Source organism: Porites lutea, chromosome 2, assembly GCF_958299795.1.
Source record: "Porites lutea chromosome 2, jaPorLute2.1, whole genome shotgun sequence".
Lineage (NCBI taxonomy): Eukaryota > Metazoa > Cnidaria > Anthozoa > Scleractinia > Poritidae > Porites > Porites lutea.
The window spans coordinates 54,305,068-54,374,128 of NC_133202.1; the positions used below are offsets into that span (position 1 = coordinate 54,305,068).

Genomic DNA, 69,061 nt, shown 5'->3' on the forward strand with positions numbered 1-69,061 from the left:
AAGCATTTCGGTACGTATTTAACTCAGAAAAAACAAACAAACACGCTTTTTACAATGTTTCAGTTATCAGAAGTTTATATAGTTCACAATTTAGAATTCACCTGTCATGTTTAAAGATGAATATTAGCTAAGTCATGAGCACGTTATAAAAGGAAAAATATAAAAGCGTTAAAACAAAGCTTTCTCGATATAAATTGAAATGCACACATTCGCCAGTGTGACAGACTTCCGTTTTTTAAATAAAGTTGTGTTAGAACAAATTGAGATTGCAAATGCTATCATCTCCCAGCAGAATGGGCACATTTATGTTGTATGCTTTCAAACTGGCATTGTTCAAGCAGATTTGAGTGGTCCCCCCTCTGAATCCTTCCAAAATTTTCAGTGATCCCCCCCTTTTGGGCTCTCAGTTACGACTGATCCCCCCCTCTGTTCTCCTAAAAATCCCCCCAAAAATCCTCCGACCCCCCCCCCCCCCCCCGGTGATAAAAATGACCGGTCCCTTAGCTTAGCCTCCTGCTTGGAGAAACCATGACTGCTCGCCCGGTACCAAAATCGGTGATTTTTTTCAACATATATTTGTAGCGAGGAGGTAATTTACATCAAGGTGCTTTTCTCGCTGTCCACATTATCAGCATTTTTGTTGTTTTTATCGTCATCATTTTGATCGAGGCACAAATTTTCCAAGGTGGGTTGGTTATGGGTTTCAGGTGCAGTCATAACTGCAATTGCTGCTGCAACTGCGAGGCCAGCCATTATTCCAAACGGCAAGAAACGGTGAACGGTGAGCTGAAAAAGAAAGGGGAAGCGAACGTTGAGTTAACCTGAAATGTCGCTGAGAGCCGGTCCTATTACTAGTGAAAAAAAAATTGAGTCATCAAAATGCATGTAAAACCTTTGTAACAGTCGAACCATAAAAAAAAAAAAAGATTTAGCTACCAGTTATAAGTATTAGTCTCCTGGTATTTACCAAATCAGTGGACAGAAATTAGTTTTTGCGCGTTTTGATTAGCTCTCGCAACTCGGAACATCCTTCGCTTCTTATTGTTTTGGAACGAGAGTCAAAAGGGAGCTTATGCAACAACGACGGTGGCGGCGGCGGCTGCTAAAACTGTACAAGTTTCCTAAGGGCCCTTCCCCTAGGCCCAATCGATAAGGACAATCGGGGTGGTCACTTACCAAAAGAGGCGCGTAAGCAGCAGCAAAAGCGCTCACACGAGCTGATGCTGTTGATGTTCCCATGCCAACACTCCTGAGAAAAACGAAAGAACAAGTTTGAACCGTTAATGCAAAACTGTAGCTGTTATGCTAATTTGTTAGGTTTGTAACGTAAATTTGAGATGCAGAGATTCATTATTGGCCTAGCCTGGAGTAGGGCATAGGGAGAAAGGGAAAAAGGGAGGGGGATTGGTTGGCCGTCAAATTTTTTTATGAATATTAGCTTTTCAGTGGTTTCTCGTTACATGAGCAAAATAACTGTAGAACGAAAAAAACTCGTGGCAAAATTTTTTGGTTATCAGCCACGACTCTAAAGCAATTAAGGAATCAAAAACCGACAGCGATATAGTAAAGTCTCTCACCTTAAAGTTGTCGGAAACAGCTCCGCAGCGTAAATATACACCAACGAAAATGCAATCTCAATGCTAAACTTGGCAACCACCATAGACATGAATATTTTCCCTGCCAAGTATCCTGAGGAATAGATTGAGAAAAGATGTTGGTTGATAATGCAGCCATCAGTCTAAGTTAAGCTAGTTCAAGGGCGGCATTCAGTTGATCAGAATAGGCGGTAATAAGGAGCTGAGATTTTAAAAGTTGCTTTAGCGATAGTGGCTTCTAGCTTATTTCTTTTCTCTCCTTTCCTTTCTTGTTTATTGATTTATTGGTGATCTCACTACATAAGTAAGTGTTTGATTTTTTAAAAAAAATTGAAATTTATTGCCTCTTACATTGCGTAGGAAAGAATGCGAGTGCTAAACGATACTCGATATTTGCATCCTTTTCATGCCATTTAAGTTGATGACGTACCTTGATCGTCCTCTGCTTTGTCAGTGAGTAGGACCGCACCTATTGCACCAACAGCAGCTCCCAAAAAAGAGACCATGAGAATTTTTCGGCGACCAAACCTTTGAAAAAAATAGTTGAAAGAAATATAAACAATTCTTTCAAGGCATGTTACCTTTCCAGAAACCTAGTGCAGTAACCATTAAGATTTTGAGACTTTTTTGACCAGAACAGATAGTATAATATATGCTCACATGGCGGGTGGCTCCTCCTAAAATGTTCTGCAGTTCGTCTAGGAATTAATGGCGCCGAAACCAATTGTGGAATTGCGAGCATTTTAGGCATCATACTGATGAACAGTTGTGACATGTAGATATATATTTTTTAGCAACTACTATAATTTGCAGTCTGTCCACTTTGAATATAGATCGAGCCAAGACCTAAAAGCGAAGCCCTCGTGAGTGCTTTTAAGAACCATCTTCCTAAAGTAAAGTTTTCTGAGCCTGCGATGACTTGAATACATAAATGTTAGCAGAGAGCCTTTAAAAGAACACGTCACTTCAGTGAGTTGTACATGTGGGCCTGGGATACAGTCACTGCACTGTTCAGCGGGTATCCTGTTTTGGCAGCTGTCAATAGACCATTTTACATTTGTGGACTTAGCACCCTAGCCTTCGAGTGAATGTGAGGCTGAGGCTGACCTTGTTTTGATACAAACCTTCTTTGCTTTGTTATGGAAATTGTTCTTGGAAACTACTAGTTAGCATAAGAATAACTTGATTTACATAATAAAGCATGAAGGTTTGTATCAAAACAAGGTCACCGTCAACCTCGCTTCCATCCATAACTGTAAAATGGCCTATTGATCATGACATGGATGCCCAATATCAAGTTAAGTGCAACTTGTATATTCCTTGGTTTTGGAAGGTAAAAACTAAGATACTACACATCCGCTAGCGTGAAAGGGTGGACGTACGGACGGAGGGACGGACGTAAGACGAACGATTTTTTCAGGAAAATTTGTCCAGTTTCGAATTAAAAGTTACCGCTGAATACGAACATTAACGACACATTCATACAGGGTAGCCTCCACATAAATAACAATTATCATTCATTCAAAATATTTCCCTGATTCTGATTGGCTAAAAGCACACGTTTAATTCACCATAACCAGTTACTGATGCACAAATTTGGAAGAATTTTGACTTTGACGAGGAAATGACGTCAAAAATGCAGCGTTTTCGCAGAATAAGGCACCGTTAACCGAGAAGGCCTGGGGACGAGGTTGAGTTGTTTTGGTTGTGAACTTGAAAAAATGGCGGAAATTTCACTCGTTTCAAGAGTAAGAACTAGACGAAAAAATAGCTAAAAATATGGCAAGAACAGCAAGAAGACAACTCGAAGGGCGACATCTGCTACTTGGAGAATATTTGCGGAGCTGGACAAACCTAAACGTACACTATCGAAGATGAACTGAACATCGATGGATCGATGGAGGTAGGCATGTTTTAGCTATGTTTTTAAACTAGGAATTATTTTGAACATACACGTGAATGTCTATGTAAAAGATTGGGTAAAAGGAATTTTTGCTACCCTATCGGATCTCTCCCTATAAAACTCTGTTGTAGGTTATGCTCTTCCAGTTCAAGGTTATTTTGTATAGTGCAACCTGCGATAAGGGCAAACTTCACACTTCGCTACCACGGTCATCTTCCCACAGCGGCCACTGTTTTCCCCGGAAAACAGCCCTTATATTTACACTCATCTTTACGCTCACAACCATCTGGTCAAAAAGGAAGAGGCCGCTAAAATTTGTGTCTTGTCTGGTTTAGTTGTTCAATTTTTTTTTCTGATTTTCTATTTTGTATTTGATCGACGTTTTTTAGATATTCAAAGTAGACAGACTGCAAATTATCTTAGTTGCTAAAAAATATATATCTACGTGTCGCAACTGTTTATCAGTAGGATGCCTAAAATGCGTGCAATTCCACAATTGGTTTCGGCTCCATTAAATCCTATTAATGCTATAACACATTTTATTTCTCGGACGTACATGAAGGGTGTTGTTTCCTAGAGGATAAAACATCAGCACCTGACGTTTTCAGTAGCTGTTCGTTCATCCCTCGCGCAGATTTTGAGACGAGTTTAGTGATGTTCAGTTTCTATGGTTACGAGATATGACGTCATAAGTAGCAGGTGGTCAAGCCATTTTTGAGTGAAAATACATGTTTTTTTCAACTTCTTTCAATAATAAAAGTAAACGTTGCGGCTAAAACGATGCAAACTGCTTATTTATGTGTGATTTTCCATGTCAAGCACAAAAAATTACAATTTCTCGCGGTTTTAACCTGATTTCTAATTCTTGGTAAAATCCAAGATGGCGGCCAAGTGGGCGACCATTATTGGTGACGTCACAGGCCTCCAGCAGCTCCACGACCCATAAAATATACCTCATCTTGTTGAGAAGATCAAATGCTTTCCACTGAAGGCAAACTCGTTTGAAAAACTGCAACATATCGAAAACTTTGGGAAGGGTTCCATCAACTTGTACCACGTTGGGGGTATAAATTTGCGTGTACGTCCGAGGCTTGAAAAGAAAAAAGTTCTACTTTTTAAAATTATTGGCGAGTCTCTTGAAATTCCGGCCTTCCCTGTTTCGGGTATCTACAAATGTACATCTTACTATACCCCAAAGCAGAAGCCGATAAAGCTACAAGTTCGATTAAAATTAGTTCAATTACCTTAGAGTCAAAATCCCACTAACTGGATATCCAAGCACGCCGGCAGAGGACGTAATCACAACGTTCACGTACATATTACCTCCAACAAATGGAGACGCAAAGGCTATACCCCATGCAACAAAGGAGGCAGCAAACCTAATGAACAGAGAACAAGCAGAACATAAATTGTGGGCAATTTTCTGCCAAAAGTTATAAGAGAATCTTACAACCCGGAACAACACCCTCCTTAATTTGCGTAATTCCTCATGATTTCGTACTCAGCCTCCTTCAAAATTATGTCTAAGCATCCCTTACCACATGTTTATTAGCGAAGGAACAAGTCAGGGTAATTTGATTTATTTTTCTTTCGAGCAATATTGTACAACTATGATATTCTTGTAAAAACAAAAACACCCTTACCAGATAAGCCAAGAGACTAGGGTCCTGTGAGCCATTTTTCGCGAAGAAAACAGATCTCGTAAGTCACCAAGTGTTTCTTCTTTTGGCAATTTCAGTTCTACCTCTGGCATTTCTTTTTTATTTGATCGTGCAACTTTAGCGAGAATTGTTCTTGCTTCAGATTGCCGTCCTTTCTTAAGAAGCCAACGAGCAGATTCTGGGATAAAACTAGAAAAAAATTATAAATAATTCATACATGATTTATCATGTATTTATCACACCAAAAGCAATTTTACTTTATTTTTTCTTTCTTACAACGGTACAATCTACTATGCAGTAACACCACCCTTCTAAAGGGCTTACCCTTTGAACATATAACAACAATAACAACAAAACTTTAAACGTGACCAAAGTCATCGCAGTTGTAGACGCTACAGTGCGGAAAGAAAACCTGAAATTGAGGCTTATATTGTGAAATTGCCATTCAAGACCTCTGCGATACTGGTGCACAGCTCACTACCTGTTGAGCTCGCAAGTCAACAGCTGGGAGCTGATTTTCATATACCCATTAGCGAAAAAACTTCGGGCAAAATGCAAAAATACGGAATGAAAAGGGGGTGGCGAAGGGAAAGGAAAGGAGTGAAGGTAAACTTTACAGATTCGCTTTACGAAGACAGTTGTTTTTATCCTTTGGGAAAGCCGTTACTTCAATTAAATTCAAATGTGGACTGACGTCGTTGTCGTCGTCCCAGACAGACACTTTGGTTTTACTTACAACCAGCCAGAAACGAGAAGAATTCCCGGGGCTCCGGTCACCATGGTGAAGGTTCTCCAATCCCGTATGGCGTATGCACACCCCGCCAAAGCCATGGCCATCAAAAGGAAACCAGTCCATACCATCCCCCCTGTCATTCCCCTATGACGTACACCAGAGAATTCCGTTAACAGCACAAATAACGGGATGCTGAACGCACCTTACAAAAAAAGATCAATGAGTTAATTCTGGACTCAATAACTCAATAACCCTCCCTGTCTTTCGACATCCATAATCGTTGACCCTATTGAAAGGTTAGAACCTACGACAAACATGATCAAGTTTGGGCATGGAACAGAAACTCGAGCCTATGACTGCCTACTGACTTGTGGTTATGGTAAAAACGGCCTTCACTTGATTTATGGAACACAAAGAGCGCATAATATCTCTAAAATCAACAATCCTATACCTAAGGTACAGGCAAAACGTCGAACTTTTCATAAGACGAACCAAACTTAGTGAGTTGAGTTCACGAAAAGTTCGACGTCTGGCTCAGTTCTTCACAGGAAACGAACTTATTAATAACTAAAAATTAAAAATTGGTATGATAAAGTATATTTAGCCTCGTTGGGGAGAACATTTATTGAAAATGGTATTTTTGGTTTGATTGTTTGTTTGTTGATTGGGTGTTCGACGCGTCGATGACTGACCCAACAGACGATCTTAACTCAATTTAGGTCGACCAAAATTAAGTTTGGTTCGTCTCATGAAAATTAGACGTTTGACCTAGGCCTAACCTTCGCAAACTTAAACCTTTTACACTGAGCAAACACCTTTGGATTTTCTTTGGAACCAAGGCTAGAGATGCAGTACTTTAAGTATGAATTACCACCGAAACCCTTGTGAATGAAAGCTGAAAAACTCACTTGCATTAAGTAAAATAAAAAAAAAATTATAAGTCTCACCAATCATAAACCCAATGATGGCTCGAGAAAGAGCAAACAACCAGAAGACAGGAGCAAAGGATGAAGCAAAATGGAAAACACAGCACAAAAAGCCGCAGATGAAAAGGGGAAGCTTCCTGCCAAACTTGTCAGAGATTGGACTCACAACAATGCTCCCGATGAAAAAACCGGCGAAGATAACGGAGGTTGATACGAAACCCAAAGATCCTCGATCGCACACCAGGTCGAACTATGAATCCAAAGAAATATTACATCAAGAATGTTATTTGCAAAATGATGCACGTTCAAAACTTTTTGGATTCCTGATTCACGAAATTTTCCGCCACTGAATAATTGAATTCGATCGCATAAAGGTTTTACTAAGCATCAGAGATATTGACATTTACTAGAAACGGGTAAAATTGATTAAAATGGGGGTGGCAATACTGTGGTGAAGTGAATAGATACCTCAGTTACAACTGAAGTGAAGTCATCAGCAAACTCCCAGTCTTTCCTTGGAATATCACATCTGAAGGAGTACTTGTCACCTCCGAGATTAATAGTTTCATTAAAGGGACAGGTAGTTTTATTTTTACACTTCCAGCCAGGCTCTCCCGCAATGAAAACCATTCCCATCACAGGAACAGACCACCAAAAAGAATATGCTAAGTTAGAAAATATGTTGAGAACGATCTGAAAACGACCAAAGCTGCCTATGGTCTCCAAAACTCGGTCAGTGGTTTGCGACTTCATGATAGCTGAAAGAAAAGTACAAATCTAGGGTTCAACTGTTAACGTTCAAGCGACGAGGCGGAAACACGGTGTATTAAAAACAACCTCGTTCCCAGGCTCCTCTCCTACGAGGTTGACGGTGTAACCGATTGTAACCGATTAAGTTCAAGAGAAGTAATTTTTTCATTTCTCAAGCTAATAGAGAAATTAAGATTCACGTTTACGCCAAACGGCAGACGTGAATTTGTACCACGTGACCAAGTCTTTCCCTTATTTTCCGTTTAATCTTTATTGCTTCTACAAAAAACAAGTAGTTTTTTGCCAGTTTTAACCACTGGAATCGTTCGGGACTGTTTTTATCTCCTTATTTTCTATTCTGAGAAATTCTCAACTTGACTCTGACGTTTGCCGTTTGCGGTAAACGTGAATCTTAATCTCCCTAATGAAAATGAAATGACTTTACAACAGGTGCCCTCTTGTTGTTGTTGCTTTTACACACTCTCTTAGTCATCAAAGAAGGTCCAGTACCTTAGCAGCGCGTTATGACACAATTGAAAGTACTGACGTACTGATTTAAAAGGGGGTCTGAATGGGGGTACCTCGATGACACTAAACATCTCAATTTTTAATAATTTGTTCATCTTGTCCTTCAGCAGCATAATTAAAAATATACAAAACTGTTCTAGTGAGGCCTTCAACTGCTGTCGAAAAAGTAAAAACTAAAACCCAAGCTTTAGCCGATCAACGGCATCATCAGGGATGAGAAAATATTCCGTGCGCGTTATATATATATATGCAAAGAAAGTGTAGGGTGAAGTGTGTAAAAGATGTGACGTATGTATCTATGAAAGCTATAGAAATAAACTGTGAATTGAATACAAGGCTCTAATGATGGAGTGTCTCTAGACAAAGGACCTCTAAAAGCGCTTAATAATGGTCTCTAAAATAAAATACTAAAATAGAAGGTCTGCGAATTCAGTACATTCTTCTCGGGAATTGAGTGTAGGCTTGCACTTTCCAATGTAAAAGAAGAAGATTAGCGGGGTCGTTTTCGCTCATAATAATCTTGACATTAATGCCTTTATAGTCTTTGTTCTGCAGGAATAGATATGTTTTTTAACAGAGGAGTTTTCATTATTGAGATGTTCTCTTACGCGGTCGTGGATGAAGCGTGTCGTGCTACCAAGCAATGTATTGCTGATCGCAGCTGTTACACTTGAGCTGGTACACTGCATTTCTTCGTAAACACAATCCGGTGTTAGAGATAGGGCATTTGTCTTTAATGCATTTGCGCTCCGTGGAGGTGTGGGATAGGGCTTCTCTGAGCGTGTAGGATTCATTTTTTGGCTTTGTAAGGTGAAACAGCTAAATTTTAGGTATTTTAAGGTCTTTTAACACTTACAGTAAAAAAGTCTTTGAAAAAAGCACAGGCTCCAAAAAGCCAATATTATTTTGTTTATGCACCTATCAATGTAAAGCCGGCAGTTGAGGCAGGGCATGGGGTGGGGATTTGATTATCTTTGTTGGCCCTGGGGTAGGGCATTTGACCGATCTTGTTCTCCCGGGGGAGGGGATATTTGAATCTTTATTCGCCCGACGTGGAGATATTTGACTGCCGACCCGGACGGAAGACACTGAGACCAAACACATGTTTCCCCTCTTCCACGCTTCACGCACGCGACATACGGTCTGGAAATCATGGAAGCCAACGAGAACAGACCAAGGGTGAGTGGATTTCAATGTATTGATCAATTGAACCTTTAAGATACTGTGGTATCAAAGTAAACGGAAGGAAAGAGAAACCAAGTCGTTTTTTGCAAGTACAATTGATCGGTGTATGGCTCATTCGCTACAATCACTGTATAAAGCTTCAAAAACTGACTTTCTTTGTAGCCTTTACTAAGAACAGTATATCAAACTTACAAAAGGTGGACTTTCTCCTAAAGGTTTCTGTATCATGCTAAGCAGTGTATTAAAACACGGACTGAATGGTTAAAACGTATAATTGCAGCTGTAACAGGAACATGAATCTTTGGTGATGCCAAAATAAATAGAGAGTGCAGATTTTTATTTGGAGATTTTTTTTGTTGTGCCTTTCTTGGGTCCAGCCTTGGGTTGAACAGTAATGTGCAGCCCGTGGTGGGGAAATTTGGTTGCAATTGACTGGAATGATTTGCCAGTGGGCAGGGAATTTGACGGCAAATTTTTGAAAAATGTCAAATCCCCACCCCATGCCCTGCTTCCCCCCTCCACGGCTGTGTATAAAAGTGGGACGGGGACAAGGGGATGGGGACATCGAGACGCGTGTGTTGGGACTAGGGACTTGGGGAAGCGAGACGAAGGACTTGAGGACATCAAGTATGGGACGCGGGGACGTGTGGGACAGGGACGCGGGGACGTCAAATACAGAGACGCAGGGGACGCGGGATGTGACTAATTATTCCAAAGTCGGAGGTAAATGCGATATCTCTTTCTTCGTGAAAATATGTTATTTATGGTCAACATTAGATTCCATCTTCCAAAACCACATTAGACACCTTATGATGTTTACACAAAATATTTCTTTATAATAGGAGTAAGCGCACTGACTATCGTGGGCGCGATCCATTCAACCAAAACTCAGACCGGTCCGACCGGAAAAAGTGGTCTACCTCAAAAAATGGACCAGTTTTTTCGAAACTTTTCCGGTTGGACTGAACCGATCCTTTGAGTTTTGGACCGAAATTCCCGGAAATTTTGGTTGAATGGATCGCGCCCCGTGATTAGGGTTATGGTTGATTTCCACTGTCGCCTAATTTTTCCATGCGTGCGTGCGTAAAATTTACGTTCGCAAATAAAATAGAAGCAATGTATGAAAGGTCGCACGTAAGCGTAAAAGTAGAATCTCGCTCAACTTCACGTTTAATCTCAACAATTTATATCTTATTTCGATCTTATTAACGTGATTAAAATTTACTTGCGTTAACGTGCATAGCCAAAAACGCGTCAGTGGAAATCAACCTTTAAGTACTGTTAGCAAGCATTTACTGTTAGGTTTGCCACTTAAAATACGTAGAACAAAATATATATTGCTACAAAAGTTGAATCCCTCGTGGTTTGGAAGTAGAGGCGATGGATTTCGGAGTTAGTACTTCAGGATTCGAAGCTCGCTTATGCTACTTCATTTTAAATTTATGTGGAATCGAATGCTGTTATTCTACGTAATTTTTGGCGATCGCAACCCACTCTACCCTGCTTTGGGCTCCAATATTCCATCAGCAAGAAGACCAGGACAACGGTTTCACTTTCTTCAGTGCAGGGGGTCTTCGCCGAGTCTTCGCTTCGTAAACAGGCACGGAGGAACCCTAAGGAGGGCAGGGTGGGTTGTCTTCACCAAAAGGTATTCACAAGGAAGTGACTGATATCGCATTTACCTCCGACTTTTGCAATAATTATTCGCATCCCGCGTCCCCTGCGTCCCTGTGTTTGACGTCCCCCGCGTCCCCGTCCCTCACGCCCTCGAGTTCCATACTTATTGTCGTCAAGTCCCTCTCCGTAATACCTTACTTGTAGTTTCAATGTAAATATCTAGTACGCCAGTTGGTTGCACGTGGCAGTGACCAACTCGGAAGCCTAAGATCCTCACATATGGATTGCTGCAAGCGGGAAATATAAGAAGTGCTCGCTGCTCGCGAGTTGTACTCTCTAAACTGCTCGCTACTCGCAAAGCAAATTTTTCATCTCTGCTCGTGCTCGCAAAAAAATCGCACTGCTCGCATGCTCGCGAATGCTCGCAAAGACCAATCGTCACCCCTAGTGTTTGAAAGCAATTTTTAAAAGCGCTTCAGCATAAACGCTTTCATCGTATAGTAGCCACATAACGTATAAGTAGAAAGATTATTCTAATAGCGCTTCAGCATAAACGCGCTTTCATCGTAATAGTAGCCACATAACGTATAAGTAGAAAGATTATTCTAAAAGAACAACGCAAAATTAAGCATAAACAAGAACCCATCACTATGGCATAAATTTCAATTGCTTTCTTCCGAGTCGTTGTGTCGGGTGTTCCGCAAAACAAACATTAACAATTCAACCCATAAAGAGAACCAGATATCAAACGCAACTGATTCAGGCAATAATTTATTTTTTAAAGATCAATTCTTGAAAATTTACGCTCTGCATACAGCAAAGATACAAGGAACATTCCGAGTGAACCACGTCGCTAAAGATCACGCGGCCTGTTATCAGTACTTTCTGGTAAAATACAACTACGGTTCGAAGTCATAAATCGAATGCCTGTTAAATCGTTTCATGTTCGATGGATTCTTTCCTCAAACCTCACACGACTTCCTGTACAACAAAATATTGTCGGGTTTTCTCCTTCTGATTCAAGTCACGTTGTAGATCAGCTTCACCCGCCGCCGCGGCCCATTAGTAGTCCACGCGGTATCAAGGAAACCAGTTTCAACTTTCTTATACATATTTCACGTTTATAAGAGTGAATGTCTGTAAATATTGAGCAACCGGCGGCCACGGTCAAAAATTGAATTTCGCTCATACCTTGTCCACACATACTTATTAGTAAGAAACTAAACGTGGTGTAGTTTGTTTTTGTAAAGGCCGCTTGGATTTGGAGAAAATCGACAAAATCAATTTTCAGTGCCGGCGACTTGAAGACAACCAAACTTGAGGCAAAATGAGGCGGTCTCAACACTTCGCTCGTACGCGAAAAGGAAGAAAGCCGGGGGTAAAATATTCCCCGATAAATCAGTTTATAAAGGGTTTTAGCCCTAGTATGGCGGTTAATTCTTATCTTAACGATAATGTGGAAGGTAAACAATTTTATTTTAGTTTTGGTTCTTTTTCAACTCAACGAAGTTTAAATTTAGGCTTGAAGGTCGCGATTTAATTTTTAGGCATGCGCTACTCCTTGGTTTTCCCTGAAACTCAAGCCATAAGGTAGTTAAACATTGTGCTAAAACATATGTAAGAACTGGCTTGGGTAATTTAATTTGCGCTTCAAACGAACGTTCTGAACTTGAACAAATTTTGAGTGAAATATGAGACGTTTGCATAATTCACCTATGCCTTGGCGTTGTCGAAACAGATCACTGGCGTTTCCTGAGAAGAAATCTGATGTACTTCTACAGTACGATAATTAATTTTCCAACATGCAATAGGAATTAACTTACCTTTATAGTATGGAGCACTTTTTTTTTACTTTTTCTACTCTCAAGCTCCAAATTCTGCTGGCGCTAACGCATTAAACGAGAGGTCATTGGAGATGGGCCAGGTTATAAAATGTCACTCAAACCAAATGAGCGTTAAGATCTAAATTCTTAAGGTCGTTGAGCAAAATACATCACGAGAAAAATATGTTTTTAAGACATTTTCGGCGATTTGAAAGATGTTCTTACCGGCCATTTAATAGAGTCAGTTTAATACAACATACAGCGAGTCGCCTAAGTGTGAGAAGACAAGGAGTGGTGTTGCGTAACAACGAACACCATCCTTCGAACTTAAGACCGGCAGAAAACAAAATTGTTTATACATTTCTTTGATGTTTCCAAAGTTATTTGTTCAATTATACAACAAATGAAAGGTTGCATAGTCTGGCTGCCAACAGTACCTGATTTAAAAGTAAAGTGTTGGTCAGTTTTTCGGACACCTGCGTGATAAAAGCATTGAGTAAGGGTTTGGAAAACATCAAAATCATACACCCTGCCAGTACACACTGAACAGAGTAAACACTGAGTAGGCATTAAACTTTGGACAACCTCGATAAATGATCTCAGGCTCGGAAGCTTTTTTGTCTTCAGTGAAGAATCACAATAAAAGAAATCATGTTATTCCATATGTATATTTTGGGGAAGGGTGGCTCTGAATCTTACTTGGGTACTACCTATTAAGACTCCGATGGAAAGGTCGTCGAGGAGATAGAAGAATCCGTCGAAAGGGTTACGCTGTAACTCTTGCTCAAGGACGTTAGGTAAGCAATTCGCTCTAAGCCCTGTCTCCCCCCTTTTCAAATGCATGCACAGGCTAACCAGTATTAAAAAAAATACATTAGCACTCGCAACTAAGAAAATATTGCAAAGTAATCGGGGAAATGCTATCCAGGCAGGGCGGCCTTGTGGAGTGGTAGGTGACGTAGCGCTATTTTCAAGTCTACAAACCTCTCCTTGAGTGAAAAGACTTAAGACATGAGTTTCAGTTTCTAGTATTGAATGTATACAATGAGGGAAACCTGGGGTCTAGAACGCTAACCTGTTCTTCTCTCATTCCTTTACCAAAGGATGCGTCAAAGTATATCAGACAATTTTCTACTTACAGCAGGCTGAGCTACTCAAACAAGCTTTAAAACCTGACACTAAGATGATATACCGCAGATACGGCAAGTTAGAAAGCTGGAATCAAACGTGTTTACCAATGGGTTAGGCCCTGACGTCTTCAAATTCACGTTAAAAGGACACTGTTGAGGCAAAAGCATTAAGTTTACTTTTCTAGTAAATTCCGTCTTGAGGCCTTAGACAACAGACCAGAGGGGCCCGTTCAGTCCAAAGTCCCCATAACTTGTCGGGCTCGAAATCAAATATTCAGATCGAAATAAAAGGAATAAGAGAAGAGCGAGTCTTGGCTAGCAAAATACTCCATTTTTTTCATAACTGATAATTTTATCATGTTAGATGCAAAACTACTGGAAGTTCTGTCTTGCATGTAAACAACAACAGCTTAAGGGCCCGTTAATTATTGGGACTTTCGAGAAACGGGCACAGAAGCAGATGCAGCCTCAGTATCCGTCTCACTGATGACTTCCAGAGAAAGTTATGGTCGGACACTTTCTTTTCAAGAGTTCTGATCATGAATTTCTGACGAGCCACCAAATTTCAGTCTCAAGACCGGTAAAAAAGCGCACACTCAGGACGTGGCAAAATGACCGAGAGTAAAACTGAAAAAAAAAAAAACTATATGGGTAAAGAAAGTAGTGGAAGCGTTAGGCAATAGTTGACAGGGGCATCCAACGACACAATAATCATAACAACTGTTCGGTCATGCACAGGGCAACTTGAGTAGTCTTGTCTTGTACAGTATCCCCTCCATGTTGTGACTTGGCATTAATTATTAACTAAAGGAAAACCTTCACAAGGCAAAATTGAGATTATTAGACACTGTTTTCACGTTAACAAAAATATTTTTCCTCACTTTATCAACAATTATCTTTCGCCTAATAGTATAATGCAACAGCTTTTTTGATGGAAATATTCTTTCCAAGGGGTGCCTAACCAAGTTGGAAAATTACGGAAATGCAGGGGATGGTAGCCGGGTCTGACAGGCACCCCCCTGGAATGGAAATTCCAGACGGGCGGGGGGGGGGTCTAAAGCAAAAATGCCCTACTTAAGGAGGGTAGTTACTACATCAGTTTTAACAGAATAAGGTCCATTCAAGCAGTAGTGAATTGTAGCCCGATCTTTGTTGGACCAGAAAACAGAATAATATTGAAATGAACTCTAGATTGACTGGACAGCTAAATATTGCTTTCTTACTACGTAACCAAAACTTTGCTCTGCGAGCAATGGTTTCTCCAGGCCGGACGCTACGCTACCAAGGGAGAGAGAGCACAACGAGCGACCGTTTGCTTTTCCATGGAGCGTGCACGTCCAAGCGACGCGGCTGACGTCTACACTAAAACGTCAAATGACATCTGACTTCCCTTGATCGCGGGACATTATGTCGCGTGCCACGCTCGGCTCGAGTTCAGGTGGAGCTGGCTAAAAGTCATGAGTATTTGTACAACCGCGCGGTGGGCTCTCTACCTTAAGAAAGGACTACGAAGGCCTCTAACACTGTGACCGGAAGTATTTTTTCCGGCCACACGTCAATCAACCTCAAGTAGGAAGTTCCATGACGGCTACAGAGGTAGTAAAAACGTCGCTCTTTAACAAAAAGTAAATTCGCCTTCTTTCATCCTTTCTCCCGATTATTCCTTCTCGTTTACTTAGAAGAGTGTAATTCCTAATTGATTACTACTTTGTACTTGGTCGCAACCTGGTCGCCATTCCGCGTCATTGAAAAACGAGTACAGCAAGCTCGCGTTAAGATAGCAATTATAAGCGTAAGCAAATGTGCGAGAGCCTTAGCTTGTTTTTAAACAGGTTTAAAAACATATATTTGAAGTGAGGAGGTAATTTACATCAAGGTGCTTTTCTCGCTGTCCACTTTATCAGAATTTTTGTTGTTTTGATCGTAATCATTTTGATCGAGGCACAAATTTTCCAAGGTGGGTTGGTTATGGGTTTCAGGTGCAGTCATAACTGCAATTGCTGCTGCAACTGCGAGGCCAGCCATTATTCCAAACGGCAAGAAACGGTGAACGGTGAGCTGAAAAAGAAAGGTGAAAGGAACGTTGAGTAAACCTGAAATGTCGCTGAGTGCCGGTCCTATTACTAGTAAAAACTAATTGAGCCATCAAAATGCATGTAAAACCTTTGTAACCGTCGAATCATTAAAAAAAAAAAGATTTAGCTACCAGTTATAAGTATTAGGCTTCTGGTATTTACCAAATCGGTGGATAGCAATTAGTTTTTGCACGTTTTGATCAGCTCTGGCAACTCGGAATTTCCTTGGCTTCTTATTGTTTTGGAACGAGAGTCAAAAGGGAGCTTATGCAACAACGACGGCGGCGGTGGCTGCTAAAACTGCACAAGTTTCCTAAGGGCCCTTCCCCTATGCTTAATCGATAAGGACAATCGGGGTGGTCACTTACCAAAAGAGGCGCGTAAGCAGCGGCAAAGGCGCTCACACGAGCAGATGCTGTTGATGTTCCCATGCCAACACTCCTGAGAAAAACAAAAGAACAAGTTTGTACCGTTAATGCAAACCTGTAGCTGTTATGCTAATTTTTTTGGTTTATAAGGTAAATTTGAGATCCAGAGATTTATAGTTGGCCGTCAAATTTTGTTATGAATATTATCTTTTCTGTAGCGTCTCGTTGTATGAGCAAAATAGCTGTAGAACGAAAATACTCGTGGCAAAATGTTTTGGTTATCAGCCACGACTCTAAGGCAATTAAGGCATCAAAAACCGAGAGCGATATAGTAAAGTCTCTCACCTTAAAGTTGTCGGAAACAGCTCCGCAGAGTAAATATACACCAACGAAAATGAAATCTCAATGCTAAACTTGGCAACCACCATAGACATGAAGATTTTCCCTGCCAAGTATCCTGAGGAATCGATTGAGAAAAGATGTTGGGTGTTAATGTAGCAATCAGTCTCAGTTAATCTAGTTAAGGGCGGCATCCAGTTGATCAGAATAGGCGGGTAATAAGGACGGAGCTGAGATTTTAAAAGTTGCTTAGCGATAGTGGCTTCTGGCTTATTTCTTTTCTCTCCTTTCCTTTCCTGTTTCTTGATTTATTGGGGATCTCAATACATAAGTAAGTGTTCGATTTTTTGAAAAATTGAAATTCATTTGCCTTGCATTACTTACAATAGGAAAGAATGCGAGTTGTGGGAATAGCTTAGAATTTCTAAGGAACTCGATACTCCTAAACGATACTCGATACTTGCATCCTTGTCATGAGATTTAAGTTGATGACGTACCTTGATCGTCCTCTGCTTTGTCAGTGAGTAGGAGCGCACCTATTGCACCAACAGCAGCCACCAAAAACGAAATCATGAGAATTTTTCGGCGACCAAACCTTTGAAAAAAAAGTTGAAAGAAATATAGTACAGTAAACATTTTAACATTTTTTTTGACCAGAACAGATACTTTAATATACAGATTTAGCGAAGACCTGAAAGCGAAGCTCTCCCAAGTACTTTTAAGAACTGTCTTTCTAACGTAAAGTGTTCTGAGCCTGCGATTTCTTGAAACCATAAACGGTTAGCGAAGACCTTTAAAAGAACACGTCGCCTCAATGAGTTGTGCAAGTGGATGCAGTCATGACACTGTTCAGCAGGTATCCTATTATGGCAGCTGTCAATTGATCATGACAGGGATGTCCAATATCAAGTTAAAGCGCAATTTGTATATGCCTTGGTTTTTAAGGTGGTAAGATACTACACATCCGCTAACATGAAAGGGTGGACATACGGAGGTACCTACGAACGGTTTTTTCAGGAAAAAATTGTCTAGTTTCGAATTAACAGTTACCGCTGAATACAAACATTAACGACACATTTATATAGGGTAGCCTTGACATAAAGTAAAAAATTTCACAAATTCCCGTAGCCTGAATTTCATCCGATTGCTTCGAGTCGTTTTCTCCTCTCAGCAACGTCTGAATCGACCAGCCGTTAATGCCGTCCGGTGATCACGTCACTACTACCCGAAAACCGGGTAGTGATTTTGATGGGATCGTTGTCTAAACATGCGCATAGTTATGTATAATTATGAGATAGTTTAGCGGAATTGTCGCTTGATATTCAGCGGATCGCATCGGTGGCATGCTTGCAAGGAGTTCAAACATTTCGATAATCTTCATCGTAAACAGCAAAATTGTCCTTGTCTTCCAAACTGAATAGCTAAATTGAACTGCGAATGAAGAATCATTGCGGAGAGTCGGTAGGTTTTTCTTTTAGAGCCGCTTTGTGGTTTCCGCAGTGATTTTGTTTACGCAAAGTTTCTGAAGAGCAATGTCATGTTGTCATGATTCTGTTAGCTTTTCTTTCTTGTTTCCTTGTTGTATTTTTTCTTCGTTTATTAGCTTCTTTTCAATTAAAGTAAATTGTTGTGTTTTTGAACTAAGTGTTTCGTGTTTGTATTTATTTCATTGCGTGATTGCGACCGAGTTTGAATTACAACCGGTTAAGAGAGTACTGCATGCAGTTGATATTGATAGTTTGAACGTTAAAAACATGAATTACGATCGAAAAGAGTAATAAAAGCAATTCTGTCAGCTGTTCTGTATCATGTAGACATTTCCAAACGATATTTCTTGGTTTCTCACAGTTGAAAATCGTGTTTTACTTTTTGCATGAATTAAAGCAGAGGAGTAGTGACGTCATTGGACGGCATTAACGGCCGGTCGATTCAGACGTTGCTGAGGGAGTAATAAAGACTCGAAGTAATCGGATGAAATTCAGGCTAAAATTCCCACAAGTAAGTGTTTGAAATTTGAAAAGACACAATAGACAGAGTAACCAAAAGGTCTTCCTCTCGTTGGAATTTGTAGATAAATTTACTTCAGATGGAGGCTAAGTCTGTAAAAAATGCCTCTTCACTTCTGTTATTCAGCTGTCATTAGCGAACTCGAAACTAGACTATTTAACATCCAAATGTTCTTACCCATGGTGCTCCGCTGCACGTGCAATCGTGCGCGAGAGGCTCCACTATGGATAAGCGCCACTAAGAGGGGTGTTAGGGAAATGCACCTGAATATCTATGTACCAAAACACTGAGTAACTAAAATTTTTTCTTTCCTATGGGATCCCTCCCTATGGAAATTCCTCAATTGTATTGGCAAAACAACCTTCAACATTCTCATTCTCATTCTTACCCAGTTACCTATAAACGGTTTGATCAATGAACTGATGAACTCTTCTAATTACTTTATCAATATACAATTCATAAAATATATTTCAGCTTGTTTTGATGTTCGTGACAAATTATTATCAAAGTAACGTAATTGCCCTGAGGTGTAATTTTGATTCCTAAACATAGCTTTTGCAATACTGTATGTGCTTGTATGGTCATGCAAATAAAGCCCGTTGTTCTTGTAGGTTATGCTCTTCCAGTTCACCAAAATATAAGGTCATTTAGTACTGTCCAACCCGCTATAAGGGCCAATCCCGTTGCAACGGTCATCTTCCCACAGCGGCCACTGTTTTCGCCGGAAAACAGCCCTTATATTTACACTCATTTTATACTCATAACTATCTCGTCTAAAAGGAAGATGCCGCTAAAATTTTGTCCTGTCTGGTTTAGGTGTTCACGTTTTTCTTGTGATTTTCTGTTTTCTATTTGATTGACGTATTTTAATATGTTATAAATAATACATTTTAAAGAGAAAAAAGTTCTTTTTTTTAATAATATTGGCCTTCCCCGTTTCGGGTATCTACAGATGTACTTATACTTACCATATTCCAAGGCAGAGGGTGTTCTGAGCAAGAGGTTCAATTAAAATTAGGTCAATTACCTTAGAGTCAAAAGCGCACTAACTGGATATGCGGGCACGCTGGCACAGGACGATATCACAACGTTCACGTAGATATTTCCTCCAACAAATGGAGACGCAAAGGCTATACCCCATGAAATAAAGGAGGCAGCCAACCTGATGAGCAAAGAACAAGCAGAACATCAATGGTGGACAATTTCCCGCCAAAGGGGCTAAGAGAATTCCACAATCCTGAACAACACCCTACTTCATTTGCGTAATTTCTCACGATTTCATACTCAGCCTCATTAAAATTATGAAATAAGCATCCCTTACCACGTATCTTAATAAGCAACGAAACAAGGGTAATTTGATTTATTTTTCTTTCGAGCAATATGTACAACTATGATATTCTTGTAAAAACAAAAACACCCCTTACCAGATAAGCCATGAGACTAGGGTCCTGTGAGCCATTTTTCGCGAAGAAAACAGATCTCGCAAGTCACCAAGTGTCTCTTCTTTTGGCATTTTCAGTTCTACCTCTGGCATTTCTTTTTTATTCAATCTCGCAACTTTAGCGAGAATTGTTCTTGCTTCAGATTGCCGTCCTTTCTTAAGAAGCCAACGGACAGACTCTGGGATGAAGCTATGAAAAAAATAAATATATAATAACCCATGCACGACGATTTGTCACACACCAGCAAAAGCTTTTTATTATTTTTCTTCCTGATAACGGCATATCCATGTATGCAGTAAAACAACCGTACTGAAAGGGTTATCCTTTGAACATATAACAACAATAACACAAAAGAACATAAAATATGACGAAGATCATCGCAGACGTAGACTTGCCACAAGTCGAATGCATGAGCACCGAAGGCGCGAAGGACGCTCGCCAAGCGAACGAAAGCGCGAGCGAAAGCGAACAACGACGAAGTCGCGAGACGAGCGACTGCGAAAAGAAAGCCTGAAAAAAATCAGGCTTATGTGAAATTGACATTCAAGAAGCTAAATCAAACCTAACTGATCCGCTTTCCGGCTACCCGCTTAATACCAAGACATTGTAATTTCCAGCAGCTGTTTTTGTCCTTTGGAAAAGCCCTTACAGTTCTGTAAATTCAAATGCGGACCGACGACGTCGTCGTCGTCCCCGGCTGACACTTTGCTTGTACTTACAACCAGCCAGAGACGAGAAGAATTCCCGAGGCTCCAGTCACCATGGTGAAAGTTCTCCAATCCCGTATGGCGTATGCAAAGCCTGCCAAAGCCATAGCCATTAAAAAGAAACCAGTCCATACCAAACCCCCCGTCATTCCTCTATGACGTACACCAGAAAACTCCGTTAACAGTACAAATAATGGGATGCTGTACGCACCTAGGGAGGGAAAAAAAGATCACTCAATTCTGGACTTAACGACACATGTTTGATCCATTAACGTGCACTCTAATGAAGGATTAGAGCTCTAAACGTCACAAGAAATAGAATGTTTTTAAACATCAAACAAAAAGACCTATAATAGCGGAGCTTTACGCACGCTTTGCGCGCGCTGGAGCGTAGCCCCATAGCTAAGTCAATCTATCCATCCTAGAAAATGGAGTGAATCTGTAATAAATAATAAATAAATAAAATTTGGCAATCACGTGACCGTACACCGACCGCCGCCGGCCTTTTTTTTTACGCCCACTTCAAGATGGCTGCCACTTACCGTTGTCGGCTGGTAACTACAGTATTCACGTACATTGTGGTACTGAGATCTACCGGAAGAATTTGCTTTGCTTCCGGTAAAAATGTCTCTCTAGTAGGCTTTAAACTCCTCTAAACTGGCCTCTTCTTACCCCAGTTTTGACCCACTGCAAATTTGGCGCTTGTGTTTTCCAGGCCTAATGTACTATGATCAAGAGCCATAAAAATGTGATCGAAGATGATTGCTGTTTTGGGGCTGCACACATAAGGCTATTAACTCGATGTAAGATTTGTTTCACTCTTGGACCGTTCGCGAATTATTTTTCTCTAAAATCACTTGACCTGTCTTCACATAAATGTGCTCTAAAGTTAACTGATTTGTGGATTACAAGTTAATTGTTTGATTTAAATCATAAATTTATTAATGGGAACTTTGATTTTAGCCCTGGCCAAATCTATATATTAATGCTTTTGGTTGATCATGTTTTGGCACTGAACAAAGAGGAGCTCGAGCCTATGACTGCCTACTGACTTGCCTTCGGGCGTGATGTGAAGACTCTTTGCAATGGTCAACTTGGCCTTGAACACAAAGAATGAATAATACCTCTAAAATTAACACTCCTAAACCTAACTTTCACAAACTTAGACCATTTATACTAAACAATTGTCTTTGGATTTTCTTCAGAGCCAAGGTTAGTGAGGAAGTACATTAAGTATCAATTTCTAGTAGGTTGACCTATTACCACCCAAGTGCCTCGTACAAAAAAATCACTAGTAAGTATTAAGTATGAAAAAGAAAAATTAAAGTCTCACCGATCATAAACCCAATGATGGCTCGAAAAAGAGCAAACAACCAGAAGACAGGAGCAAAGGATGAAGCAAAATGAAAAACACAGCACAAAAAGCCGCAGATGAAAAGAGGAAGCTTCCTGCCAAACTTGTCAGAGATGGGACTAACAAGAATGCTCCCGATGAAAAAACCGGCAAAGATAACAGAGGTCGAGACGAAACCCAAAGATCCTCGGTCGCATACAAGGTCAAACTATGAATCCAAAGAAATATAACATTATTACATTAAAAATGTTACTGGCAAAAAGACTGTTGAACGAAAACAAGAGAGAATAAAGAAAAGAAAGAGAGAAAAGAAAAGAAAAAGAGGGGGTCATCTTTAAAACTGCCAGAATACACTTTCAAAACAATTGGGGTTCCCTGATTCCCGAAATCTAATTTTCCACCACTGAGTAACTTACAATTAACTCGATCGTATACAGGTTTTACTAACCATCAGTTATATTGGCATTTACTACAAAGGTGTAAAATTGACAATTTTTCTTTTGGCTCTTTTGGAATATGTTACCTTGCTAATTTAACTCACACCAAAACAATACTGTAACTCCCCTCCCCTAAACTTTTATGGCAATACTGGGGTGAATAAATACCTCAGTTACTATTGAAGTGAAGTCATCAGCAAACTCCCAGTCTTTCCTTGGAATATTACATCTGAAGGAGTACATGTCACCTCCGAGATTAATGGTTTCATTAAAGGGACAGGTAGCTTTATTTTTACACTTCCAGCCAGGCTCTCCCGCGATGAAAACCATTCCCATCACAGGCACAGACCACCAAAAAGCATATGCTAAGTTAAAAAATATGTTAAGAACGATCTGATAGCGACCAAAGCTGCCTATGGTTTCCAAAACTTGGTCAGTGGTTTGCGACTTCATAACTGAAAGAGAAAAATAGATCGAATAGAATAGATTATAACATAGCTAGAAAATTCGTCTAATCAAATTCAATAGCGCGAGCGTGCTTCATATTCCTATTGAGCACGCTGATGACGTCGATAAACTATTCGTAATTCCTCGAGTTGTTTAAGAACGTGAGCTTAGCAATCCTGAACAGGGGTCTTTTTTGCATGAGCATGCGCGACCGCTGAACAAGCGATGTGCATGGAGGCTCACCACAGGGTTTGCCTTCATCAAAATGGCGCGTCTCAAAGCTATCATAGCGATTATTTTGCTCGTTAGTCTTGGCGAATGCGCTCGTAATTTAACAAAATGTGTAGTTTGCAAAAAAAACTCCAACATGGTCTTAACAAAAGCGAAGTAGACCGGCTTTAACATACACGAGCTACTATCAAATTTCATCTCCCCACCTGACATGGACAACAGCGCGTGTATATGTAGTGCCTGGAGGATTGCGCTGGCCTCATCAAAGTCTAAACAAAGTGCAGAAACGTTTGTTGATGCAAGTAAACACTTTCAATTTCTTTGTTTTGAAATCGGAAAGGAAGAGAAATATCAAAAAAAAAACATAGCAAATTTCAGCAAGTGGGTTCGAAGTGCGCGAAAGCCGATGTTCAGTTCAGCAGTGAATTAATATATGTTCTACAATTTTCCCAGCACTTTAAAGCTACAAAATTAAGAGCACACGAGACGTAGATTAGTCACCTGGTGAGATGTTGGTGGTAGTCACTCTGCATGTCTCGAACAATAAAAAAAATGAATATCAATGAGACACAGTCAAAACTGCATTCAATAGGACCAATCTTGTGACCGATTTTGATGAAACAAACGGTTAGGTTTCCCAAGAAGTACAGTAAACATGTAATGCCGACCAAAAGTTAAAGATCATTAGAACGTTTAAGTTCTGGCTAAAAGCAAATTCCTGTAAAAGATGCGTTACAATGTTAGTCCACGCAAAAACAAGAAGTTCTACAATTTTCCTGTAAACAAACTTTGTATCGCTAAAATACTTAAGGCAAAAACTTTCTATTCCAACTGAAAACGGCGTGGTAGTCGCCCGCTGATCGTTATTAATCCACTCCCGAAATATGGTTAAATCAGCTATTAACAAATAATTGACAGAAATCTTCTACGGCATCAAGAAACTGATTTACATCCGATTTATAGACAAACACTAAATAAAGAACATTTTGCTTAGTAGCTACGCATCAGCAATGCATTCTATGCGAAACTTTGCGGTTCTTAAAGGGGAATCAAGACACGAGTCGAGCGCCAAACAACAACAAGCAGCCATGTTTGTGTCAGACATCCTTGAGAAACTTGCTCTTTCACCTCGTTCAGCGCATCAGTCTCCACTTTAAATCAACAGATCTTTACTTATTTTGTACAACGAAGGTCTTTCCAAAGTTCCTGCTACCATTTCAATCTCAAGCAAGCTTTCAAAGTGAACAATTTGGTTCCTATGACTATGCAGCACGGTCACTGTCACTGGTCGCGTGCTCTTTGACAAGTCAGCGGTCGCGCATGCTCATGCAAAAAAGACCCCTGTTGCAATCCTGAGTCTCCTGAGTGCATCCATAACTCAGCAGTACACGAAGAAGCGTTTACCATGTGTTTTATGAGGAAATTTAAGAGGAAACGTTTGAATTTGCTAACCGATAGCAAAGAAAAGAGGTGAGTGTTGTTGTTGTTGTCATCTCCGCGAGCTGTGCGGACTATGGCGTGAGCTCATTCTTTGCAAAGTTGTTTTCTCTCAATAACAATTTTTCGGTGAATTAATAGTTTTCCGGCACCTAAATATGGATTTTACAATCATTTTAGAGTAAACTTTCTCTCATTTTCAGGATAAAAACATAAGCTGAACTGTGATAAAAAAACATAGTCACGTAAACATTGGCGCGTACTGCTTTGAGCGCGCCCTACAATAATAAAATTTTAAATTAACTGCTGCATTGATCGCTTTGATAATGTTATAAAACAATTAGTTCATGCTGCAGCTGTGCGTATGTCGAGATATTGAGCACTTGGGAAGTTTGGAGAGCACTCAAGAGGCTAGAGTTGCACTCGGCTGCGCCTCGTGCAACTCTTACGCCTCTTTCGTGCTCTCCAAACTTTCCGCGTGCTCAATATCTCGACATACGCACGCTGACGCATGAACTAATTGTTACATAGAATAGAAGTACAGTGGAACCTCGATATAAGGGAGGGCGAAGGGACTGGCAAAATATGTTTGTTATAACGAGGTTCGTTAACTAATATCGAGGTCCTGTTTCGTATTGCCATACATTTTATCATTATTGGGCTTAAAAAATAATTCCTTATACCGAGGACTTCGTTGAATAGATGTTGGTTATATCGAGGCTCCACTGTAATATACATTTTCATAAAAAAAAAAAGAATCTTTGCTGAAATAAGAATCTTCCAACATCTAAATTTATCATTGTTCCGTTTCGATCCTAGATCTGATGCTTAGTAAGCCTCAAAACGCGTATCTTTACAAAACTGCACTTAGTCCTAGACTTCTGCGTTTTTAAACCAGCAAGGCTATGTAGCATATACAACGATGTGGAATGGAGTCATTATTGATGAAGGTTCTCGAAATCTGATTACTACTCCACGGAATTACAGTTTCTTAAAACGAATTATTTCCGCTGATGATGTGGTGTCTGACATATTTTAATTCTAGTTGGGCTTTAAGAAAAGTCCAACTGGAAATTTAAGATTTTGATCAATGGTTGTTATACAGGTCTCGATAACATACCAGACAAAAGGAAGGAGTTACAAGAACCTCAGAAGGTCATGATCTGCAAACTTCTACAGGTGATTCCTGCACTGTGCAATCAGGTGCAGCAGGAGAAAGGTGCTTATCAGCGGCTTAAAATTTTATGAACATGGCTCCGCTCAACAGTGCATATGACTCAAGAAAGGTTCAGTAATGTGACAGTTCTAAACCCGGGGAGGGGTACTTTAGGAATTATTGGGTGGGGCTTGTACTTGGAAAATTGCCCTCAAATACAAAGAAAAACAAAGCAAAAACGGTAAATTTACCTCCAACTGTAAGGCTAGCCGTATCGATTTTGAAACGCAAATTTCCCTCCGTAGATAAGCCCCTCCGAATATAAGCCCCTCCAAAAATAAGCCCCTCAAAAAGGGCCTTTGAAAAATATAAGCCCCGGGGCTTATTTTCGGAATTTTACGGTATTTTAGCGTAAGAGAGCTTACAGTCAAACCAAGTCAAGCGTACCCCCCAAGATTCTATCAGTGAATTGATTATTTGAAAAATGAATCCATTAGTCGTTCCCGTAACTGTTGTCAAATTCAAAGCGGCATTTCTGCATGCGTAATGAGCAGTGAATATTCTCTAGTCTTTACGAGAACTTCTCTGTATTTGGTCAGATTGGAAATCTTTGAATGGATTAAGCTTCTTAGAAGACATTTACATCAATTTCAGGAAAATGGAGCCGGTAGAAATTTCATAACTGCCTCGCGTGTGAATTCACGGCTCATTACACATACAAGAATGCAGAGATCAATCTGAAATCTACAACTAGCAACGGATTCAACTTTTGAATAATAAATTCATTAATGGATTCTTCGGGGGTACGCTTGACCTGGTTTGGCTGTAATTATAATGTATTTGTATCGTTCGTGCATAAGATTGCACATTAATTTGGTGGACATTTATTTTTTAAACGAAATTTAGAAAATGAAGAGAAAAAATAGACCAAGTCAGTGCAGCTGTAACGGTGCATATGTTTTCAGACGCGATCAGAATCATATAGTTATACAATTTTCATACAAAGTTGGGTAAATCTACAGGACTGTAGTGTCAATTGAACACCGGCTTCAAGTCAATGTTCACACAGAGACGACAATTGTCTCGATATTCAGTGTTCACACAGCTGAAAAAAATGGGGCTGGTGTTATTTGTAGTGTGGTCATAGTATGCCATGCAGTAAGTAGTTATAATGAGAGTTTTAGAAGCTATTAGCCCCTAAGATAAATATAAATTGTGGTAAACATAATCTTTACATTATTTTCGGCGCCCTAATTACTTGTTAAACTTATTCGCCGAACACTAACCTTGTTGAACTGCATCAACTTAAGTTCTAAAGCTCAGATGAAATTGAAAAGTCAGCTCTTGGAGGCCGGCATAAAACACCTTCGTAGAGTCAAAGAGAAGAAGTGATATCTTGCGTACACAGCAAAGTACAGGAGATCTTGCTGCATCAGCCTAAGATGATGCTTAATATATAAAGCTTCTACAATGAGGCTTTGTTACTGTGAAGTTTCGTTCCGGTAGGTTATGTATTAGGTTATGCAATGAATTAACGCTTCACTGACCTTTTTTGCATTTTCACGGTTATTTTGCATGCCATCGAAAAGCCATGGAGTCTATTGTCTTTTTCCTTGGAGACTAAGAAATAATAATAATAATAATAATAATAATAATAATAATAATAATAATAATAATAATAAATAATAATATTAAACAACTAGTAATAATTGACACTGCAGCTGCCCCCGCTCTGTATGTTGTCAGTCAACGGGCCATTTTACAGTTTTTTGCTCAGTGCCCTGGCCGGGCTTTTGTTTTGTTACAAACTTGTTTTTCTTATGTAAATGATCATGTTCACGGGCTTGGTAGCATGTAGCAGGTCGGATAAAGGTTGGGCGGTGAAACGAGCGCGTCCGAGCAAAAAGGTGTGATGCAGTGGACTGGGACTCCTGCTTAGAAATGTCGCTTGTTTTCGACTTCGGTCAGGGCTTGCGATGTGGTTTGTACATTAGACACTGCCGCTGTCACTGAATTATGGCGGCTTGATTTGTTTGCTTACACTTCTTCCTCGTTGCTTTGTGCTGGTACGCTGTCTCCGAGAGGCAAATGTTGCTATTTTTTGCGGGAGGTTTAGTTGGAGTAGACAAACATCTCTTTCAAAGGGTTTCTTTTATTACATGGCATTGTTGCGTAACATTCGAAATATAAGGATTTCTCCAGTATGGGGAAAAAAACCTATCGTTTCTGTGACCTACTAGATGGAAAGGATTTCAATAAAAAACAGCTTACCTTACATGAATGTGTGTAGTCTCTCCTGTGTGGTCCACGGGCCGATTTATGGCCGTTTTATGGGTTGTACTGTAAACGGACCTCTCTCTCTATATAAGGTAATTCCGGGGAGTACTTCTAGGAATTCTTGGTTGGGGTGTGCTGCCCTGTTCTCCAAATCCTGACCCTATTTCAGACCAAAAAGTGTAAGTTTCCTCACCCGTTCTCAGACCTGGCCTTTAGGCAGAAATTATGTTATCATTACTCAGATTAGAGTGCAAACAAAAATGTTCTTCCAATCCATTTCGAATTCGCATATTCCTCTTTCTTTCTTACTCATTTGGAATATTGAAACGATAAATACGTTCATGCACTCTCGTAGTTTCCTCGAAAACCATATCCGATTCCAGACCAAAATGAGCAAAGTGTATAGTTACCCGTTTTCAGACTAAAACGGCGCAAAAACCCTACCCGATGGGGCGGCACATACCTATATAGCTTAGAGAAAGAAAACCGTTTACAGTACTACCTATGAAACGGGCTATAAATCGGCCCATGGACCACACAGGAGAGATGTAACACACATACTGTGTAAGGTAAGCTGTTTTTTTGTTGAGATCCTTTCATTCTCGTAGGCTACTGAAAACGATAGGTTTTTTTCCCCGTACAAATCCTTATATTTCGAATGTTTTGCAACAATGCCGATGCTCGCCGATGCTCATATTTCGAGCTTGGGCTACCTGTGGGGAAAACAGCTTATCCCATGCAGTGGAAGCCGCCAGAGACCTTGACCTTGTTTCAATCATCCTGTCACGGCAACCGTCACTTCTTGTATGTCGCGATTATGTCAGATAAATCGCGTCAAACATTGTTTTGATAACTCCACTTTAATTCTTATAATCAGCGTCTTAGTCATTATTACAAACGGCAAAAAACGGTGAATGGTAAGCTGCAAAAGAAAGATAAAAGAGAACACGGAGTTCAGAACCTCAGTGGGGCGAAATTGGAAGTATTTACGCTTTCCCGTTTGTTTGGCTCCCGGAACTCAGAATATCCTTTGCGAGTATTCTTTTGGGATGGGAGCCAATATGGCGTCCCGTTTGGCGACAGGTTCAGAAGACGACATTTTTGCTACGAACTCTTGAAGCGGCTGTACCAACAAATAAAAAAAAAAGCGACGAACTTTGGCTTGTCGGTATCAGGAATTTATGGTCTTACTAAATTTTTTACAAAACTTGGACAACGCACTCGAGAAGTCCTAGTAGCCCACGTGGCTGCCGGGCGGGATCATCACGTCAGTGCGTATTGAGGCCTCGGTGGAGGGAGGAGTGCTTCGCCCAGAGAATGGCGGCCTCGCCGGCAAAACCTCACTCTCGCCCCATGTAAAGGGTTCCAGGACAGCCTTGGATTCCGGATTCCTGGTACTGGATTCCAGTCTTCGTCAGTGGAACTTGGAATCTCGATTCCAATCATTTTGGGATTTCAGATTCCTTGAGCTGTATTCCGTATTCCAAAGCCCAGGATTCCACCGTTCCACAAACATGAATTTCCAGCATTTCGGAATTCGGATTCCCTTACATGGGGCGATCATTGGCGGGCCGCTAACGATAACGCTAGCTACACAAGCAGGGCAAATCCGAGGAAGGCTCTCAATTAGACTGCAAAACGTCCGTATTTTTGGGTATTCAAGTACACTGTACGCACGAAAAGTTAAACAAAAACTGAAAACGGAGAGCTAGACTGGGGAGAGACGTTTTTTTTTCGCTCGCCTTGCGTATTCGCATGTTTGCGCGTGAGGCTCTTACGCTGTTCTTACTCTACTCTAAACCATTTTAAGAAAAAAAACCGCGACTGTTTTGCAGTCTAGCTCTCAACTGAAACGTAGACAAAATTCTTACTAAGTGACGTCTTACAATAACAAAAAATTGGTAAATACATGAGCCTATGGCAAATACTAAAACAACTACCTTTTCGGGGTCGGTGCATACACAGGTAGCCCAAGCTCGAAATATGAGCATGGGCTAGCATCGGCATTGTTGCGTAACATTCGAGTATGATTGTATGGGAAAAAAAATTATCCTTTCTGTAACCTGCGAAAATGAAAGGATTTCAATTAAAAAAAAAACAGCTTATCTTACATAAAATGTGTGTTACGTCTCTCCTGTGTGGTCCATGGGCCGATTTATGGCCGTTTGGTGGGTTGTTCTGTAAACTGTATTATAAAGAGAGCAAACCGGTTCCAATAACTCCCATTAAATGGACATAAATCGGCTCGGAAACCACACAGGAAAGAAGGAACACACATCTTTAAGCAAGGTTAGCCGATTCTTGTTTAAATCCTTTCACACATTCGTAGGCTACAGAAACCATTTTTTCTCTCTCATTCAAATCCGTATATTTTGAACGTTACGCATGGGCGATCTGTGGTGCAAATAGTGCCAGATGATACCTCGACGCTTCACGTAGAAAAAGCACCCAGCACTATTCACTTCTTCTTCTGGAGTAGCTTGCAAAGTGGCATAAAAACGCGGTTGAGGGTAGGTTTGGGTTGGGTTCTATATTTGAAAGAAAATAACTACCACCAAACCAAACGACCCACTCTAAACCATTCACAAATTCAACTCTCTTTCACCCTAAACGACAGAACTTCGATTTGGTTTTGTTACGCCCGAAAACGGTGCCAAACCTTTGCAATTGCAGTATTTGTCATTTTATATGAAAAAAGTCATGATATGGAAACGGCCATGCTTTCCATGAGTCTTCGTCAACCAGGACAGGGCGACAGCCCGGAGTTTAGGAGGTCGTAGGATTCCAATCCTGTCGCACGGACACTCAATATCCAGGAATATCCAGGGTTTGTACAGATTTTTGGATCCGAAATTTAAGACTTATCCAAAACAGTAACTTCTTTTTCCAAAATCAAGGTCAGTTATCAAATAAGTGATCAATCGAGACCTTAACAAACGCAGGAACAAAGCTTTTTTTATGATGCGCTGGAAACGTATGGACGAGGTTGATTAAGATATGACCAAAACGAACAAAATTTCACTTACAAAGCGCTTGTAGCCTTCAAAAAATCAAGACTTTTTACCTCTTTTCAAGACTTCATCTCTATTTTCTGCGCTTTTCCAGGTCTGGAAAATTGCTGGCAAATTTCAAAACTCTTTTTAAAAAATTCAAGACTCTGTACGAACCCTGAATATCTCAGTCTTAATTCCTTCGTCTCACATTCGTGAACAAATGATTATTTCATCTGTCGCAAAATTAGCGAAATGAATTTGCGGCAAGCCGCTCTCACACAGACAATGCATGGTTATTCATCGACGACTATTAAGCGATTTGCAATGAAACTTTACTTAACAGTAGCTGGGAAGAAGGCTAGAAACATAAGTAAGTCCTTACAATCATGTATCTTTACAAAATCCACTTTATATTACAAATATTGTGAGTCAATATAAATTTAAATACTCTGTTATTATTGATGCTTATGTTGAAGCCTTTAGCTTCAAAACATTTCTGCTCAAAGCAAAACTTTTATAATGTATTTCAAATTCTGTACAAAAAATTTCTTGACCTGCTACCCACGTCTCTCATTATTCATTCTAATTCTTTAAAAATTTCACCATGTAGCTAAATAGATATGGCGTTGGTAAGCTCTAGTTTTCCCCAGTATTATAGACCAAACGCTGTCTTCTTGCGAAATTGATCACTCCTTCCAGTTCTCCCCAATAAAGCACAGGGGGAGAGTTTGACAATTGAAGGCCGCTGTCCGACCACCAGTCTTGTATTTGACTCGGCAAACAGGCGAATTGATGCGTTTGACAATGCGGACAGGACCCTCTCTTCCTGTGATTTCTTCGCCTGACGGTCGTCCCGTTTTGCCACTGTGAACACCCTAACTTTCGATTAGATAGTTTCAAAAAGATCACCAAGTCGCTTACCCCTATTTTACGTACCAAATCTGTTATCAGACAAAACCGGCAAACAGCCCTTTTGAAACTACCCTCCTCTTTCCGATTTCTTTTTTTAAATAAGGGCCGAGGGGGCTTAAAACTGAAACAAATGCTTTTGCTTCTCTTCTTCAACGTCAATGCACTTGTTACAGTTAAGGATACATTTAAGCGGAGAATAAACCGCTGTTAAATTAACCTTCTTATGCCTAGTGAACCATTTTTCACTGGAGAGATAATTGAACTAAATGGGGTGAAAAACCTATCCCTAAAATCAAGTCACAGCAACCTTGCAAAGCAGTCAGCCTGCTACAGTACGAATACGATTGGAGGTTCCTGAAGTAATATTATGTTGATAAATACTGGCATCCAAAGACTTCGTACCTAGCCTACAAGAAGGCTATTGTTTTTTGTTTTTCTTTTCAGTGTCGTTCCGGATTTCGCGTTGACTTTCGCGCGACGTGATCACAAAGTTTACGGTATCAGCGTGTTAATCATTTCAGAGTCACTTTAAAGTTGTTCTGCTCGCTGCTTGTTCTTTTCGTAGCACACTGATAGATCACTGGAACCATTCCTTCAGAACATCAACGCCGTTATCTCATTTGTGGACATCTCTGATTGTCTTAACGCATCCTCGCCTTCATCCCCTGCCGCAAAAAAAAAATAATAATAATAATAAATAACGGAAATGATCAGAGCCGGGCTGTTAAATGCGGGGTACAGAAAAGAGTAGGGAAATTGAGTTCACATATGAAAAGTTAAAAAGCGAATCCAGTTTCCCTTCTTTTTGTCTACAATTTTCCAGTATAGGGCAAATTATCCGAGAAAATTCTTTTCAACAAAAGAAAAAGAAACCCAAACTAAAATTTGAACCCAGTCTGCACAAATCGGCGGGCTTTGAACAACTTGGCCCTCAGCTCAAGATGTCAAGTCTTCTTCTCTTACCAAAGGTTACAATGCTGAAGAAATCAGCCAGTTTTATTTGATTTTACCTCTATGAAGAATTTCAAATTCAACCAAAATACAATTTCAGGAGAAAGAAAGAGGGAATGTAAAACTTACCTAAGGATGACAGCGCCTTTCTTGCCTCTAACTTTACAGATTGCACATCGCATCGGCTGAGGTAAAGCAACTGTGGTACTGCATCTCTTGCCTGGAAAGCAGTACAGAGAAGTTCTTAGGGGAGAACAACAACTGTTGGCTATCAAATGTATAGTCAGTATTCTGGGTTTCACTGGTGCATCAGTAGTGGAAAGCGAATGAGACAAGAGGAGCAGACACTAGACACTGAAACAAAGGCTATATAGAACTTCGTCAAATATTCCTTTACATTGTATACGATCGAAGGTAACCGATGGGGAACTTAAGTAACGACGACGACGCAATCAAAACGTCGGCAAAAAATGAATTTGCGTCCGTTTAACTTTATTGTGTCTATTTGGACCCGCTCTAATTGTCAAGTGATGGCCATTTTTCCTGGAGTTGAATTCTTAAGGACTTTATCGAATTTCCAGGTTAAAAAAGAGAAAGAAAAATTCGTGCTCGTATGTTCACGTTCTCCATAAAACGCCGCATTAGGAGGTTTCACGCCGTAGTCGCGAGTGGACGTCACAGAAATGTATTAACACGCGTGATTGACGAGCAGAGCTGTTGTCTTGTTCATAAAACCAAGTGTTTTTGTACGTTGTCGTTGTCGTTGTGGTAGTCGTTGTGGTTGTTTAAGCTCCATTGCTTAACTGGTTACAAGGTACTAGGGAATTTTGTCAATAGCAAAAATGTTCACTGAAGCTCGCAGTCAACGAAAACTGATTAAGTAATTGAAAATAGCCCCCCTCTCCCAGCCCAATTCCTTTAATGATACGTCTTCATTATTCCACGTTAACTTAACGCACGAAGGGTAGGTAATGCCAGCAATGAGCAGGCAACGGCAATGTTGGAAGCAACGTAAAAAAAGACCCAAATAAGGAGTAACTGGAGCAACCTCAGCAGGAGTCGACAGCTTGACTTTAACAAGACCTGTCATACTGAGGTAACAGAGTGAAGAAGCCTTGACTTCATGACGATACCGACCTAGAGAAGCAGATCCCAGCCAATGAAGGCAAAAAACTCATGTAGGGCTCGTACTCCTTGAAGTTTTTCAAATTCCACAACTTTCCATGACGTTTTCCACGAACTTTTCAAAACTATTATTGTTTTTGGTGATTTTTTTTCACCTAACTCGGTTCACCAGGCACAAACACCGATGTCCACTAAAACGCGTGCCGTTCGCGATATTCAGTTACTTTGACAATGCTTTGAAATCTGCAATCTGCAGTAACTAATGTACAAAATGTAACTGCATTTTTCATGTCTTTCCATGACCGAAAATTTAATTCCATGACTTTCCAAGTCAGGGACGTGAAATTCTTAAATTGATTGCTTCCACGTTTTCCATGATCCGTACGAACCCCGACCAAAGGCAAAGGTAAAAAACACAGCTAGAATTGTTACGTTGGTTGGGCAAGTACTGGTAGAAACAAAGGAAAGTCAACAAACCTGTAGAACTGTGAGGGCTACGCACGCTCCTTGCCGTAGTTTTTCCTCAGATTCTTCAAGTGCTTCAATGCTCAAACCAATAGCCTGTAAGCGGGACAGTAAATAAAGCCGACACTGGTGATAAGAACCTTTTTGATATAGGATCAGAATTCAGCTCTAGCGTAAATTTAAGGATTTAAGGGGCATCAAGACACGCTGTTATAACTTTGAAGTCTCTGAATGAAATCTAACGTGCAGCACCTTCTGTGATACTATAACTGCTGTTATAAGGTACATTTAACTCTTTTAGAATTTGAGGAAGTTACTAAGCAGTCCTGACTCTGTTAAGGCACAGTTTTTGATTCAGAATTTTACATTCATTGAAACAAATTTGGAACGTGCAAGAAATTAAGAGAAAAGGTACTGAGTACGCATTTATTTTTTTGTTACAAGAGGTGATATTTTTTTTCACTCAGAATTCTGTTTGAATTGATGTGAGCATTGTGAGGCGAAGCCAGGTGTTTGCGACTGATGCATATACAGGGTTGCCACTCATCAGAAAGTTAAAAATGCTCTGTCTTTTTACTGACCTTTAAACAGTTTTCACTGACCTTTTATTAATGAATAATAATCTATGTTTACATTCACTTTAGCTTTTTTTGCAGCCATCGATATTTCTCTCTTCATTTTCAACCTCTTTCCGCTTTTCACGGAAAGTGGAAGAAGGAATTTGGAAGAAAGCATTCACAACGAAAACCACTGACCACAACTATCACATGGGTCAGGCGTAAAGTGTCAAATTGATCGCTTTGCTTGCTTTGCAGCATACTTTCCATCTTTTCCGAAAGAAAATGCAGTCTTAAAGAAAACTTACGAACTATAAACCGGAAAACAGAATTCCCTGACGTTTCACTGGCTTTGACAATAACAAAGATTTTCCCTGACTTTTTAAAAATTCCCCTGACTTTACCCTGACCTTGAACACAATTTCGTTTTTCCCTGGCTTTTCCCTGACCGCGGCAACCCTGATATATTGCTACTAGAACACTAATGAGAAGAAGTGGTTTTTTTGACAAGAACAGAAGGGAAAAAGTATGACTTCAGCGATCTAGAACGCGAAGACATTGCTAAAAAGGTTCCCTTTGCAATTAAAATTAAATCTGACATGGCCTTATTTTCGTTTGCGATTGTTGCAAAGTGACCGTTAAATTTTCCAAAAGCTGCTAAAAAGGTAATGCTCTTATCACGAGTGGAGAATATTATGCACTTCAGTGGCATTCGCCATGAGGAAACTGGGACGAGTTAACTTTCGCAAAGACCTTTGGGACTGTTTCAGGGAACAGGGAAAAGAAAGTTGGCCAATAGCTGTTCAGCGTGTTCCCGCCAGTCCCCAGTAACGATTCCAGGAGTCTTTTGCTAAGGTTAACGGACCAGTTTTCGGCAATCTAGGATACTGAGGCAAATAAACACACCTTCCTCCTGAGCTCGCCATTCTTTTGTAAATGTAACAAATACGCCTCTGTTGATAAATAACGCAACCATCAGGGATATTGGCACAATCAGAACTTCAAAAGGGGCGAAGAAAATCCCAGAGAACCTTAAAAAACTCATCAAAACTTCAGGCGAGTTGCTCGGCGCATGAATGACGCCATAGGTGGAAAACGCGCGTGGGGCAAAAACAGCGGGGTTCATCAGTTTATCTCTGGTTGGACTAGAAAGTGGAGCCATATGTTCTTAACCTAACGCATCGTGCAATACTGCAATCCAAAGCAATCGTGCAATTGCTTTAAATATTGGACTACTAGAACCCCCTGCACCTCAGTGAAACAACTTCTTTCTATGTCAGTTAAGCCGCGAAATGCACAGAAGAAAAAACTGGGCCACGCGCTTAAGTGGAGGCGGCCCGCGTGCCACTCTAATAACTTTGAAATGGCACGCCAGGTCAGCGAACAAAAAAGACAATTATAAGGAAAAACAGGTAAGTCACAGAAACCCTATTTATAGTGAGTTATTTCAAACAAAGTGAAACACGAAAACATAGTATTGTGTTAGGAATAGAGAAAATTTTCCCCTTCCATAATTCACTTCTGGTTCTATAACTTCTTATGGAACAGACAAACCCAGTACCTGCAGCCTGTGACACAAAGAAATCAGTATCCAGTAGCAGAAACAACACAGGGCAAAAACAGCTCTTTGATAATGGAATTTCAGTATACTGCTTCAACTACAAACGACAAGAAAAACCCTGATTAGTGTACAAAGGGGTGCATGTGCATTCACCAAAATATGCACACTTTACAACTTACAAAGGATCACATAAACCATCTCAATCAAAGGACAAACAAAGGACGTCTCTTTGGATTAAATCACGTAAGAACTACAAACAATAAAGCAGCAAATTTTCTAAAAACTGATAATTGAGCAGCAGTCCCCCGCCGGACATTTTCCGCTGAAAATTTTGAGCCGGCAAATGCGACGGCTATACGCGTATTCTTTAAAGAATCCATCTCTAAATACCTGTGCAACAACGGCATCCTTCTCAGGAGAACGAAGACGTTTGCCGATTACGACTGCAATTAAAAAAAAAACGAAAAGATAACGAAACATCAGACAGGACGGCTTTGAATCAAAACAAGCGTGGTCAGCGTAGATATAATGCAGCAAGCTAAACGTGCTCTGGCGCTTTGGTCCTTCCCTTTGGAAAACTTGCCCCATGGCCTATGTTATAATTCTTTCAGCGTTTTGTAAGACCCTACTATTTCTCATCCGCATATTTCGCGTTTTGTCTAGCGTCCGATATGTTTTGGCTTTTCGCTACCCAGGGTTTTTGCATGACTCACTCTCACAGTCTAGCCAAACAGGACACCAATCTTCTGAATAACAGCAGTATCACAAAGTACTCGCACAATGTAAGACAACAGCTACTCACGTTCATAAGCCACATCATTGATATACTTGGACAGGTTCGGCCTAAAGAAAAATCAATAATTCAGTTATTATCCCCTCATCAACATGATCAAAAAGATTTTTTGAGGGTTTCAAATACATATACTTCCTTCTATAATCAAAACAACAACAAACGGAAATAAACCCTGTTTTTACGTCTCTTGTTAAGGACGGACCGCCATTTCAACCTGGTCGTCCAAGCCCCTCGAATGTCTAGCCTTTTGCAGGGCAAAGAAAGTACTATTCGGTTATTCTAAGACTCTGAATGTTGGTTCGAACCAGCAACCTCCTGCTCTAAAGACGAGTGCTCTACCACCAAGCTAACACTGCCACGGTTACGCTAAAAGAAAGCTTTGTGCCAGGTCATCATTTTACAGCACCATTTTAGATGGTTCTGGCCTGTGAGATATAAATATTTGTAATGAGGAAACCAACAAACTTAATCAAGCCCGGAAAACACCGACCTGCAGCAGTCCATGAAGAAGTGTTCAAACTGAAAGACAGTGACAAGATCTTCCTCCTCAGCCGAAACATCAGTTAGCTCAGGATCCTGGTGTATAACACGAGCCACAATCACAGGAAATACTGCATAAACAAAAAAAAAACAGTTATTGCAAAATAAGCAAACTAATGATCACTTTAGGATACGTGAGAGGCTGGGTCGGTGTTGTGGCAAATTGAACCATGGGGACTGTTCAGGCACGCTATCGCTTCTTCTTCCGGTTAGTACGCGGTTGCGGAAGAGACTGGGTCAAAGTTCCTCCCTCCAAACAGTTCCTCGGAGCGGCAATCAAAATAGAACCAACTCAGTCTCAAGTGCAGAGTCGAACCTCCACTAACGGTCACCTCTCCACAACGGCCAACTCTCTATAAGGGCCATTTTCTTCTGTCCCCAAGGTGGCCGTTGTGGAAAGGTTCAACTGTAAATTCAAAATCAGTGGCCAGTAGTATTGAGACAAAATCACGAAGTAGCGGTCAAATCAAAATTTATATGGAATTTGCCATCTCTCGGTTTAAACGAAAGTCTGTTGTGAGCAGAAACAGTGAGGTAGATTTTTTCCTAAGTGAAATTTTCTCATTGTGCTGAAAAATAATTTTCATGCCCGGCCAATGGAAGACATAGCAGACCCACGATAAATTACTCCGCTCTAGCAAGAATTCTAAGCCACTAGGCTGCAAGGCCAGCTCCTCCAATGGTGGACGTACACAGTAGAAACGTCTATCCAATTCAACGCGGACTAGATGGGAAAAAGCGAATGGGATTGGTTTTATAGTCCTTCCTAGAAGTCTTATCTATTTTCGTTTCCCCGTAGAATTTAGCTAATTGTAACCTGCAATATACAACAAGGCGAATATGGCCGAGAGGAGAAAATGTCTTGAGAAAAGAACTGAAAAGCTACCGTACCAATGTCAACGACTCTGTTGTAACTTTGCGTTATCTGACTCTTGTAGTTGTCTTCAAATGCACTGACCAGCTGACCAGCAGTGGTGAACATTAACTAAAAAGAAAAAAAAACCACCTTATTCCAGTGTCACGGTATTTAGCATGAAAGAACTAATCGAGAACGTTATATTTTTACGACTCCTACTAGCGACGAGACCGCCATTTTACGCACCACGAAGAATAGCGGTCACGCGAAGGTCAAGCTGTTTGCAAAACAATGATGGTATCTTCATTTCTCAGTTATTTGAAGACCCTAAGTATTTGTGCGGCCCCGACAATCGAACCTGCGACCTCCCGCATTGCGGTCAAGCGCTCTACCTACTGAGCTAATCCTAATGAACTTTATTAGACAAATCAATACAAAACAGTGCACGAGCGAACACTTACCGCACTCTGGCCTTGACAGGTTTTCTCCCAAAACGAGGCCAACATTGGATTTGATACCAAACGCGGGTTAACTACAAAGTAGAGGAACTAATTGAGTGAATTAACAAGAAACCATTTACGTAATTGATGGGTTTTTCCTCACATTGTATATACTGTACACCAAACAAAAAGATCAATTTTAACCAATACACTTGAAAGTTTTTACGCCTCTTAGAAAAACGAGGCTATCAACATCCAGAGGCTAAGTAGAGAGTAACCCTGTTACTCAGACCACCCACCAGCCATGATAATCTAGTCTTATGAACGAACTTCTCCGATTTAGAGGGCCGAAAGAAAGGGGCCCATAGTAATATCGTGGTGGTCGTGGTCATAAGGCGAGGTTGCGGCAAGATTTGAAGTAGAAAGCTCACTTTTAGGAAGGGAGAAGTAAAAAAGGGCACTGCCGAATCAACGAGGCGGTCGTGGTCATAAGGCGAGGTTGCGGGGACATTTGACGTAGAAAACTCACTTTGAGGAAGGGATAAGTCACTGATGAGGTCAGCTGATAACACAAACTGGATCAACCTTTCTAGTACTTCCTTCTGCTGCCGGAGCTTGGACAAAGCTGACATTTCCTGAAAATGGATGAAACAAGCTTAGAATAAGTAACAAAGGAGTAAGATAATAAATAAAAAGGAGAAGGCAGAAAAGAGGAAAAAAAAGGAGACAAGAAGGAAAGAAAAAAGGCAAGCTGAGGTTATAGCAAAAACTAGCAATGAACCTTACAAACCTTGAATTTCATGGGTCCAAATGATCCAAGATACTAAAAAAATAAGATGAAAAACTATAATTGACTACTGAATACCTCAAAAAACTATCGAAAACTGAAGCTTTTTAATAAATTTAGAAATAAACGCATGTACGTACCCCAGCCATTTCTTCACAAAATTGCAAATGGCAAAGGATGACCTACGAAGCAAGTAAATGAAAAATGACCTGTGAGGATGTTATAGCGGAGAAAACAACGGTAAGAAAATTTGGTTATCAAAGCATCTAAGAAATTTGGTAGTCACGTGACCGTCCGTCCGCACCACAGGGAAACCATTGTGGAGCCAGCAAAGTTTAACTTGATGATACAAGTCCATGTTATGGTCATCTTGGCCACCCGGACTTTTAGAGAGAAAAACCAACAAAGCCGAGTCTCTTTTTCGACTAAGTTTTTGGCTTCCTTATCTCGCTTGGTTGTTTTACCTACCTTATCCAAAACCTTGTTCCCCACTGTCGCCTCCGGAGCGTATGAAGACGAAAGGTTAGGACTCGTAGCTCGAGAAGATCGAGTTTTGTAACTACTGTGTTGAGGACTCTCTTGTATCAATTCTCCAGCTTCGATCCTTTTCCTTGGAGAGCTAGTGTTGGAAGGCACTTCGTTAATCGTTTCCTCCTTAAATTTCACTGCATCATCTTCACTTGCTGATCTTTCCATTGATTTTGATGATGGCAACGAAGAAAAAATATCAGTAATACAATGGGGGCTATCATTTGAAGAGTCTATATCAGCGTTGTCTTGATCGTTTATATAGCTGGAATGATCATTTTCCTCCTCAAACTCCTTACTGGAGCGATATTCATCGATTTTATCAAGTCTGTTCTCTTCGGTTGAAGACACAAGATTATCCACAGTTTTGTTCGATGTAAAAAAATCTACAATGTAGCTAGCATCAGCGCCACCCTCAACGCCAAAGTCTTTGTTATAATCATCAGTGCTGTTGTATCCTGTATCGTGACATTCGCTGCCTCCGCTCGCAGTACTGCGTGGAGTGCTTTCGGTCTCATCTGCTACATCCTGTTCTAAGAAGTCAAAGCTTTCCAGTGCACTTTCCACTGATAGAGACATGGAAGACCTTGATAACGAACATCGCTGTAAAGACAAAATAATAAGTCCATCGGTAAAAACAACCGACCTGGTAAGATCACGTCATTTTTGTGTATAACAAAGCGGCAGCATAAGTCAACCAGAGGATATTGCAGTTTAAGATCCATTCTGTTCGTAAGTCAGTACTTAGAGCCTTTACACATACAAAAAATGCTCCCATAGACTTGTGAGGAAGTTATCAAACAAACTTCATTAGAGAATACAAACCACGATAATTTTTTGGTGATCTCAGTTTTGCAAGCATAGCATAACTTGAAAAAATACATGAATGTCTCAATCCATGTCAATCCATAGCTTGCCATCCGTAACAACAGGCAACAGGAAACAGTTTCAACGGAAACAAATAACAAAACTGGATAATTATTTTTGAAATTCAGTTGATGCGCAAACACGTTTTAGCGTGGTAAAAAGATTGCAAATAGCGTCACACAGCCCTTTTAAGTTAGGAAAAATGAAGACGAAGACTACAAATGGTGACAACATTTGTGAGATGCTTTCGCCCATTGGGGTCACTATATTTGGCGAAAATATTGCAGCAGACAACTCCACTCCAACCTCACTAACAAAGCTGGCAGGCATATGGGTAGGGGGTAGGGGGCACCGAAAGGGGGGGGAGAGAATATCTTTCGTTCATTCCTTTGGGAAGCACTCTCTCAACTAACTTTAGAGGCGATGGTGGCTCTCTGAGGAGCTCAAATGACCATGATGAACAAGGCCACCATCAGATGCCACAGTGAATTCCTCCTACCTTAACAAGCTCCTCCAGTTTCTCCAGGTTTGTAATAAGACCGTGAAGTTCAGGGAATTGATCTGCAAATCAAACAACACAAACCTTGCTTTCTTGTTTGATATGTTGCAAATTAAAGTACAAAGCAATCCCAGACATGGAACATGAGTGCGGGCCGTTCACTGGTCAGAAATCGGCTCGACCCGGCAGTAACAGGCTTTTGGAGCCGATGACAAACTACAGCTTTCTAAGTTCCAGCGCGAATGGACAAAAGCCTAATACCTGCTTCTCTTTTCGCCCCCCCCCCCCCCCCCTCCCTTTTTAGATTTTCCTGGGAATTCACAATAATTATTTAACTGAAGTCCTGTCGGAAGTGGAATAAGTTTAAGGTCGGAATTAAATGATTTTTTTATTTTTCCTGGCTTGCTTCACAAAATCTCGATCAGCTATATATGGTTTGATCTGAATGAATCGTTTTTTTTTTGCAGTAGTTACATCATAATAATGGTCTCTATAAGATAAAATAAATATTACGTAACTTGTGCAAAGGTACAAGTCAAGGTTGCCCATGTAGTAGCTTTCAAACGTCACCAGTTAATTGATTCATTAGGGAAGTGGCTCCACAGGAGAGAGAAAGGGCAGTTCAGTAAGATATGAACTGAATGGGTTAAGAATGAAAGCAGAGCAAGTCCAAGCTCCAAGTGAATACAACGACAGACACAGCAGAGCGTACATGTATCTGTATAGTACATTAACACAATGGCTTCGTTTTACTAGGAGTAACGCTACAGAGTGACGGGAAATTCAATGAGCATGTAAGAACCAAGCTTGTCAAAGCAAACAAGTGTTTACACGTCCTACGAACACTAAGAAAGGAACACTACTCTCAGGCAGAGATAGATCACCTTTTTATATCTATTGTTTTACCTAATTTTAGCTATGCGCTTTCAGTCTATGGGGCATCGGAATCCGATCTTACGGTTATACAAAATTTTTTAGACCGATGGCATAAACGCCGTTTTATTTCATTTCCAGTTTTTATCAAGAATCTTTTAAATAAACAAGACCAAAACATTCTAAAGAAATTAATATCAACGGATTGCCACCCACTAAAAGATATCATTCCTGTCCAGACGACGTATGTACATAATCTTAGGAAAAAAGGCTGCGTACGCCCAAAATTAATACAGAGCGTTTTATGAACACCTTTGTAAATAGGTTGATTTTTAAGCTCCATTTATTGTAATGATACACTTTTTTAATATATACATATAACGTAGATATTTTTATCATAGTTTTTATCTTCTCTTATTGTAACATAAGATATGTAGTTTTATCTTTTGGTGAAATAAAGACTCATTATTATTATTATTATTATTATTATTATTATTATTATTATTATTATTATTATTATTATTATTATTTTGAGAACGTTTTTCACCCAGGGTGCAAAGAAAGTCAGTTTTACAGCCTATTATTCGGGCAAGCTTTAGCTAGCATGTACTAGCCCACAAGTCATTTCAACTAGCCCCAAAACCGTTTTGATAAGCAGGATTGATTACAATCCTTCTGTAATTTGAATTTTTCCAAAAAAACAGCACTTGTCCGTCGGGCAAGTTAAGAACAAAAATCACTAGCCCAATGGCAAAATCCACTAGCCCTGGGCTATCGGACACAACTTTCTTTGCACGCTGTTCACCACAACTTTAAAAAAAGGCACTCCACTCAAATACTTAAAAACAAATAATTCAAATACAACATAACAGGATTAAAAACCCCAACTGGCAGGAGGCAACCACTTGGCTATCTATAAGCGTGGCCAAGGATTTCAACTCGGGACCACTGAGAACAAATCCAGTAAGTGGCCAGAGCGGGTTGAGTGACAAACAGTGCTAGTGGTGCGATTCAAACTGCAACTAAATTGAGCATCAAATAATCAAACCTTTGTTGGATTGTAGAGTAGGGATTAGATGTTGCAGGGCACTATCCAAGGAAGTTGCATGCCGAAACTCCTCAGATTCCTGGGAAATTAGACCATCTACGTCCAATGAAAAAGCAGCTTTATCTGCTATCTCAGAAGAATCCGTTGCATCTTCAACAAGCTCCTAGGAAACAATTAGTGTTCATATGTTTTGACATCAGAGAAATCATCACTCACTCATAACAAAATTGGAATAAACACCCAGAATACTGAGACCTGTGGGAGTTATTAGATACATCCAAAAGGAAAGACAATAACAGCGATACGGTGCCAATGTGTTTCGCTAACTTTTTTGGCGGCCTTAGCTTTAGCTTCCTTATCAGATCACCTACAAGATATTGGAGACGAAGAACTAGCCTTCTTTGACAAAGTTTGTCTTCTTTGATACTTTGTAGTTACTAGTTTAAAACTGAACCGTTCACTCACACTACACGGTATGATTTAGGCACAACCTGGCTACAACAAAAGGCTACCCACCTGGTGTGAATGTGAACCCGGTTTATCAGTGACTCGATCTTCTACACGGCTGTTTTCGCTCACATCAGAACTATAACGAACAGAAAAAAGATAGAGAGAGGTCAGAACAGTTCAAAGAGAAAGAGATATTCAGTTGGCCTTCGCTCTGTTCTTTAAAATGGACATTTGTCTTGAGAGTGGGCCGCTTTAACGCAGCTTTATGCCAGAGAAAATCAGTCGCTGCAAAAACAGCGTGTCCGCATAGCGGAGTTTTGTTGTACCGATCGTTTCGATTAAAGTTGTTTCGATCCAAGTTTATTCAGTCGAGGCATACATAGTTTCAAGTAATTGGCTTAAAGAACGAAGAATATTCACCAAAAATGTTTTTCTTGTTCACGAGCAAGCTATACTTGAAGTGATCGAAATTTTTGTGCAATTTCACTGCTTGAGTTCGTATTGAAACGAACGGTTTCCGGATTAATACCTGTTGTCACCGGTAGAGCTGGATGCCACCGACATACCACCGCCCATGCCGTCAGTAGAAGATGCAGCGGCAGGTTGAAGGAAGATTACCTCTGATAACAAATTCTGATTCTTAGCTCGTAACGTGTTCTCCTCTTTTCCAGAAAATGGCCTGAAAGCAAAGAAACAAATAATAACGATGTTGTAGTCAGTGACACAAGTGCATAAGATGCTAAAATCCTTATGGCACACGGTAAGCTACAATGCCAACTAAACGATTCATAGATAGCAAAAAAAAAACAAAGTGAACTAAATTTCTCTTCATCAATGGACAAAGGGAAGGTGATAGTGTCCGAAATGTTGCACAAAAATCTTTCACGTTTCATTCCAAGACATTTCCTTGACACCAGTGTCCGGGGTTTTCATTTCGTAGGACGTTAAAGAGAACTTAGTCAAAGACAGTGTGTGAAGAACACACAGTATTACAAGTGGGCAGTTCCATTAATTTGGAAAGTAAAAGTAACTTACCTCCATTCCACGGTTATCTTAAGTTTCATTGAACCCGTGCTGTTTAGAGGTACAGACACAATCTAGCCGATGAAATTGAAAGAAATGTTATTAAACACAATGTCAGCCGGGTTTAAGCACTGTACTGATATGATATGAGTGGTTAATACTAACCTGAGGTCTGGCCTTTATGTAATTTCTTGATCTTAAAAGAATATTCCCAATTTGCACGTTTGCTTGGATCTTCTTCATCTCAATTACCTAAACACAGAGACCAACAATTATTGTTTTTTCTCACTGATCTCCACTGCATTTCCTTAAAGGGTTTCGTTGAGAGAATTTTTGATGATCATTTTAGTGATTCTCATAGTCTTTTCTCCTGATTATGTAATGGAATTGTTTAAAGAAAACTGATGTTGATCAATCTTGGGACTTGAAAAGTTCATGAAATCAAAAACAGAAAAACTGGAGGGGCCGCTGCATTTACAGTCAGGCTACAGATTATTTAATTACTAAAAGAACATTTCCACTTGCTATGTGGTCTAGATTGTCTTTAAAAAGCAAAATTTTCCCCCACTGACTTAGCCTGCCCTGCTAGTGAGTTCTCCGGGCACTCTGTCACCAGGGCGAAAAATGAGGGAGGGCTTGCGGTCATTTTTCTCACCTACTGCCAGAGCGCCCATGAGAGCTTGATAGCAGTCTACAACTCACTATGTAATGTTCCTTACAAAGCAGGCAAAGCAACAAGACATTGTATCTCACGAGTGACGGTTTCTAAATCCAGTTACAACCATGTCATAAGTAATCGCCTTGGGCAGAAAGTCCCAGAAATCACTAAGACTCAGACTTGCTGCTAGTGAGTTCTCCGGGCACTCTGTCACCAGGGCGAAAACTGAGGGAGGGCTTGTGGTCATTTTTCTCACCTACTGCCAGAGCACCCATGAGAGCTTGATAGCAGTCTACATTCTCACTATGTAATGTTTCTTACAAAGCAGGCAAAGCAACAAGACATTGTATCTCACGAGTGACGGTTTCTAAATCCAGTTACAACCATGTCATAAGTAATCGCCTTGGGCAGAAAGTCCCAGAAATCACTAAGACTCAGGGAGACCGCACTCAGGTGTAGCTAAGTGGTAACGTGAGACAAAAGATGGGGGAGGAAGAATTTTGCCAGATTTTGTTCTTACAGGTGTTCACAGTTTCTTTGCCGAAAGATTGAAGTATTAATTTCTGACTATTTCAAGGCTGATGAATTTCTTTCCCAGAAAAAGAACTGTTTCAATTAACTGCTGAACTATGCTAACTAAGCTAAAGTTATACTTACTCGGATGGTAAAGTCATCAGATATGGAAGGTCTCAAAGTAAACTATGAAACAAAACATGCAAAAAACAAATAAGGGCTATTAGTCATACACATAGTTAAGAGGATGTTTTGAAGTGCAATTTCTTTGGGAGATGTCAGTTTCATAGCATCATAGCGTTTTAACCCTTTTCCTCCCATAATTATTTTCTCTGCAACAAACCTAAATTTACGAACACCTCTATTAAGCAAACAATAGAGAGGATGTTGTATTTGTCTGCTTAATACTGTACAAGCTCACTGTATGTGGATGAAAACAGTAAGGTGTAGATATGAAAGTTTTCTTAGATTCAAGCATTGCTGCAGTGCCCATTGCCCAAGTAAGATGGGCTAGGCTAGAACCAATAATTCACTTAACTTAGCAGCGGTAATATAAAATTATTGTACGTGTTACATTAAAAGGAATAGTGCATAAGATTTGATTTATGTGTCACAAATATCAGTGTGTGGCAAGAAAAACTGAGAGGTGAGTCACTGAGAAACAGCTGCCACCATTCAGTAAGGAATAGCCTACACCACAGATTAACTAAACTCTGGTTAAGCGCGTCTGCAAAACAGCGCCAAAATCCTTGTTCTGGGTCCCCACCTGTGTACCAGGGTTTAAGTACGTGCCATTATTGGCCTGTTAAAAATGCCATTGTCGATTTGCCAGTCAGGATGAAAGGAAATTCGAACTACACTTGCGGTAATTCATTAAGTCCATTGTGGGCACAGAACAAGAATCTCGGCAGTGCTTCGCAGAAGTTACTAACCGAGGTTAAAGTACGTCTGCCCCTTCCCCCTCCTCTTTCCAACCCTTCAACCTTTCTGCTTTCCCAAATGTTCCCCTGCTTTCAATATCAAAGATGGCTACTGTAAGAAATACTGTAGCACTCACTCACCCAAACAATACATCTAGCCCCAGTTTTTCAAAAGATGGACAGTGCTATCCGTCAGATAAATCACTATCCAGTGGATAAATACAATTTGTTCCCCTCATACTTATCTGCTGGATGGATAACACTATCCAACATTTGAACATTCCATGCAGGTTAGCCAAGCTCATATTAACAATTACGAATTTCTATTTACAATCACTTTGGTTCCCTACCTCACCATCTGTCCACCTCTGTCTCTCCCTTTCTACTTTGCACCTTGCCTTCCACTTGAAGTTACTTCCATGTTTAATATGTACCTAAAATACCAGCAAACAAAACATTATTATGATGGATGAGCAGATTGTTCATGTACCTCCTATTCTCTCTTTAGAGGTCATCAAGTGCATAAAAAAAAGCCCACACAAGATAAGCTATTGACCACTAAACCAAACGAGGAGTGGTGAGAAAATGAAAAAAGCGGTTCATACTTGCCAAATTCCACCTCAAAAACAACAACAACAACAACAACAACATCTATGGACAGGCATAAGGAAACAATAAGGTAAAATGAAGTTCAAATACATACATCATAGACATCCCCACTGCAAAGTCTTCCAAAGGCTAACAGAGCTAAAAATGCCAGTAAATCTTTAATCAGTCACTTCAATATGCAACCTTCAATACATCAACTACACAATAGTTATATATGGGTTCGTTAGATGCTTCATGAATGTGATCATGTAATTTTCTGTTACAAAAATTTACATGTAATTAGTTCTCCTTTGTTCATTGTAACGATTTTTCTCACATCAAGCCTGCCTTATTTTGTGCACATTTGAAAGTATACAATTACAATAAAGTCCCACATTAAGAAATTAGTTATATATATGTTCCAATGTCAGCTATACATCTATATCTGCTTTTACAGATTCTTAAAATGATATATTTGATGAGTCAGGTTGTACAAATCATACATTGTACCATTTAATGTAAACTTGAAAACTCCTAACTTGGTTTCAAGCTCTTCTTCAATGGCACACATTTTCTGCAATGTAAACAAAAGCATAATAAGTAACGTAAAAAACTAAGTTACTTAATCAAAAAATATAACAATCTACGTGACATGCTCCTTTGGATAGCTATAATATATACTAGTTGGTTAAAGTCCTCTACCAATGCAAATGTTGGCTATTGGTATGGGATGGTGTCACGACAAATATCTTTAGATAACTGTTTTCTTACTTCAGTACATGAAGCGATGCTTGATCGACACTTCTCTTGCCCTCCTTTAGATCCTTGATATGTCAATGCATTCAGTAGATTACGTGAGCCTGCAAATCAAAACAAACCATTTACTAATATTATTATTATCATTGTTTTATTATCATTTTGCCACATTTACATTAAATATTATGCATAAAAGTCAGAAAGATGAGGCAAGGTAGCCAGCCATGGAGGCCAATAAGGCTTATGAAAAGGACCATGCACCTTTTAAATTAATTATTACACAAAATACTGGCATCGGCAAGATGTTTACCTAAACACATACAATTTCTTTATAACACAGAAAATAATCATTAAATAGGATAAAAATAGACAAGACTGAATATGCAAGTGTAGAAAAGGAAAAGAAAAAGTGCAAAAAAATAATGCAAAAATATGAGGAGAAAAAAATGCAAAAGAAGTGAAAAATTTGTAACCTTTTGTAAGTTATGTCAGTATAAAAGAAACTTTAATAAATATGCTGGATATATATGCTGATCATTTCAAAAGACAATAATATTGCTTCGGTGATCCTTTAAGATATAGTGATCCTGACCCTTAATTACCATCCCAAATATACAGATGAACAGTGAAATTCAATGAAACTCCCAACTTTACCAAATATTTAAAGCCAATATCTTTAAATAAATGCCAAGGAAATTTGAAATAAATATTGAAATTAAATGTTACTATATCAGACAGAACATTTCCAACACCTTCTCTCATCTTTTGCTCATAAAGGTATAACTGGGAAATTTCATCAATCTACAAGAAATAAAGAGAGTATAAATGTGGATGTTTATGAATTGATTTTGCAGTATTTTACTGGAGTAATATACCCTTGCATTTTATAATCAAAGAATAATAGAGAAATCATAACATCTAAATTAATTAAGTAATAAGTTCCAAAACAGTTTTACAAAATCCTGGATCCTGTTGTACATAGAATATGTAGTTCTCATTTTGCAATTGTCTGCAGACGTCTAAGGCACAAGTAATTCCAATGAACTACAATTTACTGTACGGCAGCAAGTGCTGTTCCTGGCAATTTCTGAGAGTTGTGCCTTCTCTTAGCTGGGCTGACCTTTATTATGTCTGTAAGTTACAAGTAACTCAAAAACTGCTTTCATACTTATAATTTTTATTATTATTCTGACAACATAATTATCTCTCTCTATTTCTGATAATACTAGCCTTAAATCTGTTGGTTTAACTTTTCATAATGAGCTAATGATGACCACTATTAAATTTTGAAGAATGAATCACTTTCACAACATTTTTTCTTACTAATTGTCATACTCTGCCATGAATGTTTATCATCAAAACTAACATACTACCAATTGTGTGAGTACCAGTAATAAAAAAGACCGAGAATTTATGGTAAAAATAACATGAAAACTAGAACTATTTTATCTCTCTTATTAATACCACATGCTTAACATACCTGTTGTTTCCGTGATGCAATCAACCTAAAAATTAAACATTAAAACGTTCTAATTAAACAACATTACTACTCTCCAAGCTCAATAGTTGGAACTCTCCACCCAATCTGGGAAATCCAGTTCAGCTACATACTTTCCTTCAAATAATCATTGGGCAGTTCCAGAAAATATCCATGCCATACCATGGACGGCTTTTTGGAATTCCAAGAGCAAGGGAAAGTGGGGGAGGGGGGGGTTCTTTGAACGATAACATGAACCTTCAAGGGGAATTGAAAAAAGTTCGAATTAGCGGGAGTTCGAGTTATCGAGAGCTAGAAGCAATTAGCCAAAAGTAAGGGAAAAATAAAACTAGTTTTTAATGTACAGTGAACATTTTAATCACATTCAATTGTATACACGTTAAGTGAAAACTGAAAAATATTCTAGATTATAAATCAGAACGTAACGTAACAAAACATAGCCCAACAGAGCATGCGTTTTGAGAACTGAAACTGTCTCACATTACATTTGTTACAAACAACGTCAGCCTCCGCTTGTAAACTATATACCTACAATACGTCAATGGGAAATTCAAAATTCAATATTTCGGATGCCAGTACACTGATTTTTTTTTGCGACTTTTTAAGCACTCAAAAAACGGTTTGAGTTATGGGGATAACCCATTTTGGAAATTCCTTCCTTGGTATGGCATGGATATTTTCTGGAATTGCCCATTTTGGCATTTAAGAACCCCCTCTCCTCAGAATTTCATATAGGGAGTTAATGCAACCCTAACAATGGTGACAGCAATGAGAACATCACAAAATTAAAGCAATAGCTTTAACAAGTAAACAACAAATTTGCAATGCTTCACACTTCTTAGAACATTTTTTTGCCATCAAAGCACAACCACAATGTGACATTGGCTAATTTTATGCTTAAATATTATAGAAAAATTAATGTGAACTTCTGAAATTGGAGACAGTCCTTAGCTATTTAACCCCCAAAAAATTTCCCAAGCCTGATTTGACAAATTTAAAGAGATGGAATGATTAAGTTTTAAACAGCAAGAACTCAGTTTTATTTAAGTAATCTTTCTGTTGCCATATACATGTATCACCATCATGACCTTACAATTTCACAGCCAGAGTGAATATTTGGAGTCTTGGGAGTCTTTTGACTCTGTAGGAAATCTTATGGTGTGACCATTTAAATGAAACCTCTTTAGCAGAATTTTCACATAGTTGCATAATGGAATGATCCCAGCTGGCTTGCTAGCTCAATTAGTTAGAGCGCTGCACCACTGTTGCAGAGCCAGTCAGGGTTTGAATCCTGGCAAGCCTAAATTTTTGAGGTTTTCTTTTGGCAACTGCAAAAGTAAGTTGTATCCTCAACTACTGTTTTAATGTGAATGTTACAAAATGAAATCTTAAATTTTTTGTGAAATGTTGATTTATAGTCACATTTTTTGAGTGAAAGGGTTAAGGGTGTTCTATACTAAGTCATACTTACTTTATTCTCTCCTCAACAATTCTCTTTCTCTGAGAAGTAAAACAACACCACTATCTTAAGTACTGAGTGCATGCCAAAAATCTAATAACCAGCAAGCTGCATCATTAGTCAGTTAATTTTGCACAATTTACAGGAGAACCCTTCACAAACTATGTACATGTAGTTAGGGAAATGCACACAAAAGGGTTAAGCCAGGACAATCATGCTTTAATTAACGTTACCTACTATGCACTTACCACACAATTGCGCAAAGCATTATATTAAAAATGAACACACCAGCCTGTACATCATATTCACCTTATCTGCGCTTCCCTATCAAATACGGTCAGTCGTGACAATTAATGATGCATTTACAAGTTACTTCTAGGCCATGTTATAGTGTGATTATTTGTCACCATCATGGAGTTGCCCATTCAAATGTAAAACAGCATAGTACAGAAGAAATTTGATTTAGTGGTATATTTTTTTGTGGCCACTATATAATTATAAGGAGTAAAAGGAGTGAAGGGTTTTCCTCTGGCGGCTAGCTGTTAATTAGTTATTTTACACCATGATCAATATTTACCTTGGGTTCTACAGTACTCAGTGCATCTTCAAGATGCTTGCCATAATCACTGCAGAGATAAAAAAAACAGTCTGAATATCCATGTGTGTATAATACACTTAGATTTACAATAAAAGTCAATCTGATTATGCTGTTGAATGGAAGGTGTGTGGACAAAAATAGTGTCCAATCAAGCCACCTTAATTTCTTGAGGTACTCTATAATGACAATATTGCCATTAATACAGGGCTTCTGATATTTCGCGCGGTCGCGGACCCGCGAAATTCTGGTATTTCCGCGAAATCCCGCGAAATTCCCAAAAAAACGCGAAATACCGCGAAATCCGCCAGAAATATTTCCAAATACATGTCGGCAAAACATATTTAATACTTGCCTTGGCTATTAGACCGGTTTTATTCACCCCAGACGATCAAATTTAGCTTGAAACTTCGTCACTGCAACGAGTAAACAACGTCCCAAAACTACCAGGCGTTTTTAGATGAACGTTGCGAAAAACTGGGCACTAACCATAATGTTAATCATTGCTCATTTCTCGAGCGAACTGTTGTTGAAAGAGCAAATGATTATCCCTGTTAAAAAAAACGTTCACCAATGCTGGTCATATCGACGCAAAACTGATCAATTTTAGCGAAATTTGCCAAAAAAAAAAACAGCGAAATCGGCTGTTTTTTACTGATTGTTTCTTGGCGAAGTTTCCCCCTGAAATTTTCCGTGAAATCGGCCGATTCTCCTAAGAATTTGCCCCTGAAAATCCTTCGAAAATTGACTTTTTTTTCGCTAAAATCCCGCGAAATGGGCTGATTTTTCTGCCAATTTTGACTTTTCTCCCGTGAAAATCGCCCGAAATCGGCCGATTGTTCCGCAAATTTTGACTTTTCTCCCGCGAAAATCCCGCGAAATCGGCCGATTTTTCCGCGAATTTGCCCCAGAAAATCCGGCGAAATTTTGCTTTTTTTTCCGCGAAATATCAGAAGCCCTGTTAATAACAATATATATTTTCATTGATAATATATATATTTTTTGCATTGAGTTAGATGTACCTCAAGAAAGAGGGCATTTGCAGTAAAATAATTAAGTTTTGTTACCAGTGCTCAAAATAACGACCAGTCAACGGATAATGTCCGGACTGACTGGGGAGTTGACCGGTCAACCTTTTGTCTTGCTGGTCATGTTGACCGGTAACGGCATTGGATCGCATTGAAAATGATATAAATTAGAATTCCCATGCTGTTCAGTTATGTTTCAGTTGTTTCAGTATCAGGGCTTCTGATATTTCGCGTGGTCGCGGACACGCGAAATTCAGGTATTTCCGCGAAATCCTGCAAAATTCCCAAAGAAACGCGAAATACCGTGAAATCCACCAAAAATATTTCCAAATACATGTTGGCAAAACATATTTAATACTTATCTTGGCTATTAGATCTGTTTTATTCACCCCAAACGTCCAAATTTATCTCGAAACTTTGTCACTGCAACGAGTAAACAACGTCCCAAAACTACCAGGCGTTTTTAGATGAACATTGCGAAAAACTGGGCACTATAACCATAATGTTAATAGCTTTTGCATTCGCTCATTCCTCAAGCGAACTGTTGTTGAAAGAGCAAATGATTATCCCTGTTAAAAAAAACGTTAAACAACGCTGATCATATCGACACAAAATTGATCGATTTTAGCGAAATTTGCCCCCAAAAATTCCAGCAAAATCGGCTGTTTTTTACTGATTGTTTCTTGGCAAAGTATCCCCCCAAAATTTCGGGTGAAATCGGCCGATCTTTCTAAGAATTTGCCTCTGAATATCCTTCGAAATCTGACCTTTTTCCGCTAAAATCACGCATAATCGGCCGATTTTTCTGCGAATTTCGACTCTTCTCCTGCAAAAAACCGGCGAAATCGGCCGGTTTTTCAGCGAATTTTGATTTTTTTCCCACCAAAAACCCGCGAAATCAGTCCATTTTTCTGCGAATTTGCCCCTGAAAATCCCGCGAAATTTTGCTTTTTTTTCTGCGAAATATCAGAAGCCCTGCAGTATGTATGTGTATTGTGGAACTTTGATCTGAAATCCTGGGTGAAATGCAACTAGAACTGTTTTTTACAACTCATGCATTGAAACAGACATTGGGGTTCATGCACTTCCATCACAAAAATAAAAATATTTTCACTTTTATTAGTTAAACAGCGACTTTTTTCAGGGCTTCTGATAGGTCACGGAAAAAAGGGCTAGTTTTGTGGGATTTTCATGGTTAGATTCACGGAAAAATTGGCCAAATATTTCACAGAAATTTTGCAGAAATTTTTTTCCCCAACATAATTTAAGCCTGGTAATTTTGGAACATTGTTCACTCATTGTGTTAATGAAGTTTACGCAATTTAAACAGCCCCAATAGCTAAGATAAGTTTCAAATATGTTGTATGGACATGTATTTGATAAGGTTTCTAAAGCAAATTTTGTGGGTTTTTCCAGCTCCACAACCCTGCGAAATATCAGAAGCTGTTTTTTGGAAATATACAACGCCAGTTTTGGTTCAAGGGCTATTGTTTTAAGAGTTATTTACCTTTTAAATTTGACTGGCTAGCAACAATACATGACCGGGCTAAAATGAATTTGACCAGTCATCGTGCCCAGAGACTCTCCAGAAATTATTTTGACCCCTGGTTACAGATGCAACAAAATAATAACATCGTGAACACCTTAACTAAGAAAAGTAAGAATCTTACCTCAATGCTGACAGTAATTTACTAAACAAGCTAGTGGTGTGATCTATCCTTGGGGTTTTGATTGAAGGCTTGGATCTTAAAATTCCAGATTGTCTACGTATTATTTGTGAATGTTTTCTCTCCAGCTGTGCAGGGCTTTGGTGTCCTAGCGCAGATGATGATCTGATGCGAGATGCCGCAGCTGCACCAACTGACTGGGTTCTATTAGGGATGTTGTCTGTGACATGATGTCCTCGCTCCATTCGAAGTGATCTTGAGTGTCTGTTGGCTGCTGGCTTCTGGCCAGAACTATTATCTTTTCCCTACAGATCAACAAAATATTTTAAATTAATATTTATGCTGCATAAAAGCCTTGCCTTTGACCATGTATTCCATGAAATTTTCTCTCTTGTAACACAGAACACCCAAACATTTGTCAACCTTTCAACAGGTCATCCAAGGAGAGGTTCATCAGGCATGGGTTTTCTGTGCTGTTTATGTAACAGGCAAATAGCCAAACAACTATACTAATATGCAATATCAAGATGTCAAAGTCCTCAAAACTAGGCAGGCTTAGCTCAAAAAAGGTATTCCTATAATTACATTCATTCATACTAACATAAGCGTATAAATACATAATGCTACTGCCATGACTCTCTATTAACTGAAACTTCTATCAAACTGCATCTACAGAGAAAGATTGGCAGCATCCTTTTTAGGCATTATAACCCAGCTAGATATTTAAATGAGCCAGCTAACACCAGTTGTTAGCAGTTACTCTGTAACTAAATGATTGGTTAACTGCAGCAGACACTTCTAACCCATATAAAGGAAATATTCGACAAAATGGAATCAACTGCACTGCTATTTATCTAAAAAGAGTACCGGTACTTCCAAATAAGTGCTTTCATGTAAATAATTAAAAAAAGAAAGAATTTATGGTTAATAGGAACTCAAACCTCTATGCTTGTTAATAATTAATGTTACCGCAAGAAATTTGCCCCCATGTAAATATTTGTGTATATGACAGACAAAATAGTTGCCAATATACTGTTAGAAAATTCAATTTGCAGTTGGCTGTGCTGATCCCTAGTTCTATTCCAGCTGAACAACTTATGCTAACCACACAAAGGCCAATATATTTTATCCTATTTTGCTCCTTCGATATCCAGTACTGTGAAAACATCATTTTATGTCTTATGATTCAAAAGTAATAAAAACAAGATCATCTTTTTGACCACTTTTAGCATGGAAATAAAGGAAGGTTTTTATTTTGACACATCCAAACAAATTTATTAAACACAACTGCTCCTGTTGCAGAAGCTCAATATAATGCAAATTTAAGAGTCCCGTCAAAATGGACTTGTAATCATGGATAACAAGAAACTCAGTCTTGTCAAAACCATGGGGGAGGTCTTAATTGGTCTCCTCCAAAGGAGAGAGTAGCTTTTGCCCAGCAGTAAGGCTATAAAATGTGTACTTCGACAACCTAACCTACTTCAGGTGGTAAAAATTACTTTAAAATACTTCGAGAAGATTGGAGCTGTCTCACTTCCTCAGACCTTGTTTACTTTACAATAAGACATTTAAATAAATGAAGACAGTACAAATAAGGCAAGAACAATACGAAGAAAGATTCATAGGTCATAAACTTACTAGCAGCCACTTCATGTTTCAGTTAGAATGTATATGTAACACTGAAGCCAATGTTCTATCAGCAAAACCTTTGTGTTAGACTGAATTCGAACACCCAGAGTGTAGGAGTAATATAGAAATACTTAATCAGAAAAACTCAATATTAACAGCAAAGTATACCCTGGTATGATGTTGTCATGGAAACTGAATAAAATAACTCATAGCCCTGTTAATACAAGGATATTAATCAATGGAAACTACATATGCGCTGAGGCATTGGCCTCTTTGTCTGATTATGATATTTTACGACAATCATAAAACACCCTGGCGCCATATACATGTGTCATTGGAAAAACTGTTCTCAGGTTGATCATTACTCAGCTTAGTTTGATAATTTAGAGCTTTCCCTTGTTTCCTAGAGGAAAAAGGAAATTCTAGTTTAACTTGAGAACAAATTTTACCCACAACATAAACACAATAGATAACATATATTGGGTAAACAATTTAGCGCTGCTCAAGAATTAACGAGATGACAACAACAAGGTCAGACAAATTGAGCTATTATTTAACTTAGTTTGCAAACATAATCATTTGCAAGTTGATATATTAATTTTACTGAGTAATAAATTATTTCACATGGTTTAGATTGTTTTATGTTTTATAATGCACCTTTATGGAAAGAATGGGGTCCTGACATGTGTGAAAAATTTTAATATGCATCCCTACAAACATATTTTATTCAGGATACAGTCAAAGCTGGTATGGTATTATATTTGCGATGGATCGTGTTGATTTAAAATGAGCTACCATGTAAACTTATCTCTATTAAGAAAGTATAATGATATTTAATAAAGAAAAATTATCTAGAGCTGAGTTTACAAGGTCTTTAAACAGCCAAAAACTAATCACTCTCTTTGGAAAATAGAAAACTCTAATCATAAATACGACAAATTTGGTATTGTACACAGTTTGTTGACGGAATTCAGCTACGCTTACGGTTTACATAAACTTATGCATGTAGGATCTTGTTTCATGAGTTGTTATACACATGACTACCCAGCAATGAATTCAAACTTATAAATAGCAAATTGTGATTAAGATTACTTTCATTGTTAAGTAACGGACAAATATTACAAAAATCATGGGAGGATATAACACGAATTTTTAGCGAAATCAAGTTCGAATTGCATCACACAATATTTTAGCTAGATATGTCTTCCTGCCAACGCTTATCTCAAATTTCAAACCCGCTGTTCACGGTTTGAAACCGCACAAAATCGCAAAAATTCAAGTATACTGGATTTTAGTCATCAAAATTACAATAAATACCCCCTCTTAAAGAAGTCCTTCTCCTTAAACGAAATTTCTTATGGCTAAAATTAGAAATTGCATTGCCGGCGAAAACATGAACCGTTCAAATTTCCTTCAAAATGAGCTTCTAAAGAGAAAACCCATTTTGGCGAAAGTTGTACCGCTATTTTTGCCAGAAAAAAGACAACAGACTCACCATTTCAAAACTATTTTAGGCGTCGATGTAGAGGAAAGCCTCCTATTTACTTTAACACCGAAACGACAGAGTAATCCCTCGGAGACACAACTACTACATGTTCACATCCTCGATTATTTACTTTTACACGGCTTCAGTCGAATGAACATGGCGGCCACGTCACGTGGTATAGTCTTATTGTTTCATATAAGGGAATGATGGTTAAGAAAATCTAATTATCATTCTTAAAAACACTAAACTCATCAAATTTCATGTAATCCTACCGCAATAAATCAACGCAGGGGTAATAATTACCTCTTCAAGCACGCGATCTAAGAAAAAAAACGATTAATTCGCGGGGAGATTATTTCAATTTCCTCCCCTGCTGACCACTGGTGCATAGGATTTTAAAAGTCACTCACCGCAGAAAAATTGTCATGACACAGGGAGTAATGCGGATTTACTGCTAATGTTGCTTCCTTCCCTTTCTTTTGTTCGATATGTTTTGTTTGTATTTGTTATCTTCGTTTTGTTATGTTCACGATCGCGCCAGAGACAGAAAAGAGCTGTAGTCCGTTAAGCCGCTTTTCTTGCTGAGATTTGATTCGCCGGATAGCCTGTTCCAGCCTCTCAGATAGTGGGGAAGACGCGAAAGTATCGCGCTTTCTCAATTCAGCGGACCCGACTATCTCGGAGCCTGGGACAGGCTATTCGCCGTAGTATACCGGTTGTTCGCGTAATTGTTAAGATCTACATTCTTTAAAACAAAATCGAAATTAAAACAAATGTTAAATACACTCTCACTCACAAGAAAATAACGGGAATTTTTCTGGTTTAATGTTTGTAAAAAGGAATTTAAAACCGAAGGTAGAAGCCTGTTACACTGCTGTCAGGCTCTTACTTAAAATGTGACCCTGGGTGCTTTAAAATAATCCGCTTCGTCACCAGCGGAAGTTTAATCCTGGCGCTGTTGGTGAATTTTTATGCTTTTTTTTTTATCTTTTTACAAAGTAAATTATACAGTTTCCCTGTCAGTTTATTTAGGCCGCGGTGCGCGATTCACTGTGCCTCAGTGTATATCTACTTTTAGCCGATGAGCCTCTCTCCTTTTTAAAGCGGTCTTGAGTTTCAGCTCTCGGCCAACTCAGTCACATTTCAGTCCAAGAGAATTCGAGAGAAAAACAACAACAAACAATGTTCATATTAGGCAATATTGGCCATTATATAACAGATTTAAACACAACGCAGTTATGAAAAATCAAATAAATCACGTCAGTTTAAATGGCTGAACTCTCGAACCCATGCTATTGGGTCAAGCAGGACTGGAATTAGAGCGAGGTTCATGCGAGGTACTGGACTACTGATGCAATTGCAAGCACAGGGATCGAGAATAACAACACTGATATTTACCTTTCTGTCCTTTCTCGCCATAGGTCATCCTTCTCATCCTCGCCTTATGACAAATTTTCTGGACTCTTGCAATATCGAATTGAGTAATCATTCACTAAATAATGTATATGCCGTTTACGTCAAAAGTAAGAAAGGATGTACATTAAAATTTGTTACCACTCAAATTGTTTGTGGGGGTTGCTTGGGGACTCCGAATACGCGTCAGAAATCAAGCGCTTTCATTCAGCCGGTCTTGACATTAAAGAATTTATCACCAGTTTTCTCAAATATAAAAAAGCGCTGTGACTGAAAGAAGTTAAGAAAAAGAATCAAAAACTGAAGGAGCACAAACCTGAAAAATGGCGCATTGTGTAAAACGTTGAAGGAATCCCCATATTCTGCGTCACCATCAAGAGCGGAACTGAATAGCAAACAAAACACACCAAATACTTGTGATAAGACAATGGCAAAAAGGTATATGACCAATATCACAGAAACAAAGGAGCAGTGAAATAAAAATATTTTCAGTAGAAGAGGAATTTTTCTTTGTAAAAAAGTACTGGGCCTAAACGCTAAAAATAGACAATTTTTAAGTTCATCGGCGTCTACAGTACGATCAGTACGTAAGGTTTTGTTGCATATCAGTTTTCTAAGTACGTGGCTACGAAAGGTCGTTCAGTCCCCAGTGAATAAGTCCTCACAAGTGAGTGGGCATGACCTTCGGAGTGCATTCTTTAACGATGACAGGACTCTGATTCATTTATTATGGCATAAACTGTATACTCATTGTCAAGCGCATACCGGGCGCGCATACGGCAACCGACCATTTTCCATCCGCTTTTGCTCAGTTATCCCTGCTCTGACTAGAGTTCCCATCAATCTTCCCGCACTTTTCGCTCCGCTCTCCTCAGCTGAGAAAAGAAAGAAAACGGAAGAAAACTGTAGGTAGCTTGAATTGTAGGACTAGAACCCGGGTCATTTGATGTATAATCCACATCAGTATCCACTACACCATCAAGGGCTTAACGGGCACAATAAACCATGGGTTTTTAACCAATCAGAACGCGCGTATTATCTAAGTTATCTTATAATTGCAGATATGAGCCATCAAATGGATCTATATACAATAGAAAAAGCTATATAAAACAATTCAATGTTGTGTATAACTCTATATCTGATATATTTATTTATTCACGGCTACTAAAATCATGAATAAAGGATTAAATTAACTGCAAAAACCGTGGACGAAGATCCTGCTAGTTGTAAACGTTGGATCTCTAGAAAAGAGATCAAATCAGCTAAAATATAAAGAACCAAGCCGAGAAGTCCAAAGACTACTGCAAAGCTGATTTAAAACAACGTGTATTGTTTTTTATAATATCCTTAGTATTTTTCCTTTCCAGTTTTTATTGTTGTATACGTCATTTCCGCCTCTCCCTTTTATTGCGACATTCTCCATCTATATAATATTGTGATTGCTACATAAGTTCAGTAACATCTGTAAACCTGAAGAAGGCTGGTATGGCCAGCCGAAATATTGTTATAAAAATGTATCGACCTCTCTTATCTTAGCTTTCAACACTTCATCTAGCTCGTTCTCGTTCTTATCTTCGCTCGTATTTCTATTTCTAGCCGGCGCTTTGCGGGAAGTCTGGTTGGTTTCTTGATAACTTCTGCCAGACTGAGCTTGTTCGAGCTTTCTGTACTAATCATTGTATCCCTCTTACGTTCCTGACTTTGAGCGTTTGCGATACTGTCATCGTAAAGATTTCCCGTTTTAAAGATTCCCGCTCTAACGATTCCTCATTTTAAAGATTCCCGCTATTAAAAATTTTCCGTTTTAAAGATTCCCGCTTTTAAAGATTCCCGCTTTTTAAACGGATTCCCCGTTTTAAAGATCCCCCGTTCCCCGTTCCCTGTTCCCCATTCCCATTCTCCGATTCTCCGTTTCCTTTTTTAAAGATATTCTTTTATATTTTGTTTGAGCAAACTAAAATATTATCGAGAGCTTCGCTTTTAGCCCTGGCTAAATCTATATATTAATTTTTAATATATAGATATAAAGTCCTGACTTCTGTCCACCCACAGTTTAATAGTTTAATTGATGATAATCGACCTTCTAGAAAATTGCTAGATTCTCTCAGTAGTCTCTACGACCTTAGTGTATTCCAGCTAAACTCTCTTGATAAACATATTGATCCTGATATAAATCTCTCCTCAAACAAAATACGCTCAAAATATTATTCCCCACACAGCTTTGCGCAGTTTATTGACAGCAAACAGTTGCAATCAAAAATCTCCTTTTTACATACAAATATACGTAGCTTAAAGAAAAATTTTGAAGAATTTCAACATCATGTTTTAAGTGAAATGAATTTCCGTTTTACTATTATTGGTGTAACAGAAACTCGTATATGCGATCGTGAATGTAGTTTTAATTTTGTACCAGAATTACCAGGATACTGTTTTGAATCGGTCCCAACACCTTTATCTGCCGGTGGTGTTGGCCTGTTCATTGATCAAAATTGTAAATACCGCGTCCTTGAACGAGTCTCCAATTCTTGCTATCAAGCCCTATGGATTGAACTTCATCTGCCTAACAATAAGAAATCTGTATGTGGTGTTACACAAACCTTGCTCCAAACAATGCAAAGTTTTTCAATGTTCCCAGTGGTTGATAAGCCGACTAGAGTCTATGGTAATTCAGCAACTTTAATTGACAATATTTTCATAAATAATCCAGAGAATAATATGGTCAGCGGCAATATCGTGTCCGATACAACAGATCACTTCTCTCAGATGTGCATATTAACGTCGCACTGTAAACCATTCTTTCCAAACAACAAAACTAAGGTTCGTGACTACTCTACCTTCAATGCAAAGTCTTTCATTGACGACTTGCAGAATATTAATTGGAATAATATTTGCAAACATATCGATGCTAATCAATCGTTCTCCAGGTTTTACAAATGCGTCAACAAGACAATTAACAAACACGCTCCTTTAAGAAGTATATCCAATCGTAAACAAAAATTCCTTGCTAAACCATGGCTGACTGCGGGTTTAAGAAAATCAATCAGGGTAAAGAATAACCTCTTCTATACCTCAGACCGTGACAAATACAAATTATACAGAAATAAAATCATTTATCTTACGAGATTAAGTAAAGCGAACTACTACCAAAGTTTCTTTGATCTCAACATATGTAATATGCGTCAAACTTGGAAAGGAATTAACGAGCTAATTGGAAACTGTAAAAAGAAAAACAAGCGCAACTCAACTAACTCTATTCGCTCAAACCCGAATGAGGTTCCAACTAGTGACCCGAAGGAAATAAGCAATATTCTTAACAAATATTTCGCCACTGTTGGGAGCAAACTGGCTTCTAAAATTCCTCAGACCATAAATACATTCTATGATTATTTAGATCCGCCACTTAATCGCACTTTCTTCTTTGATCCTATTATTCCGGAAGATATCAATTTAGAAATTTCAGTTTTGCAAGACAACAAGGCCCATGGTCTTTACTCATCTCCAGTTAGGCTGCTGAAATTGGCAAAAAGGGTCATATCCGTACCTCTAGCCACGATTTTTAATCAGTCTATTTGCTCAGGGATTTTTCCATCTAAACTAAAGTGTGCTAAGATTATCCCGATATTTAAGGACGAAGATGACACGCTGCCCGAAAACTACCGACCTATTTCTCTGCTCTCGATTTATAACAGGATTTTTGAAAAACTTATGTACTCCAGAGTTACCAAGTTTGTCAAAGATTGCAACATTCTCTATGATCAGCAATACGGTTTTCGCAGTAAGCACAGTACTCAGCATGCTGTACTTGATATTGTTAACACAATTCTCCAAAACATGGACAACGGTAAATCTTCGTGCGGTGTTTTCATCGATCTCAAAAAGGCTTTTGATACTGTTAACCATGAAATTTTGTTAGCTAAACTTGAAAATTATGGTATTAGAGGTGTAATCAACTCCTGGTTCAGATCATACCTGACTGATCGGAAGCAAACTACGGAAGTTAATAATGTTGTGTCTGAGGCTGAAACGACCTTGTGCGACGTGCCACAAGGATCAGTCCTCGGACCACTCTTATTCCTACTGTACATCAATGATATTTACAAGTCCTCTTCGTTATTTGCCTTTTATCTATTTGCTGACGATACTAGTATAATACTTGCAAATAACAACCTAAAGGAACTCGAAACACTTGTTAATCGCGAGCTTGGCAACGTCAACGAATGGCTAAAGGCCAACAAACTGTCCTTGAACATAAAAAAATCAAATTTTGTAATCTTTCGTCCCCGGCAAAAGAATATGCCCTTCATACCTAGGATTAGAATTTTTGACTCCGTGACTAACACCTACGCAAACCTTGAAATGAAAGATTATGTAAAATATCTTGGCTTAATGATTGATTCAAATCTTTCATGGAAATACCACATCGAATCTATCTGTCACAAAATCAGCAAGTCGATAGGAATTATAGCTAAAATTCGACATTATGTCCCGCGTCGTGTTTTACTTTCAGTTTACAACTCATTAATTGTCCCTTACTTGACTTATGGTATTTGTGGTTGGGGAAATTGTGCCTTGACATTTCAAAGAAAGATCGTAACTCTACAAAGACGGGCCTTGCGTCTCATTTACTTCAGTAAGTCTAAGGAACACGCCGTACCCTTCTTTCTCAAATCAAATTGCCTTCCCCTGTCTAGCATATTTTTCAGAGATTGTAGCTATTTATTGTATGATATCAACAGACAGATAGCACCAGTTAGTATTCTCAATCAGTTCGTTAAAACAAGTCAGATTCATAACTACAGAACAAGATCTGTCTCTAGCGACTCGTTTTATGTTAAGTTCTCTAGAACCGATAAAATGTATGCCTTTTTCACGAGAATCGGTGCCCAAATTTGGAACTCTATTCCGTATTCGATTAAAATACTTAAACGTTCGTCCTTTCGTAAAAAAATAAAGGAATTATTACTAAATTTTTTGCGGTCAGAAGATGATTATGTCGAAGTCTCCCGTCTTATTAAGTTATTTAATACTTTAGGTTAGCCTCTCTTCGTAATCGTTATGTACATGCCTTGTTTTATGTTAGTTTAAATTCTATTTACTGTATTGTAGTGTCTTCACTGTTATTTAGTCCATCTATATATAAATCTTGTTTTGTAAATTGTGTTCAGCTCCCCCCGCCTCGATTAGTTCATAAGCTATTTGCGGGTGGGAAAGTAATGTAATTAGTTATTTTCCGATTTTCAATAAAATTTGTTGTGTTGTTGTTGTTGTTGTTTTAGTTCATCATCTTGAATAAATACGTTACGTTATGTTACAAGAAAATACTGAAGTTCATATGACTGACTCCCCGTGAAAGAAAATTCCTCTGGTTTGCAGTTATAAGATCTACCAGGAGCCCATCAAATTTGACGGGCTCCTGGATCTACGAGAAGTGTTTTTCTTTGCCTGTAGTGTCGTTGCACATAAACTCACGTTTACCGTACCAGGGGCGGATCCAGGATATTTTTTAGGAGGGGGTGCACTCGTCTCTTGCTCTACTTCAACACCAATAAACCACATAGTTTTTTTTTTGCAGAATACCAGTTGTATTAGAAAACCGCAGGTCATCTCGGGGGGGGGGGCGCACCCCCTGCACCCTCCCCCTAGATCCGCCCCTGCGTACATCTGCTCCGCAATAATAAATTAAGGCAAACTTGGTATATTGCAAAAGGGTAACTGGCCCACGCAAGTACAGTGGCCGTAAAAAATGTTTAACGAGCACGATCATGACGACTTTCGTATTGAAAGTGGGATTTGCTTAATTTAGTTTTGGTGCATATTTGTAAATACCACGAATTATATTTTCGAGTCCTTACTAGGATACAAAACAATAAAGATGGCGACAAAAATGGGAGTTAAAACAATATTTCAAACGCTCTCAAAATTTAATTTACGAAATAAAGTTACTCAGTAAAGGAAAATGAACTAAATCGTACTTATAAGACCTGCAGTCTCACTGGAAGGGGTAAAAACATCAGAGTGCATCAGAGTGGATGTTCTGAATTGCTCGACACCTGCCACTAATTCATACAGTATTATAGTATTCAACGCAGGATCTAAGCAACAACCAATGAGAGAGGATGTGTTCGTAATCTTGCCTGATAAGAGGCCTCCTGTGCCGGCTGAAAAAAAATGAAACAACTCGTGACTATACCTACAAGTTGAGTATTTGAACGAATGCTCTGAGTATGCTTTTGTAAATCAAACCAGTCAAAACCTTTCCATAAGAACAGTTGGGTGGATAAAGGTGATGATTTATCGGAACTGAACGTAAGTAACATCGATATTTTCTTGTTCCGGCATGGTTATGTTTTTGTTTGTTGTTGAATATTGTTGCCAGTGACTTCTGCAGCCTAGTCCTAGTTAAGATAATATATTTTGTCGAATGTTACAAAAACGTCACAAATCAGTCTCCTATTATGACAATTAGTAATACACTCGGAAGAGTTAGCGAAAACCGTTGTTGAGCCAGCGAAGAAAGCAGCATTTACGACAATTTTCCTTTTTTCCTCGCTTAATTAACATACGCAGTTTCAGAAACTTTTTCAGTTTCTAGCATTTCAGTTGGGATTACCGGGAACAGTCGGCTCGAGATTCTCCCCCGTTTACTTCGTTACAGAGATCCTCATTTGTCTTTATGCTTTATAAGTTTTCTCATCTGGAGGCAAATATTGTCGTTAGCTGACCTGCCAGCTAGAAAAAAATATCTGGTACAGATTTCGATAGGCGCCCAAATATAAAAGTAATAATATCAATATATATTATCATGGGCCTTTTACTGATATTATAGAGCGGTGAACTTCAACAGTTTTAATTAAGGCATTCCGTGAGTATTTTTCACGAATGTCGTTATTTTCGCGTGGTCTGTATTAAAAATGGCTGCATTATATGCAAATTATTATATCACAATGATTCAGCCCTTTTTAAGGCGAATTTTCTATTTATTCCTGATAGACTCCACATTAATTCTTGCCTCAACAGCTAGCGTCATTAATCTAACTCTTCAGATCACCGCTGGGTAGTGACTTTCGCTTGTTAGTCTTGTTTGGCATACAGGTCTTTTGAAATTCTGTATTTAGCGACAATTTTTGCTGGATTTCGAAATCGGTTATGTAAACCAATCGTTAAGTTTTTTTTTTTTTTTTTTGTGAAAAAGCACCTTTTGTCTCTAGTCATGGTTTTGTTTACAAAGCGCACAAAGGTTGTCTGTCCAAATTTTTTAACGGCTCTGAACAACCAATTTAGCTAGATTTTAAGACGATAATATAAAGAAAAATACAACTAAAAAATACACTTTATTTGGGTGTCAATGCATTCAGCACGAAAATACTAATTGTGGACACTATTTTTACGTCTCGGGACCGCCATTTTACGTGGTCATCCGAGCCACGCGAAGGTCTAGCCATTTGTAGACCGGGGCAACGGCAGTATTCTCATTTTTCCGTCATTATAAGACCCTTAGTGTTGGTTCGGTCCCCCGGCCGGGAATCGAACCCGCGACCTCCTGCTCTGCAGTCAAGCGCTCTACAGACTGAGCTGCGGTTAAAAAAAAAAGTGATCAACGCAAATTTGTTCGAAACATGAATAGTTGCAGTTTCTTTAATCATATCTCTAGCGAAATTGGCGCCGACGCAACAACCGGGTATGCGAATATGTAAGGCAATACCTAATTTATATAGCAAAACGATTTTTAATTCCAAGATACGCGTTACCCCCAACCACCATATATACTAAAAATCATGATCAGGATTCTTGGTTAGCGGGTAGTCATTTAAGGAGAGCCTTTTTCATGGGAGCATATACTTTATTTGCTGACTGTTTTGTGAGGGACTGTAGTAATCTACGTAGTGTGCGTAGGTACCTGCACCCAAGTTCCCAAATCACATAGGTTGAGAGGCTAACCATAGAAGTTAAGGGACAGACCATCAGAAAAGTGATGGGAGGGGAGGGGGGGGGGGGTGGGGAAAAAACCAAGATAAATTCATGCAAGGGAAAATGCCAAGAAAAAAAATTCATGCAAAGAAGAAGGTAAAGAAAAAAAATTCATGCAGAAGGAAGGTCTAATTGTGACTTGTTCAGAAAGTCTGAGTTTCTTTCAGAAAGTCTGAGTTTCAGAAATCAACAATATTAATACCAGGCACAATATGAATAAACAAAAATCACTTTCTTCTTATTGAAAGGAGACAATAAGAAAACCGTTGTTTTTGTTTTAAATTGCAGCTAGTGTACCTGCAACATACACTGTATACTGTATTATAATAAAAATAATAAAATAAAATTTGTAATAAATAAATATTAGAATTTGGTAGCTTTGTAAATATTCTATAAAATTATTTGTGCCCACAATAAAAATTAGAGGATGGGTCTCACCGCCTTGAATAAGAATTCTATAATACAATGAAAAAGTGCATTCACACGTAGTAGTAAGTGTTAAAACTTTAACTGTCAACGACATAAACAGCAATACTGCCACCGGTACTTTTAACAAAAATTAAGAACCACAAAGTATGGGTTTCATTGGCAGCCAGGCTATCTGCAACATACAGTGTATATTGCATCATTATGATTGGCTGTGGGAGAGGAATTCCAGAGGGCAGGGACTGAAAAAATGCACAGGGAAGCCCTCCACTCCAAGAGGCTTCCTCCTCTCTCACTGTGTGTACATTTTCGAAAAGATTTTGCCTTAAAGTGGCCTGTATCCTTTGATCTGTTGTGAGTGTAGAATAATTTATAAAGCACAAAAACATAGATAATGAATCAAGATTTCACTGTTAAAAAAAGCAATATTTGTCTGAAAAAAAAAAATCGAGCAGAGGGGTTCACCTGAAAAAAAAAATTCCTGCACAAGCATTCCCCCCCTCCCCCCCCCCCCCCCATCGCTTTTCTAATGCTCCGTCACTAAATTATTTTATTTATTTCCGGTTCGGAATTTGTGTCACTCAGTTGTCATTGTGAGATCGTTAATTTAAGCTAAGTCATTGTAACGATACACATGTAGACCGCGAGCAGTCTCTCTTTTTCTTCAGATTTAGTAAGGGGAGTACACGCCCGCGTGGGTGTTGAGCGGCGAAGCTGCGAGACGCCAGAAACGAGGGCTGCAGCATCTCCCGTCTCGCGCCTTCAGTCACGCGTGTGGTCATTTGCGTGTCTCGGGCGTTTTGCTCGACGGATCTAGAGAAAAGAGAGACTGCTCGTAGTCTAATACATATGTCCCTTCGAAGCACAGGAAAAAGCCAACAGGCCAAGGCAGTGACAGACCGGGGAATTTTCTTGCATAAAATACGTCTTTCTAGCATGATTTACTGGCAATAGAGGATTTCAGTTTCATCAATAAGATCTTCTATGAAACGACTATTGTTTAACTGACGAAAAATACATGTGTAGCAAGGGCCAAGGAACAAAAAAGGTGTCTGTATCCT

At 39.2% G+C, this 69,061-nt stretch overlaps 3 protein-coding genes across 7 annotated transcripts; all 3 read right to left on the reverse strand.

Moving 5' to 3' along the window:
- Positions 1–565: 565 nt before the first annotated feature.
- On the reverse strand, positions 566–7,811 carry LOC140927216 (organic cation transporter protein-like). The gene is made up of 9 exons (XM_073376856.1): positions 7,287–7,811; positions 6,840–7,068; positions 5,896–6,094; positions 5,142–5,348; positions 4,743–4,877; positions 2,026–2,123; positions 1,578–1,689; positions 1,177–1,249; positions 566–786 (listed from the first exon to the last, which is right to left on the reverse strand). The coding sequence occupies exons 1-9, from the start codon at positions 7,569–7,571 to the stop codon at positions 595–597; spliced, it is 1,530 nt and encodes a 509-aa protein (XP_073232957.1). The 5' UTR covers positions 7,572–7,811; the 3' UTR covers positions 566–594.
- A 6,839-nt stretch (positions 7,812–14,650) lies between these two features.
- On the reverse strand, positions 14,651–27,340 carry LOC140929057 (solute carrier family 22 member 15-like). The gene is made up of 10 exons (XM_073378883.1): positions 27,138–27,340; positions 22,749–23,035; positions 22,123–22,351; positions 20,802–21,000; positions 20,065–20,271; positions 19,668–19,802; positions 17,131–17,228; positions 16,640–16,751; positions 16,295–16,367; positions 14,651–15,909 (listed from the first exon to the last, which is right to left on the reverse strand). The coding sequence occupies exons 2-10, from the start codon at positions 23,031–23,033 to the stop codon at positions 15,718–15,720; spliced, it is 1,530 nt and encodes a 509-aa protein (XP_073234984.1). The 5' UTR covers positions 23,034–23,035; positions 27,138–27,340; the 3' UTR covers positions 14,651–15,717.
- A 4,091-nt stretch (positions 27,341–31,431) lies between these two features.
- Positions 31,432–60,388, reverse strand: LOC140929058 (rho family-interacting cell polarization regulator 2-like). 5 transcript variants are annotated; one of them, XM_073378888.1, is made up of 32 exons: positions 60,372–60,388; positions 59,923–59,991; positions 55,082–55,383; positions 52,366–52,414; positions 51,801–51,829; positions 50,312–50,336; positions 49,584–49,632; positions 48,847–48,935; positions 48,586–48,649; positions 48,191–48,234; positions 47,838–47,921; positions 46,712–46,753; positions 45,562–45,648; positions 45,409–45,470; positions 44,903–45,052; positions 44,440–44,509; positions 43,924–44,086; positions 42,003–42,064; positions 40,577–41,239; positions 40,249–40,290; positions 40,112–40,144; positions 39,851–39,956; positions 39,343–39,413; positions 38,917–39,010; positions 37,976–38,096; positions 37,495–37,535; positions 37,083–37,135; positions 36,693–36,789; positions 36,038–36,084; positions 34,587–34,670; positions 33,114–33,204; positions 31,432–32,698 (listed from the first exon to the last, which is right to left on the reverse strand). In XM_073378888.1, exons 3-32 carry the CDS (start codon positions 55,321–55,323, stop codon positions 32,628–32,630), a joined length of 2,925 nt encoding a protein of 974 aa, XP_073234989.1. In that variant the 5' UTR covers positions 55,324–55,383; positions 59,923–59,991; positions 60,372–60,388; the 3' UTR covers positions 31,432–32,627. The 5 variants fall into 5 exon arrangements, with proteins under 5 accessions (XP_073234989.1, XP_073234988.1, XP_073234985.1 ...); XM_073378887.1 differs by lacking the exon at positions 60,372–60,388 and having other exon boundaries at positions 59,923–60,108; XM_073378884.1 differs by lacking the exons at positions 59,923–59,991; positions 60,372–60,388 and adding an exon at positions 59,592–59,694.
- Between the last annotated feature and the right edge of the window lie 8,673 nt (positions 60,389–69,061).

Coding starts and splice junctions, on each gene's coding strand:
- LOC140927216 (XM_073376856.1), bottom strand. CDS start 7,571: ATGAAGTCGCAAACCACTGACCGAGTTTTGGAGACCATAGGCAGCTTT. Junction 2,124..4,742: donor AGTGGGATTTTGACTCTAAG/GTAATTGAACTA, acceptor TTTTTTTCAAAG/GTTTGGTCGCCGAAAAATTC. Junction 1,250..1,577: donor CTGTTTCCGACAACTTTAAG/GTGAGAGACTTT, acceptor CGTTTTTCTCAG/GAGTGTTGGCATGGGAACAT.
- LOC140929057 (XM_073378883.1), bottom strand. CDS start 23,033: ATGAAGTCGCAAACCACTGACCAAGTTTTGGAAACCATAGGCAGCTTT. Junction 22,352..22,748: donor TCACTTCAATAGTAACTGAG/GTATTTATTCAC, acceptor TTGGATTCATAG/TTTGACCTTGTATGCGACCG. Junction 17,229..19,667: donor AGTGCGCTTTTGACTCTAAG/GTAATTGACCTA, acceptor TTTTTTTCAAAG/GTTTGGTCGCCGAAAAATTC.
- LOC140929058 (XM_073378884.1), bottom strand. CDS start 59,612: ATGGCGAGAAAGGACAGAAAG. Junction 44,087..44,439: donor CGGGTTCACATTCACACCAG/GTGGGTAGCCTT, acceptor ATTGTTTCCTAG/GAGCTTGTTGAAGATGCAAC. Junction 42,065..43,923: donor TACTCTACAATCCAACAAAG/GTTTGATTATTT, acceptor TTTGATTTGCAG/ATCAATTCCCTGAACTTCAC.